This window comes from Ochotona princeps, unplaced genomic scaffold (assembly GCF_030435755.1).
Source record: "Ochotona princeps isolate mOchPri1 unplaced genomic scaffold, mOchPri1.hap1 HAP1_SCAFFOLD_262, whole genome shotgun sequence".
NCBI lineage: Eukaryota > Metazoa > Chordata > Mammalia > Lagomorpha > Ochotonidae > Ochotona > Ochotona princeps.
In genome coordinates this window covers 22,052-92,251 of record NW_026700420.1, presented here as the reverse complement: position 1 = coordinate 92,251, position 70,200 = coordinate 22,052, and the positions used below count along the sequence as shown (strand labels likewise).

The window sequence follows — 70,200 nt, the reverse complement described above, 5'->3', positions numbered from 1 at the left end:
GGATGTTACCAGGACCAGGACTCTCGGGGACTGTGCAACTACCCCCTGCCCCCTGCCCTGGCTGGGGGCTCTGTTGCTGCCCCCTGCCATCTGCCCTTGCTGGGGGCTCTGCTGCTGCCCCCTGCCCTCCCTGGGGGCTCTATAGCTGTCCCCTCTGTCACCTGCCCTCCCTGGGGGCTCTGCTGCTGCCTCTTGCCATCTGCCCTCCCTGGGGGGTGCTGCTGAGGTGATCCTGAGATGCTGGGCTCACACTGTTCCTTGTGGACCGCCTTCCTCACTGTGTTTAAGCCCCCTGGAGTCCTCCTGGCACACTCCTTTCCAGGCTCCCCATCCAGCCTGTGGTCCCTGGTGGGCCCTGTGAGTCTGAGCACGTCCAGTGGTCCAGGAGTCCTCCAGCACTGATGCAGGGCCTGGCCCCCATGGGTGCTCAGCACATGCTCAGACAGAGAACACAGATGCAGGGATGAGCAGCCGTGTCTTTGTAGGCTCCCAGAGGCTCACCTGCAGAGGACAGGAGCCCACCTTTCTCTATGCCGCAGGCATGGCAGAGTTAAGCTGTTACAACACTGGCATCCCACATCGGCACACAGGTCCAAGGCCTGGCTGCTCTCTCTAGCTCCCAGCGGATGCCTCCAAACAGTTGATGCTGGCTCAGCTCAGACCCCTGCCACCCACCTGGGAGACCCACATGGAGTGTCAGGCTCTTGCTTTGGCCTGGTCCAGCCCCAAGTTGCTGCAGCCAGTAGATGGAAGATCTCATTCTCTCTGTGTTTTTCCCTTTCTTTGACATTTTGCCTTTTTTTAAAAGTCAGATTTACAGAGAGGAGGAGAGACAGAGATCAAGATCTTCCATCCAGTGATTAACTCTCCAAGCATCCGCAATGGCCAGAGCTGTGCCAATCCAAAGCCAGGAGCTTGTTCCAAGTCTCTCATATGGGTGCAGGGTCCCAAGGCTTTGGGCCGTCCTTGACCGCCTTCCCAGTCCACAAGCAGGGAGCTGGAAGGAAAGTGGGGCTGCCAGGATTAAAACTGATGCCCACGTGGGATCCGGCACATGCAAAACAAGGCCTTTAGCCGCTAGGCTACCACACCAGGCCCAACATTTTGCCTTTAAAAAAAAAAAGAACAAATAAGGCTAAAGAAAAGTGGCTGCTGGACAGTTACTGAAGGGAGAAGCAGGTGGTCAGGGGGTCTGAGCCACCTAGGGGACTGTGTGCAGTCCAGGGGGGAGCAGGGAGGTGAAGGTGGGGTCCTCCTTCCCCAGGGTCTGGCAGCACCAGCCCTACCCAGACCCACTCACCCTCAGTGGCTGCTTAGAGCCATTGATGATTAATTGCTTCAGAAGGCTCAGCTCCAACAGGAGGGAAGAAGTCGATGACTAATCAATCTATTAAGCTCCCAGGGTAACTTAATTTACATGTTTTTAATGATTACTTTCTATCTGAGTGGTCGGGAACTAAGTGGTCCTGAGCCACCGACCGCCTTCCACATTGTGTTGCTGTCCAGAGGGCCAATGTCCAAGGGCTGGCACAGGGCTGCCCACCCCAGAACCGCAGCCCGCCCCTGCCTCTGGGCCACCACCCCTGCTCCTCAGCGGCAGGTCTGAGGTCCCGCCCTACTCCTGGACCACTGTCCCTGGCCCACCCCTCAGTCCTGGCCACTGTCCTTGGTCACCAATTGGTCCACCCACCCTCAGAGGCCAGCAGGCATCCGTTCACCTACTCCCGCTGTGGCTCGGACCAGTCTCAGTGTCCAGTTCTGCCAGGGCACATGGGGTTGGAGGTGCTGGGTTGGAGACTTTGGTCGAAAAAGACTAGACTGCCATGGCCCCTGTGCAGGTGAGCAGGGCTGAATGGGCGGGCTCCATGATGTCACTGGGGCCTGTGTTGGCCTCCGGTCATTGCCAGGGGTGGGCCATGTGCTCAGGGAGTATAGGTGTGATCTGTTTAATGTCAGGGGATGGACCCTGGCAGAGGGAAGAGGAGCAACAATGTGGGCAGAGGCTGGAGAGCTGTGTTCACCAGCCCAGGCCAGCTGGCACCTGCAGCCCTGGGCCGGCAAACAATTCCATTACCTTGGGACTCCTGGTTGGTCTGTGGTCCCGCAGGCAGCTGCAGGATGCTAGTGGCTTGTCTGTGTCTCTTCGCTCCTAGGGGATCCTATCTGCACCATTCTGGAGCCCCTGCTCACAGGGAACCCTGCGGGGGTGAGGAGCACATGGAGACCCTGTTGACACCACAGGAATGGCCCTTGGGCCACTGCTTTGAGCCCCTGGCAGTTCTGGGATGTGGCCCCTCTTCTTTCATGGGAGACCTCCCTGCACACTTGACTGTGGTGGACACCTGGGTGGGAGGAGCCAGGGACCCTGACCGTGGCTGTCAGTGCAGCCATCCTACCCCTCGGCTCTGGACCCTCCCAGCTCCACAGCACCGGTCAGGCCCATTTCTCTGCTGTCCACCCCACAGTGCCAGGTGTGCCCAGGTGGGGAAGGTGACCAGCCGAGGGCTCCCAGAACCTGGTGCCTCCAACAAAAGACCTCAGGTTCTTGCTTGTTTATTGACCTGCAGAAGACGAGCAGTGCCCACACTGTGGGGCTTCAGCAAATCTCTGAGTGGACCAGTGATGGGAATGTTCTAGAATGGTTGGGCTGGTGATTGCCCTGCTGTGTGAGTAGGATGGAGATATTTGTGGTGGCCAAGCCAGAAATCAGTGCTGCTGACCTGAGCAGGTACCAGGGACAGGTGCCTGCAGTGGCTACTGGGTGTGGCGTGGCCTTGCTGGACTCAGACCATCCAGCGCTAAGTCCTGGCTTCAGCCCTAAACGCTGTGGGCTGGACATAAAGTTGTTTCCCAGAGCCTCAGTTTCCCTGACTATACAACTCAGGATGACAGCAGTACCTGTCCCGGTACAGACTCCCCGACCCAGACCCAGCCATGAGCTGGGCCCCAGGATGCCTCCCCTGCCTCGCGCTGCCCTGTGAGCCATGTACAAACACCTGCTAAAGAGTGAAGCAATTGCTTCTTGGGTCGGCCTTAAACTTGAGACCTGCAGGAACTTGGATTGCGTAGCTGTGGGCGGTGGCTCAGGAAGACCACGGGCGTCTAGCATGGCTGGCACCTTTACCCCAACCCCAAAGAGCAACGACATAGGGCTCCCATAGGAGAGGGGAGCGGGCTCGTCTGACTGCAAGGGGCTAGCGGTGCATGCGACCTGAGTTTGCTATCGTGACCGGACCTCTGGGATCACTCTTACTGAGTTCTTTGAAAGGAACATCCTGCTGGGACCCTCAGGGACCCCAACACCCTGCTGGCAGTTGTGTCCCTGCCTGCCCAGCTGCCGACAGGGCTCAGCGGCGAGCCTTCCATCAGCACCAGCCCTAATGTTTTCAGGCAGGGTCTTAAATGAAGTTCCATGGGAACAGCTTCGCTTTCCGGCTGAGATGAGGACTGCTGGGAGCGGTCAGAGCTGGCAAGCTGACCGCGAGAGCCGACGGGCACTCTGCTCCAGCTGCCTGTCGCCTCCCATCTGGGGGGCTCTCTCAGCAGGAGAATCAGTAAGGCTGGCATAGCAGTTGTGAGCCAAGCCCCGGTCATGTTATCTTAGCGCCTGCTGGAGCTCCCTGGTGGCCCCAGGGCTGCGGTCTGTCACAGTTCCCCATCCAGTACTGTCAGCTCCCATCAGTGTCTCATGGGACTGCCAGAGTCAAAGTGGGGCTCTGCAGGTGAGCCGCTCTGTGACGCCCTGAGTACTTTGTCATGTTGGAACCCACTACACGCTGCTGGTGCCAGTCAATCCTTCTGGGCTGGGTTGGCTGCTGGTCCTTCTGGGCCGCACCAGCTCTGCTCACCTGAAGGTAACCCCTCACAGCCACATTTCCCCACTTCTGAGCAGGAAGGGCCATTCTCACCTGGGAGGGCTGGGGGCTGCCCTGTGGGCACCCTGGTCCCCCGTTAGTGGATACCCCTGCCCCTATTGGGATTCCTTGAGATTTGCAAATGTGGCGTGGGGTGTGGGGACTGAGTCTGTGCGTGGAACAAGTTGTCAGGTGTTCTCTGTACATAGTAGGGACTCACTGAAGGCCAAAGATGAAGTGTTTGGGCGCAGACACCTTACAAGCCTTCCATTTTCCGAGGGTGCAAAAACTGCCCTATCCCTGGCAGCTGTCCTGTGGAAGTGCAGGGTAGTATGTCCCCCAGGCTAGTCCTGGGAAGGCCGGACTTTCCCTCCTGGTGCTGGACAGCAGTGGCTGAAGCTCCTGCTGTCACTAGGGAAGTGACCAAGGCACACTTCACAGGTGGCTGTGCCACGTTCGGAGTTCCACAGGGGAGGCACTCGATGGCTTGTCAGCTTACACACATGTCCAGCCTTCGGTGCACTGGGGAGAATTTAAGGAGCAATGGCAAGTTAGCAGTCTCCTTGTGTGCCAAGGCTGTTGTAACACGCATTTGGTCATCAGATGCCACTGAGGCCCGCCCAGCAGGCAGGCAGCAGGGTCTGCTCTGTTCCCTAACAATACAGGGTGTCAGGCTCAGGCAGCAAAGTCCTGGGTGGGGATGGGATCAGGGACCAGAGGGAGACACATTTATGGGGCGTGGGTTCCTCCAAGGAGGCACAGAACATGGTGGGGTTCCTGTGGTCCAGGATGGCCAGGACAGCAGAACCACACTCCTATCTCTCTGCATGTGTACCTGCTGGCTAGCAAAAGGACAGGCTCAGGTCCAGTGCCCACTGAAGAGTAGGCATGTTAGCGCCCCTGTTCTGGATCTTCTGTCACCTGCTGAGGGCCAGATCCAGGCAAGGTCCACGAGAGAGTCTTGCCAAGCCTTGCATTCCAGTGCTGGGCACAACACCTGTTTGTCTTAGGGCTGCAGACGCAGTCTAAGTCAGCATGTGTCACGGCCCTGACTTTGGAATGGAATGTTCTGCGCTGTGCTTGCATCCTGGCAGGCCCAGAGAGCTTGCTCGCAATCCCCTGTGGGGATGGGGTGCTGTCTGCTCCTGCGGCCTTGGGACCCAATGCCAGAGGAGTGTCACTGGTGCCTATTAATCACTTATTCTGGAACAGACACATGTTTGACATCACTAGGACAGGTGGGCCCCGACAGTGACAGCCTGGGAACCTGTGGGACTTCCTTTCCTGGAACCTGGACACAGCCAAGGAGCACTCAGGTGGCTACCTGATGGGTCTGGCTCAGGATGAAGTGTACCTGCAGGGCAGTCAGCCAGAGGGCGCCAGGCTGAAGAAGAGTGCAAGAGGGCTGCTCTGTCTGTGGCGCCTGCTGGCTCTGCATGGGACCAGGGAGAGCAGAAGACGGGCAGTGGGTGGAAGGGCTGAGCTGGGTGCAGGGGTCCCAGCACAGCCCGTGAGAAGATGCTTTACACAAACAAGTCTGGGGTTAAAGCCAGGATTCTGATCAGTATGAACTCATGGTCACCTAAGCCAGAGGAAGGGGTACCCCAAGATTGTCTGGGACCCCTGCACTGTCGCTTTAAAAAACAAGATTTATGTATCGACTTGAAGGGCAGTGTGACAGAAGGAGGAGGAGAGACAGAGACCTTCCATCTGTTGACTCACTCCCCGCATGCCTGAAGTACCTGGGGCTGGGCCAGGCCAGAGCCAGCAGCTCCGAATCCCACCCAGGCCTTCCTCATGGGACCAGGGATCCAGAACCGGGGCCATCGATGGCTCTCTCTCCCAGGCGCATCAGCAGGGAACTGGGATTTTAAGTGGAGTAGCTCTCTGATATAGGATGGCGGCATTGCAAATGGAGGTTCAACTGCTCGGCCGCACCATTGATCCTAGAGCACCATACACTATAGTTTGTATAGAGGTTGTTGCCTCCCACACTCACGTGGCGTCTGCTCTGTGAGGTGTGCAGTGGAGGAAGTGTATTCTAACCATGGTGCTTTGAGGTGGGGCTGAGGGAGGCGGTTAAGATGGGGTCAGGTCACCAAGGTGGAGTCTCCAAGAATGGGTGCTGGCGACTTTGTAAGCATGAGGAGAGGGCCCAGATTATATGCTCACAGGTGCACTTCCTGTCTTCAGCCAGGTGGTACCCGGGTCATCTCTGGACTGCTAGCAAGAAAGCCTTTGGGGGCCCAGCGGCGTGGCCTAGCGGCTAAAGTCCTCGCCTTGAAAGCCCTGGGATCCCATATGGGCGCCGGTTCTGATCCCGGTAGCTCCACTTCCCATCCAGCTCCCTGCTTGTGGTCTGGGAAAGCAGTTGAGGACGGCCCAATGCATTGGGACCCTGCACCCGCGTGGGAGACCCGGAAGAGGTTCCTGGTTCCCAGCATCGGATCAGCGCGTATCGGCCCATTGCGGCTCACTTGGGGAGTGAAACATTGGATGGAAGATCTTCCTCTCTGTCTCTCCTCCTCTCTGTATATCCGGCTTTCCAATAATAATAAAATCTAAAAAAAGAAAAAAAAAAAAAAAGAAAGCCTTTGGTAGGTGTGGCCTCTTGACCCTGGGCTACAACCCTGAGCCCAGAACAACCTTCTTCCTTTAGAATTTGTGCAGCCCGTGGGGGTGCGTTAACAGGAACAGACACCCCAAAGAACTCCTGGGACCTCTTAAAGAGAGTCCTTCAGCCAGACAGCAGGCCACACTGCAGTGATGGGGGACCTGGATGACTGTTGGCAGTCTACCTTCAACTTGTGAAACACCAGCTGGTCCTCAGACATGGGCAATCTGGGCACCCAGCTCAGCGCTTGCATCCACTGTGCCGTCTGCATTGGAGAGGAGCAGAGCCTGCAGTGGGGGCTGGAACACTGACACTTCCTTTGCAAGGTGCAAGCACAGAGTCGCCTAGGCCCAGAGAATAAGGGGGTGAGAGAAACAGGTGCACAGTGTGGCTGGCTCCTCGACACCCCTTAGAGAGGCACAAAGCAGCAGCATCACTATGCGAGTGGCAAGCAGACTCTGGGAGGTGGTCTGGAGAAGAGGCACCTGACTGACTGGCAGATGTCCTTGAACATCAGAAAGGGGGACACCCTGCTCTCCCCTCCCCCCACTTTCCAACAGAAAACGGATTCCCCCACGTGCCTGGATGTCATCCACCCTCCAGTGGCTGCTGGGGGAGCCAGGTCCCAGCTGTCAACCCTTGCTGTTACATATCCTGCAAGTCCTGTTAAGGGAGAAGACCCCAGGTGTCTGGGGGGAGGTTCATGTTTTGCACTGAGCACCCAACACTGCTGTGCAATAAGTGTGTAGACCTCCTGCTGTGCCACCTTGCAGGGGAGAAGATGGCCCTGGCCAGTGGGTGGCAGGGCACCTGGGAAGCGACTGGTCCAGCAATGACACACAGGTTCCGAAGGCCCATTCTGGGATGAGTGGCAGAATGCCACTGCAAGGATCTTGGACTCCTGGGATTGTTGGTCCTGCTGCTTGCGCAAGGCTTCTCGGCGGCACAGGCAGCCTATGGAGGAGGAATTTGCACAACTCCCCGAAGCCACTTATCCAGCTAAGTGATACTTGGATAAAATGCCACATGTGTGCTATAATTTTCTCCCTTTCAGCATGAAATATGCACCATTTGTATAATTTTGTAAATTATTTGGTACAGGCAATACGTTAATCACAGGTCCCCTGACTCAAAATCCAGCCTGTCTCTCCTTCCCTCTCTTCCCCACCCCTTCTCTCTCGCATGGCACTCGGGCTTTGCTTTCTCGTTTAGCTTTCCTGAGGCAGAGTGAGAGGTTGAAGTCAGCTATAAAACAGTTTGAAGTTAGACTCCTTCTAGATTCACATGATTTATTTTCCAATCTTTCACGTCCGACTTGCCCAACTTAATTTCGATGGCAATATATTCAGATCTGCCCATGATCTATTCCTTCCCAGTCAACCCTCTGCATTTCCAACAGCAGCGGTGTTCATCCTCAGACACATGGGCCTCTCAAAGCCTCATCTGGGGGAGGGGGTCCCGCTGCAGGTCCCAGGGCACCTGGCCTCAACAGATGTGGGACCCCAAACAGGGGTTCTCTATCCTCATGTTCCCCAGCAGCTGAGGCAACAGCATGGAGACCTCCAACAGGAGATGTTTGTTCTATGGTTCTTGCAAAACACCGGAGAGGGGATTCTTTACCAAGTTCAGTTTTCATCTTAAAATGTTCATTTATTAATGTTTATTTATTTGATAGTGACATGCATTCACAGTTATCTTCCACCTGCTGGTTCACTCCCAGGATGGCTGCAGCAGCTGCGTCCAGCCTAGGTCAAGGACAGGAGCCTAGGACTTCACCCAAGCCTCTCCAGTGCATGGCAAGGGCCCACACACCTGTTGCTCCCGGGGGCCGCTTTAGCAGGAAGCTGGATCGGAAGTGGAGATGGGCTTGAGCTCCCGAACTCCAATGTGGAACAGAAGTGTCACCAGTAGTGTCTTCACCTCTCTGCCAAGAGCATACCCCAAATTGATGGTCTGCGAAAGAAAAGAGACTGACTTTGGCTGTAGTCTATAGTCAGGTGGCCTGCTGAGTTCAGCCCCTAGTGAGGGCAAGCTGGTGGCTTCACAGGTGTGCTAGATGACCTCATGGTGGGTCAATGGCATGACAAGGCAATGGCAAGCAGAGGGGACTGTAAGATGTGGGGCCGAGGCCGCGTGGGGCAGCTCTCACAGACCCAGCACACTTCCCTGGGCTCTGACCCCATTCCTGCACATAAATCCCACTCTCACAGAGGACCCCCACTCCAGAACTGACCCCCAACCCCCACTCCCACACCTGACTCCTACTGTTAGACCTGACCCCCACCCCTGGGCTTGACCCCTACTGTTAGAACCCCACACTGAGAGGTGGGCATCCATGTCTCCTGAGAGTCCTCCTCCTGGCACCTAACTGCCACCTTTCAAGGCCCCCTTCCTGACCACTTGGTCCAGGCAGGGAATTAGGCCACAGTGAGTCCAGATGGGGACAAGCTACTCTCAATGCAGGGCACTGGAGGCCAAGAAGCAAACTCCAGGGATGGGTGACTGGCTTCTCTGGAGCCTCTGAGCAACAACTGCTATGGCCTCTCACCTGCCCCGGCCCCGGCCCACGGGGTCTTCAATGGAGACCTGGGGAGAGAACCGACGATTAGGGGGGACAGGAGACACAAAGAATGGGAGCAAGATAGGATGTCTGATCAAGCTCCGAAAACTATTTTCTCAAGCAGAATTTAAGCAGCAGGTAAGGGCTGGCGGGGGACGTGATTTCTACAGCAGGATGTGGGCCAGGCAGGGCGGAGATCACCATGACAACCCTTATCTTGGGGGAACAATTACAGGTGAAAGATTACCAGGAATCTAGGTGAAGGCTAATTGGAACTTGCATTCCAAGACCATTACAAAATGAGGAAATAACAAAATGGAGTCACTCCTGTTGTTTGGCAGTTCTCTGGTCCCCGGCACTCACCCTCGCCTTAGAGGGGTGTGGCTGCCCTGTGCATCATTGCATCCCTTTCTGTGTCTGCCCTTCCTTCCACTGAAGGACGCCAGTCGTTGTCGGCCAAGACCCGTCTTCATCCAATACGATCTTGTCTATAAAGATTTCAATCCCCAAGTGTTCTAGGAGAACTAAGACCTCCAGGTGCTTTGTGGGTAAGACCTGGGTCTCAAGCCCTTGACCGGCCTTGTTTTCTGATGGGAGCAGAAGGTGGGGCTTCTCAGTGAGAAGCCCACAGGTCCAGAGGCAAGGTTAAATGGAGGACTGTTCCAAGAGCTTGGGTGCTCCTGGCAGGTGGAACTCAGTGTCCGGTAGCAGCCTGGGGATGTGACAGCATTTCTCTGGATGAGTGGGACCGTCATCTCTCACCTCTGTTCATACTTGCTCTGGGGAGTTACATCGATGACAGCGACTGCTGCTGCCTCCTGGGACCTCAGACTCATGGAAATAATAATGGTAATCATAATAATAAAAGTTATAATTAGTTGCATGCCAGCAAGAAATTTATAGTAAGAGTCTACAGTGGAGACTCTCATGCCACATGAGGCACATAACCAGATCTCGTCCCCAAACATACACACACACATGGCCAGATCTCATCCCCAAACACACACACACACATGGCCAGATCTCATCCCCAAACACACACACACACGCACACACACATACACATACAGAACTCGTCCCCCCCACACACACACACGCACGGCCAGATCTCATCCCCAAACACACACACGCACATGCACACGCACACATATGCGTGCAGGCTCACATGTATGTGCACACATGTATGCACACAGAAGCATGCACACACAGGTGCCAGCGAGTGTGCAGCTGAGAGGGCAGTGGAAGCTGCTGGCAGCAGGGTCCCTTGGCTGGCAGCAAGGCTGGTCCGTGGGCAGAGCTGAATCACAGCTCTGGGAGAAGCAGCAGCCGTACTGGTTGGGCTAAATGACACACTGAGAAATACAGGAAATAGTGCAACCTCTAAGGAGTGTTAAAATAAATGTGTATGAAATATTTCCAGAGTCAGAGGGGAGAAAGACACCAGAAAGCCAGAACACGATGTCCAGCAGGTGGGAGGGAGTGCAGCCACAGAAATCACACACTAAATCAAACTCAAACGGGCGACTTGGCAGCCGCCTGGAATTAGCTGCCCAGCCAGGAGCGGGCAGCCTCACCAAGTGCACGCAGAGGGAGCAGACCCACCACCTTCCACGTGGGAGGTCCCTGGGGAGAGACCCGATCTTAAGGTGTAATGGCTGAGAATTTTCCAGAGCCAACAGAAGACGTGAGACAGATGGCAGAAACCCGTCTCTGAGCAGCCTAAGTGGAAACAAATCCCCTGTCGACACATTTTGCTCTGTGTTTGGTGACTGCAATTCAAAGAGAGGGATCGGAGGTGCCATCAGAGAGGGGAAAATGTACATTTTTATGTTTATTTTTTTTTAAATATTTTTTTCAACAGTAGACATTTGATCTTTTTTTTTAAGATTTATTTTCTTCTGGAAGGGCAGATATACAGAGAGGAGGAGAGATAGAGAGGAAGATCTTCCATCCGATGATTCACTCCCCAAGTGAACCGCAACGGGCCAGTGCACGCCAATCTGAAGCTGGGAACCAGGAACCTCTTCCAGGTTTCCCACGCGGGTGCAGGGTCCCAATGCATTGGGTCGTCCTCGACTGCTTTCCCAGGCCACAAGCAGGGATCTGGATGGGAAGTGGAGCCGCCGGGATTAGAACCGGTGCCCATCTAGGATCCCGGGGCGTTCAAGGCGAGGATTTTAGCCGCTAGGCCACGCTGCCAGGCCCAAATGTACATTTTTAGACACTGCTGGGGGCACTGTGGATTGATAAGCCCTTTTGGGAAGGTAATTTGGCATAACAGTTACAAATCCTTTATAAACATCCGCAGACCCATTTAGTCATCATTTTCTCTTCTGGAAGTTTGTTCAAAGAAAACAGTCATTGCTGGGTACCGAAATTTAAATCCATCCGCGGAAAGACCATAAAACATGGGTGAAGTCGAAGGCATTTCTACACAGAGGTGCTCACCGAGTGAAGAACTCAGCAACACCCACGCATGACTGAGCTGGAGGAACTGTGGACAGCAGAGGAAAGAATGATGGGGAGAGATGGGTGATGCCCGTATGAAGGCAGAGAAGAAGCGCGTGCCAGGCTGGGCTTCTACAGTCCAGCTCTGCGTCTGCCTGCCTCTCGGTTTGTTGACGTGATCAGAAGGCGCTGAAGGATGGGACACAGATGCATCCAGGATGCCACTCCTGCTCCACGTGGACACCCCAGAGTGATGGCAGACACGCTGTGGTGGAAGAGAGACGCTGCTTCCAGCCCCTGGAGTTTCACCAATGAGCAGGCCTCTAGTGGAATGAGGTAGAACTTCCTGGAGCCCGAGTATTCTGTGAGCGTGTCTGCAGCCTGTTGAGCGCGGAGCCAGATGCCAGGTAGTGGCCAGTGAGCTGGTATCGCACACAGGTACTGTTAAGTGGGCAGTGTGGTGCGCCAGCTGTGCCCCACCACGTCCTGTGGCATTGACTTGCAAAACACTGCTCAGGAAACAACAGAGAGGCCTGATGGGAATACCCAGAGAACTCCAATAAGAGAAGCAACCTGTCCCCTTCTTCTGGTCTGGAAGATTGACTTATTTATTTGAAACTCAGAGTTACAAAGAGAGAGGGAGAGAAAGAGATAGCAGGAGTGAGCAAGCAAGTAAGCGAGAATCTTCCATCCCCTGCTTCACTCCCCAAGCATGGTCAGGGCTGGAGGAGGTCGAAGCAAGGAGTCAGAAACTCCATCCAGGGTTCCCTACATGGATGGCAGGGAACCAAACATTTGGCAGCAGGTGGTTGAAGCAGCAGTGGATGGTGGGAATGTTAGCCATCCCTGCTGCTTTTAGATACATCAGCAGGAGGAGCGGCTTCACCCATGGCACCGCACACCCACCTGCCATTTCTCCACCGCTGATGTTACTGTACGACTGGTTCTCTGCCTCTTCTCTCTTCTGTTTGCTGCTAGAAGGTGTGGCACATTGTGGCAAATTCCTGCCCTCCACTGTGCCCTGTCACAGGAATGATTTCCTGTGACCTCACGCTTGCTGGGTGGTCCTATTTCCAGCATGCACGGTGTTGGAATGTCCCTTTGTGGACTCTACATACATACAATTACTATTAAAAATGATTTCTTTTAAACAAAGAGCCACTGGAGCCCACAGAGCAGAAGTCTGAGAGGCCGGAGAAATTGATGTCCAATGTATCTTTGGGAGCTCCCCAGACAGGTTCTGTGCCCACTGGGCACCTTCTAGGGGCACCCAAAGAGCCGTAGGGTCACCCCATGGCCACCCAGTGACCTTGGTGCTGTCAGTGGCATTGGCTGGGCATGAACGCCAGCCTGTGATCCCCCCATGATCCTGGGGCTTACACTGGCCAGCTTCATGGTGAGGAGTCAGGCCCAAGTGTGGTCGCACCGGGAGGAGGGCCATGGGCCAGCCAGTTTCATTCATTAGTTCCTTCACCGTCATTGCTTCGCTCATTAATTCCTCCACCCATGCATACACTGTGCAGCTTCTCACCAGGCATCCATTTGAGGCCTGGCACTGGGCAGGAAGTTCAGAAGACAGCACTGGGTAAAGCCAGAGTGCCCAGTGGGTTCTGCTCCTTTGGAAGGTTCCGGGGGAGTGCGATTCCATGGCTTCCCATCAGCTCCAGGCTGCTTGCAGCCCGTGCTCAGGGTCCTCCCTTCTGTGGCCTATCTCTGTCATGGGGAGTGGACCCCCAGTCCCGCTCTTCCTGTGGGGTCCCTCAGGATGGTCTCAGATCAACTTGAGTAGCAGAAGTTGCTCCTGCATCTCAGAACCAAACCAAATGCAAACCTGGTGTTTATCAGCTCCTCCTGTCTGTAGGAAGGCATGTGTCAGCCGCAGCCAGTCAGCCTCTCCTGGGGACCCAAGTGCCCCCCACCCATGGGCTAGCTCCAGAGGCCATGGCCTGCAGGGTGTGGCCATGCCTGGCACCTGCAGCCACCACCTGCCACACCACAGGGAGGTTGGGGGCTACGGCACTGGGTGGGGCAGCATTTGTGTCCCCTTGGGATGGCTGGGGGTGTGTCAGGCAGCGTCCTTCAGCCCATGGCGTGTACCCACGAGGTGGCCATGTTCCTGGAGTGGCCAGCACACACAGGGTGGCCGTGCCCCTTGAGTGGCGAGCACACACAGGGTGGCCGTGCCCCTTGAGTGGCGAGCACACACAGGGTGGCCGTGTCCCTGGAGTGGCGAGCACACACAGGGTGGCCGTGTCCCTGGAGTGGCGAGCACACACAGGGTGGCCGTGTCCCTGGAGTGGCGAGCACACACAGGGTGGCCGTGCCCCTTGAGTGACGAGCACACACAGGGTGGCTGTGTCCCTGGAGTGGCGAGCACACACAGGGTGGCCGTGTCTCTGGTGTAGGTACTGCTGTGGCTGTATTTACTGGTTCTCAGCATGCTTGTGTTTGTTTTCTCTTTGTTTGATAAACCAGGCACTTGTTTTCCTACTGTTCTCTGGATTCTTTCCTGTGCTGACAATACGAAATCAATAATTCCAAGTGTGCCAAAAACCAAGGCTTAAGCAAATCTTTCCTCATCGCTTTCCTGACTTATAAAATTGCATGCTGACGTCAGATCCTGCTGGCCCGCTGTCCTTGCAGGCCTGGTCTTGCACCTATGCCATGAAGTGTCAGGTGCACTGCTGATTCTTTAGGCTGATGCTGTCACTAACCCCATTCACAGGTGCAGAGACGAGGCACAGATTTGCTCACGACCCTGCTGCCCTGGACATGGGTGCAGCCAGTGGTTGGGCATCGTGTCCTGCCTGCGGCTCTGCAGCTGCCATCGTGGGGCACTGCTCATCCTCCCAGACCTGCCCTCCTGTCCCACACACCTTGTGGCCACTGGCCATCAGCACGACACCATCTACCGGTGACTGGCCTCGGCGTCCATGTCTGGAGAGAAGTTCCAAGGATTCTTGTTGAGTCCTGGCTTCCTCCTGGTCCCTCCGCTTAGGCCCGACTCCCATGAGCAGAGGGCAGTCCTGTTCACCTGTCTCCCTAGCCCTGAGTTGCAGGGGGTCTGTATGTCCTCTGCCCCCAACCCACTCCTCTCTGGTCTCAGTTGACCTCTGACAAGTTCTACCTCTTCTGGCCCAGGAAGCCTGATGCGGCTGTCAGGCTGGCCGTGGCTGACAAACCAGGGTCCACGAGAGCCTCCTGGTCAGGGCCCTGTGGAGTCAAGGTTGATACCTCCCTGGATGCCTCTCTTAGACTTGAAGGCAATGCAGAGTGAATGGTTGCAGAGAGGAAAAGAGGAAGTGTGAGCGAGCAAGAGCGCACACAAGAGAGAGCAAGAGAGAGGCAGGAAGAGAAAGAGGAAGGAGGGAAGGAGGGAGGGAGAGCTAGAGAAGAAGTGTGGCCACAGAGCTGACCCAGCAACTGTGTGGCTCTGATGACTGGACCCTGGGTCCTAGGACCAGCACTGAGGCCCCCAGGAGTGCGAACTACATTTAAATGTAGCCACAGGGGCCCAGCGCAGTAGCCTATCTGCTAAAGTCCTCGTCTTGCATGTGCCAGGATTCCATATGGGCACCAGTAGCCCTACTCCCCATCCAGCTCCCTGCTTTGGCCTGGGAAAGCAGTTGAGGATGGCTCAAAGCCTTGGGATCCTGCACCCGCGTGAGAGACCCAGAAGCAGCTCCCGGCTCCTGGCTTTGGACCGGCATAGCACTAGCCATTGTGGTCACTTGGGGTGTGAATCATCAGACGGAAGATCTTCCTCTCTCCTCCTCCTCTCTGTATATCTGACTTTGCGATAAAAATGATTAAATATGTAAAAGTAGCCACAGAGGCTGATGCTGTGTCTTGGAAGACTAAGCCTCAGCCTGCAGTACCAGCATCCCACATGGGCCCTGATTCGATCTCCTGGCCTGGGGCTGAAGCCTCCATAATCTCCTGTGACATGCCAAGGCCAAGTTCCAGCAGAGCGTGCACATTCATGCCCAAGGCCTTGCATAGTCCACCAGAGCTACACCAGGGGATCCTGGTCTTGGGGCACCCAGTGCTGAATTTCCACCACGTTGGAAGCCCATGAAGGTCAGGCCCAAGCCAGGCCAGTCCAGGCTGCTCCGGGAACTGTCCTGTTCTCTCCCCCTGGAGTCCCTTTAGGCCTACCATCCTCTTGGGGATGTGGCAGGTGTCAGACTCCAAATGGATCACTGTAGGACAGGCCTGCCCACCCCTGGCCACAAGGACCAAGTCGATGAAGTGGCAGAGTGCCTTGCCCCGGCTTCTGGCTATGTCTCTTTGTGGATCTTGTCTCCAGCCCAGGCCCTGGCCCAGTCAGCAGTGCCAGAGCCAGCAGTGTGGTCATGGTGCTGGGCTGGGGACTGGGACCTGGCCACTCTGCAGACTGGGCAAGGGCTGGGCCTGCCTGCTCCAGTTCATTCTTGGAGCCCGTGGCCATGAGAAATGGTATCATGAGAGGTGGATCAGGTTTGATGCAGGATGTGGATGGCGGGATGGCCCCAGGTCATCTGGGAGCAGTGGCCAGTCACCCCCAAGGGCCTCCCAGCAGGAGGAGATGGGAGGAACAGAGCTGTGCTGTGACGGGGAGGTCATGCACCAGGGGTTCCAGGAGCTTCTAGAAGCTGCAAAGGTTTTCCCCTACCCCGAGTCTCTGATCCTGCCACCCCATTTCCAGGGTCTGACCTCCAGGACTCGGGGCTGTTTCCAGCTGCAGCATTTGCAAGGCACTAAACTTGCTCACCAGCCAATCACTCCTAGAGAGGAAGGAGCATGCGAGTGGGAAGAGAGGCTAGCTTGGTCACTGACAAGACATGTGATGGCTGTGGTGCATGATGGGTGAGGATGGTTCTGATTATGGCAAGGCTCCAGGCAAGCCCAACAGTCACCCAGAGGAAGCTCCCAGTTTCCCTCCATGGATCAGGTTTAAGTGAGGAGGGAGTGTTGTCCAGAGACCCCAGCAAGACCCGTCTGCACCAATACACAGGGAGGCCAGGCGTGAGAACACTCCCGGGCCTTTATAAAAAACCCAAGGTGACAATGTTAAAAAGAGAGGCCAGTCCAGGACATGGGTGATGCCACAGAGGCTGTGTGCTATCTGCCGGGGTTCTGTCGGCTGGCAGCTCCCTTCTGCATCTTGCTCTCCCCCAGGCACCTGTCCCGGAAACCCCTACATTCAGATCTGGGCAACTGCCACTCCTCAGCCCGTGAAGGACAAGGCCAGGCTCAGTCCCTGCCCTCTTCACGGCCACATTCCCCTCCCCCAGTGGCCAGGGAGATGATTCCACCCTGTGCCTCTCTCTCATCCCCCTCAGGCCTGCCCTAGGAGGAGGAATCTCTGAGGTTGAGATCTCCCAGCACATGGACAAGGAGACCAAGAGCATGGCACCGGTGCACTTGGTGAACTTTGCCGATCGGGACTTGCCCCTGGCTGCCATCAACCTCTCCACGGCCGGCTCGCAGCTCCTGTCAAACCTGGATGGAGATTACCAAAGAGAAGGGTAGGTGCTGCCTGCTGGGGGTGGAGAGGGGCGGCCAGCGGTGCAGGCTCCCGAGTCCTGGGTCACCCCCTAGGTTCCCCCCGGCAGCCCCCGCTTCAAGGGGTGGTGGAGGCAGCAGTGTTGGCAGCAAAGAGGAGAGATGTTAGGAAGCAGAGACTGATAGTTCCCATTGGGGGGTGCCTTTCTTTCCTGCGGGATCCTGTCAGGACTGGCCAGCCTTGCCCCTTCCCCTTATAGGGAGGACCACACTGAAGGAGCCTTAACACCTCCCTGCCCAGCTTACAGGGTCGGATGCTCACTCCTCACGGCCCCACCATTGCCACAAACCACCCATTATCCACCAGAAGCCCAGGTCTGAGAAGGGCAGGGCCAGGCCCCCGGGGTGACATGCAAGACTCCTACCCCATGGCCCTTACACACACGATCATAACAGCTGGTAAGACCTTAAGAGCCCATGCTAAGAAACATTTCCCTCCCAGATATCTGTGAACGGTTCATACTGTGTGGCTGCTCTAAGCTAAGGGTGAGGGTGGCAGGTTTCCAGGGGTCGCCTTAGCTACAGCTGCATTGCTAAGCGTGGCATGGCTCTCTGCACTTTCCTGGCTAAGTCACCCAACAGGTACCAAACCGGACACCTTCATTGCACCCCAGGGGCTGTCTCTGAAAATGGCACTTCCTCCCGAATTATCAAGTCAGCAGAACATAGACAGGAAAGGCCAGGTGGACACACAGGAGGTACCAAAGGGTAGCCCTAGCCAGGGCTACTGTCAGCATCCAGCCGGCTCGAAGGCTGGGCTCAGGTCAGCTCCATGTACTCACAACCTGTGCAGCATCCAGGGCCTTGTGCTCCCAAGGCCTCAGCATTTGGCCCACTCCCAACCCCTGCCCTACACATTTCCACCTGGCCTTGCAAAATTACATCGCACCAGGTGACTCACTGTGCCACTGCCCTCTGGTGGTCATTTGCAGTAGTGTGCCTCCTATCATGTTCAAGCTGCCCCCCCCCAGGGTTCATTCCTTGCACTGGCCCCAGTCCCTGTCAAGTTCAAGGCAAGTGGTGGGAAAACGTGCAGAGAAGCAGGGACACTTCTCCGAGGATTCTGGTTTGGAGCAGTGTGCCTCATATGTGCCATGGGTGTAACACCATGGGTGTACCAGCCTTCTGGGTGCACCTTGATGTGGGTGTACACCAGCACCCAGATGCACTGATGTTTCCCTGCTAACCTGAGAGAGACAGCTGAGGGAAACCTTGCTGTTATTCTTTCTGCCTCTGAGGTGGGCCTCCACAGTGTCAGGATGCTCCCCGTAGGTGAGGACACAAGGGAAGGGCCCTGGCAGATCTTGGCTTAGGGTTAAATCCCCAGGAATGCCCAGGGAGTGGGTGACACTGAAGCAACCCCAGGAAGGGACTGGCCTAGGCTGCTGGAACTCCCAGTTGGGGACCCCTTGGCAGCCTGAGGCCTTCCCAGAGCCAGCGAGGGGAGACTGCAGCCTGGAGCCAGGGGGAAGGACATCGAGCAAGCAGGTGCTGGGGGGATGGCGGGGGAGGAGCTTGGCTGCCTGCCGACTTGGAGTCAGGGGAAGTTCCCTGGACTCCCAGCCTGGCCTTTCCAGCGGGAGCATGTGGCAACCCGGAGGGGCTCCTCCCAGCAGCTCTGAGCCTAAAGTCCCCAGGACATTGCGTCTTTCCACCACCATGGGTGGTGCTGCTGGAGGGCAGGGGGGCTAGGTACCCCCACACCATGCAAAGCTCACTCAGCACAACCTCTCCCCCGCCACCACCACCTCCCCTTGACCCAGGGTTTTAAAGGATCCTAGAGTCTGGGACGGGGCAGAGTGGGGACAGCATTGATGCTGTATGCCCAGAGAGGCAAGGATGGAGCCAGAATCCATGCCAGCACCCTTGGGCTTGCCTCCCATGTCACAGACACACCAGTCTCTCCCACGTGTGACACATCCGTGTACATCATGGCTGCGATAGTAGGTAACATGGTAACACATGTGCGCCCCTGCTAGACCACCCTGCCAAATGCCCATTTCAGTGGGATTTAAGAAAAAATTAAAAATTGTGGGAGAGGGGTGGGCATATAGTACCTAAAGCCCTACCCTGATGCAGGGATCCCATACAGGCATCAGTTGCCCTGCTGGCAGCTCCCCTTCCAATCCACCTCCCTGCTCATGGCCTGGGAAAAGCAGTAGAAGAGTTTGGGTCCTGGCACCCATATGGGAGACCCGCATGAAGCTCCCAAATCCTGGCTTCAGCCTGGCCCCACCGTGGCCCATTGCAGCTCTCTGGGGGAATGAACCAGCAGATGGAAGAGCTCTTTGCTTCTCATTCTGTGCAGCTCTTTCAAATAAGTTGTTTTTTTAAGTGGCAAAATACATGAGAAAATAAGCCATGAAAAATGTACCTTAGGAAAAGCAATGTCTGGTTTAGAAGAAACTTGTCTGCCCCCATGTAAACTTGATTCTGCCTACCATGAACTGTTAAAGGACCCTCGTACACACACAGCAGGAAAGCTGGCATCTCAGCTCCATCCTTTAAGTGCACAGGAGTGGCATCAAGGACATTTGTGGTGTCACATGGCTGCCTGCGACACCCACCTGCAGAACCCTGTTTACCCAGTAAAACTCACTCTATCCCCTTCTCCATGCACTCCTGTGCTCCCCCGACACACACACACCACGGCAGGTGTAAGCATTTCTCACACCCTGGGCCTGAGATGGTGGATGTCTCCATGCCACACAGTCCCTAACGGATCCTTACACTGTCCTGTGGCCAGCACCTGCCCCTGACCACCACTCGGGGGTCCCCTGTGCCTCCCACATTCTCTAGGTCCTCCTGTTTCTGCCTTGGACAACAGCAAAGTGAGTGAGAGATAGCAAGCAAGTTCTTCCCTCTGCTGCTTCACCTCCCCTGTGTTCATGATATCCAGGCAAAGCCAGGGGCCCTGGAACTCCTTCTGGGTCTCCCAAATGAGAGGCAGGGACCCGAGAACTGAGCCATCGCCTGCCCCCCTAAGGGTGTTCCATAGCGGAAAAGCAAGATTAAGCTGAGGGTCAAACTGAAATGCCCACTCCTTTTGTGAGAGAGCCTTCCAACACCTTTCAGGGATGGGACTTCCTCTATTTATGATTTAAACGTCGGGTTCTCAGCGTCTGTCCTCAGCCATTTTCATGCTTCTCAATTCTGCCTTCCATGGGGTTTCATTGATTCCCACCCATGCTGTGGTCTCACTTCAAGGTTAGCGTCTTTGAGCCCCATCCAGCCCCATCACCCTCCACGTGCCCGCGGGTGTAGCCCTCCAGCTGCTCGCTGGCCACCCCAGTCATTATGAAAAGTAGCGAGGGTGCCCAGCCTGGCCGCCGTCACCCAGCATGGCCACCCAACATGAAGCCGGCCCCGGCACCCAGGCCTCGCCAACCACTTTGAGCCCTGGCCTCCGAGCACGGATCAAGGAGACGGGGAGAAGGGGACCAAGGCCAGCCGCCATGGTGTCCCTGTCCTGGCCACTACTGCTGCCTCCGCCCCACACACACCTCTCCTCAGGGTTCCCAGAGACCCCGAAGCCCAGACCCCTCCCATCTCTCCGTCCCCCTGGCAACAAGTCTCCCCACGCCTGTCCGGCACCTCCTTCCTCCCTCACGTCTGCCAGGCCGCCATGGCCGCCCACCCATTCCTTCCAAGAACAGCAAAGAGCTTTCCGCCAACCCAGCCTCTCTTTCCTCATGCCCTAGTGGCTAGGATTGGGTCACCTGATGGGAATACGGGACACGCCATTGGACAAACGGGCTGCCCGTCAACCACCTCATTTCCCAAAATGCACTGTGGGGCGCTGGCCGGGGCAGGCCGGGCGGCCATGGAGGCCTTCATTGGCGCTCCCGCCTTGAGGGGCGTCCAGTCCGCATCCGCAGCCAGCACTCCATCCGCACCTCCGCTAGCCTTCCCAGTTGCTGGCCTGGGAGCCACCCGCTTTCCAGATGATCTCTACCAAGGGCCGCATCACCTGGAGGCCCTCATCCCCGTGCCATTTGAGCTGGGCCGGCCGTCCCCGAGGCCGTGTTGGTCACAGGAGGACGTGAGAGTCTCTCAGCTGAGTCTTCCTGAAGGGCCAGTGTCCCAAGTCCGGGCAGGTGGCCATTGCGCCCAGACCTGGGGGCCAGGGTGGCGCCGAGAGAAGGCCGAGGCAGGGGGATACCTAACAGGCCACAACAGCCCCAGTGACCCTAATGGCTTCCCACACTGTCCGGGCCGAGGGAACCCCGCCTCCAGGCCCAGCTCGGGGAACCCCGCACCCTCGCCTACCTGCACCCGTGCACCCAGAGGTGACAGCCGGCTCTGCTCCGCGCCGAGTGTGCCTCCAGGGCGGGGGCGGGGGCTCCTGCAACTGGAGGGGGTGTTGACCGAGCCAGGGAATGAATGGATAAGGGAGGGAGGGGAGGGGAGGGGCTGCAGAAGGGAAGGAAGCTGCTGCTTGGGGTGTGGGGAGCCGGAAGCTGGACCCGGACCTGCTGAGGGGGAGCCCCCGCCTGGGTGGGGGGTTGGGAGGGGTGCAGACTGCACGCTCCCCACCCAAGCAAAGCCAGCAGCAGCCTTGCCTCGGGCATCCCCGCATCCCCTTAGTGGAAAGCAAGGGGTGTCCTGGGGTAACTGGTGAGGGCCCCCTCCCTGGCCGTGGGGTGGGGGGATTCGAGTGCCAGATTTCACTGATGCGTCCACAGTCAACCCCCAGCTGAACCCCGCTCTTATTTCAGTGAGTTTAGAATTCACAGTGCTCCAACCAGGGAGTCACAGTGTGCCTCCTGCCCCACCACCAAAAATATATATATATTTTTTTACTAGAAAGCACAGATTAGACCTTTGGACTATAGCCCAAAGACTTTGCACCTATTAGGAAGACAATAAAATGCACACATAAGATGATTTCTCTTGTAACCTTAGGTGGCCAAGACCACTTCACTTGAGGCACCAAGGGTGCTGCAGGGAGTGACCGCTAGACGGCGGCAGAGCGCCGCTGGCCACAGTGGGCGGGGCAGGGGACTGGAGTCCTGGTCACCCGGGAAGGCAATGGGGACGCTCCCCGATCTATGGGGGCACCTAGGTACTAGGCCTTGGCCCGCCAGACTCATGGCCACTGGCCCTGGTCAGCCTGCAGAGCACCACCCTCCCCAGTCAGGCTGGGCGCTGACAGAGCTGGGAGCCACTCCCTGGCCACGGTGCCCTGGGTACCCCTGTGCGTGGTGTGTGGTGGCCAGGCGGGCTCTCCTGTCCTCAGAGGGTGAGGGTGGGATGAGCAGAGATAGGCGTGGCTTACTAGGCACAATCCCAGCTCCTGCCTCATGGGCCATGTTCCTTCCGGGAATGACATTTGCCAGGAGGCACGGAGATCTAAGATCCTGGGGCATGCAAATGGTAGGCTCTGATGACCTCAGCTGGACACAGCCCTTCCCCTGTGGGTACAGCAAGCTGGGCTCGCCTTTTGGTCTGAGGCTGGTGACCCTGAGGTCCTGGGAAGGGCTGGCAGAACCTCCCCACTGCCCCAATCAGCCTAACCCTTCTGGCCAGGACTGTTTTTATCTCTGGGAGGGAGCCCGGGGGACCTGCCTTCCAGGAACATTATCAAGGTCAACAACACGGTTTCTGGCTGGAGAAGCCGGGTCTTTATATTTGCTTTTTAGCAAGATCTAGGAGTTTACTTGCTGCAGGCTCACCAGGAGGCAGCCCCAGACAATCAGCATCTCCTGTGAATTTTGTTTGTACAAGTGCAAAAAGAGGAGAGAGAAAGCTTCCACCCACTGGCTCACTCCCCAAATGTCTGCAATGGCCGGGATTGGACACGGCCAAAGACAGAAGCTGGGAATTCTATCCGGGTCTCCCTCTTGCGCAGCAAGGGCTTGCGCCACCACCTGCTGCCTCCCAGGGCCGGCATCAGCAGGAAGTTGGCATCAGACACTGGTGCTAGAGACTGCCCAGGTGCTCTGTGAACCAGCAACTTAACGACCAAAGTCCCAAGCTGATCACTGAATTACCCCTTTCTGTCCGTTGTTTCATGAAGTGCCCCTAAACGATGGCGGGGCACATGATAACTAGATGCAGAATGGAATACACATTGGAACTCCACCCCGCCCCCGAGACGACCAAGCCAAGCACCCAGACCAACAGGCATAGTTGATATGGATGGCAAGCCACGTGTCCTGAAGTTCCTGGGAATTGATTGTTTTAATGCTTTGCACCTTCACAGCAAGCCTGCACAGGCCGACACCTCCATTTCAGGGACTAAGAACCTTGGATGTCAAGGACTTAACCGCGGAGTTATAATGGGGATGGACGGGGGAGACACACACACACACACAAATACACCATGCTAACAGAGGCTAGAGGGTTTGCCTTTTTAAGTGTGTTTCCATAATCTAGATTGGACTCTGATTTGTTTAACCCAACACCTTTGAAGACAAAACAGAAGCAGGCAGCCCCGCCTGACCTCCCGCCCCCGCGGCCTCTCTCCCAGGCAGCTTAGCACACAACCATGTCCATCTGCCCACCAAGGCCACCTGCTCCTCAGGGAGGACATTGGGGGGCGCCTCTGCTGGCGGCTCCGGGGTCAGCACTGCCCGCGGCGTCCTCCCCCTGCCAACACACCTGTGTCCTCCTGCCCAGCCAGCCGCTCGGGGGGTAGAGCCGGTGTGCAGGGCGCTGACACTGCCCCAGGTCCTCGCGAGCTCCCAGGGGCATGGTTCTCAGGCTTACCTGGGTCACTGGCGCTTGCTGCAACTTGCCGCCAGCCTGACAGGCAGGTAGCTGAAGTGGCCTGGTGTGTCTGTCGGTGGCCTGGGCGCTGGGGCTTGGGGGCTCCCCCGGTTATGTTGAGTGGAGCTGCAGCTGAGGAACGCTGCCCCGGAAGATGCGGGTCTTCCGGCCCCCTGGATCCCATCATTCCCCGCGTGGACTTCAATTGCATCCACCTGGGCTCTCACAGGACATGATGTAAAGCAGCAGATTGTGGAGACAGAAGTCAGCTGGGGCCAAGGCCGCGAGGTGCAGGCTGGGACCTGGGAGGTGGGTCAGGGGCTGGGGCCAAGGCCGCGAGGTGCAGGCTGGGACCTGGGAGGTGGGGAGTGGGGGGGTAGGCAAAACCTATGGCAGCATTGGCCGCACCTGCCCAGGGACTGGCAGTCTGAAAGCTCCCCGCCCCACTTCCTGAAGGGGGAGCCCTCCTTGCTCTGGCAAGGTTCTGCCCTGGAGGACCCTTGCCTGCAGAGTACCCCAAACTGTCCCTGCCTGCTGGACACTCAGCCAGGCCAGGAGGGCACTCCCCCAGATAGCCCTGCGGGCTTTATCCCCCCCCTTATTGCCACGCCCTTACTGCCTTAGTTGAAATGTCAGCTCAGGCCAGTGTTTGGGGTGACAATTAAGACAAAGACTCCACTTGGGGTGTCTGCATAACCCCCCATAACCAAAGGGCCTGGCCCAAGTTCCAGCTGTACTACTGATTGCAGCGTACTGTTAATGTGCACCCTTGGTGGGGAGGGCAGCTAAGTCCTCAGTGGGAGACCCCAGAGGGAGCCCTGGCTTTGGGTCTGGATCCAGGCCCGGCTGGTGCTGGCATTTGGGAAGTGAACCAGTACATGGAAGATCTCAATGTGTCTGGGTCCACCCATCTTTCAAGAGTTATTTTTTTTAATTGTAAATACAGATTTATAGAGAAGAGACACAGAAAGATCTTCCATCCCACTGGTTCACTCCCTAAATAGCTGTAGTAGCTGGAGCAGAGCTGATTTAAAGCCAGGAGCTTCTTCTGGGTCTCCCACACAGGTGCAGTGTCCCAAGGCCTTGGATCATCCTCCACTCCAAGCAGGGAGCTGGATGGGAAGTAGAGCAGTCGGGACATGAACTGACACCCATATGGGATCCTGGCTCATCCAAGATGCGGATTTAGCCATTAAGCCATCATACTGGGCCCTGTCCACCCATCTTTCAAATCCATGTTTTAAATTCAAAGAATGAATCCATGGTGACTGTCAGCCCCCTCCTTCACCATCCCCCAGGCCCTCGTGGACTCCTCCAGCACCTGCCAAAACTGGCCTTCCTCTCTCTAGGGGGCCAGCTCCCACAGCTTGTGTCTGTCCTGCAGTCTGTCACTGCCACAGGTATCTAGATAAAACCTTACAGAAAAGACGAGAACAAGCCCAGTTTCCTGCCGGGTACCCTGAACAGTCATAAGCTTTACCCTGCCCACTCTCCCTGCCCCCCTATGGCTGGGTCATGAAGAACTCCCCACCCCAACTCCAGCAATGCAGCTGCCACTCTCAGTCCGGTGGCACCGTGGACTCACCAGGAGGTGGCTGAGAATTAGTGTCATTGGGTTTTTGTTGTTTTGTTTAAGATTGATTTATTTATCTGAAAGGCAAATTTAGAGAGAGGTTGAGAAACCAAAAGAGAGATGGTGTGCTAAGCAGACAAGTTCCTCCTACTCACAGATTCACTCCCCCAAATGCCTGCAATGGCCGTGCTTAAGCTGAGCTTGAGGACAAAGCCAGGAGCCAGAACATTCCACCCAGGCCTCCACGGTGGAGGGCAGGAGCCCACTCCCCTGGAGTCAGCACCTGTCGCCTCCCAGGGCCTAAGGTTCGCAGAAGCTGGAATCAGGAGCCAGGGCTAGGAAAAGCAGTCCAGGCACTTCCCACTGGGAGATGCTGGGGCTGCCCAGCTCAGCCCGCCTCTCCCGGCTTGTGTCCCCGCAGGTCTAACTGGCTGAAGCCGTGCTGTGGGAAGCGAGCAGCCACGTGGCAGGTATTTTTGCTCAGTGCGAGTCTCAACAGTTTCCTGGTAGCCTGTGTAATATTGGTGGTGATTCTCCTGACCTTGGAACTGCTAATAGATGTAAAGCTTCTCCACTGTGAGTAGCCAGAGAGAATATGTCATGTGCACCTGCGTCCACCAGGGGGCCCCCTCCCACAACCCACCACCTGGCCCCAGGGCTTCAAAGGGGACCACCTTCTGCCCGGCACCCCTCTGTACCCAAGGGAGGGTCTCTTGAGCTGGGCCCCGCCTAACATTCCACCACCAGGGACTTGATGAGACAGTAAAAAAAAAAAAAAAAAGGCTGGGGGCTCCTGTATGCATCACACACACACACACACACACACACACACACACAAACACTTTTGTTAGTATTTGGAATTTTCTGTAGCTTAATGAAGCTGTGTCCTATGGGACCACCACCAGTAACACTTAGATTCCTGGTGTGGTCATTCCTCCTGGACTAGCAAATTGAGATGCGGCAGTGGGGCGGGGAGGGGGTGGGGCAGGTTAAGAGGCTGGCACTGGGAACTGGAATGTGGGACCACAGGAGCCATTGAACCCCCTCCAGAAGAGGGGGCCCAGCAAGCCCCACCCCAGTGGCTTCCGTCTGGTGGTCCTCACTGGGTTTTATGCAGCTCATGCTTCCTTAAGTGTCTTCACACTCCACCTGTATTCTATTAAACCATGCTAGAATCACCCCTCCCGCCAGCCGTGCTGGCCCCACTGCTTTTTTGCTCTGCTGGGGAAAGGCAGGGCTGAGGGGGCAGGTTGCAGCTGGGGTGGGTGGGGATCTTCGGTGGGGGGGGGGGTCAGTGAAATAGAGAACTAGCCAATGCTGGAATTTTTTTCTTAATATGAAATCTCCAGGAGATTGGCCTTGGTAGGAGATCCAATAGCAACTCATAAAAGGCATGTTAAATCCCATAAAAATGCACAACCAGAGATTTATGGCTCTGTGTTCATGCAAACCATTTTTTTTTAAAGCCCAAGAATTCACTGGAGAAATAATGGAGAGACTTTTGTGTTTTTTTGTTTGTATTTGAGTCACTCAGGGCTTCAGCTTCTTGGTTCCCACTGGTGTCCCTGTGACCCGGGACTGTAAAGAATCTGCCGCACCTCGGGGCTTGGTCGAAGGGGTGCACTGGCCCAAGGCCAGGGGGCCCCGCATCCCCCACCTGCACCTGGGATTGCACACCCTGGGCTGCCCTTCCAGTCTGGACAGTGTTCCCAGGGGGCTCACAGGGTGCCAGGCAGGCAGGCAGGCAGGCTGCTGAGAGTGTCACAGCAATTCTGTCCTCGCCACCCCTGCCTGGGTCCTTGCAATCTCTCTTCCCCACCTGTCCTGCGTCCTAGGTTCCAGCCACCCTGCTCCAGGCCTTGCCAGTGGAGATGTCCCTGGCTGGGACTTTCGGGAAAGGGGCACTAGCTGAAGGTGAGGCAGGCGGGACCCACAGCCAGCACCTTCTCCCGCCCACCGCTGCCGTTCATCCCTGAACCTGGTGGGGCAGCCGGAGAGGCCGTCTGGGCTGCTGGCACCCCATCTCCTTTCCCACCCCCTGCCCCCACCCCAGCCCTCTCAGCTCTGCCACGCAGGGTGCAACATTCCTCCCCACCCCTGTACCAGTTCCTGGGCCCCTGGGCAGCTGCCCTAAGTGGTTGGCTGTGGCTCTCTGACCCAAATGCTGCCACCTCTGAATGTCCCCGGGAACCGGCTCTGCCAGCTGGTGGCCCCTCCAATGGGCCCTTCCTGTGTTGCAGTTTCCAGCGCCTTCCAGTTCGCAGGCATCATTCACTGGATCAGCCTCATCATCTTGTCCGTGTTCTTGTCCGAGGTGGGTGACAACTCTGGCCCCTCCAACCCCCAATACCAGGGAAAACCAGGCTTTCCTACCTGGTGGCAGGCCCTGAGGCCACACAGCAGGGAAGCAGGTGTGACACTGGGCACTGAGCTCCACAAGGGAACAGGGCCTCCTGTTGAGATCAAGCTGGACTTGATCCTGTGGGAACAGGAATGTCTCCTGGGCAACACCAGCTCCTCCTAATGGAGCCAGGGACTGGTCCAATGCACGGGCCACCAGCCCACCCCGCTGTGTGTAGGTCAGCAGGCTTGAGGGGAAGGCAGAGGTGATGTGAAGATGCCCACGGAGTTCAGGCTCACAGGGACATGCACAGGTGTTGTGGGAAATGGAATATGCCATTACTCCAATTCCAGTCTTCCCTTTATGAGGTAGGGGGTGGAGCCCTAATTGCATATGCAAAAAGGAGGCAGCATTGGGGCGGGGCTTCAGCACAAGTGATGTCAAGGTGTCTTGCACAGTGAGTGGGACTGAGCCGGGGCAGCAGGAGTGAGCCTGCAGCCACAGGCAGTATGCGCAGAACAGAGCTTGGAGGTGAATTTTTGTGGCGTGAGCCGAACCCCAAGCAGTCCCAGAAACCCCTTGTAACACATCAGGAGAGAGCTGGGCTTTGTGGCCATGCTGCTGAGTATGGCCAGGGGTGAGGTGGACAGGGCAGCGGGCCTCCCACGCACAGCACATCTCTGTGCACACCTTGGCTCCTGCAGTCCAGGGCTTGGAGGCCTGAGGCTCTGGAGCTGAGTAGCAGCTGCTCCCTGCCCCCCACCCTGTCCACCAGGTCCCACGGACACCCGGGCTGTGGCCAGATGCCTCTCTATGCAGACCTTAGGGAATGTTCTGTGTGTGTGACTGCCAACAAAAATGTCTAGTCAGTTGCTGCGGCTCTTACCCCTTCATGCCCTAGGCTTGGTTTTTATGATCCTTGGGCCAGATTTATGACCCCATGTTATTTCAGGGTCCCTTCCTGTCGCCACCAGAGACAAACCACTTGAGACACTCTGGAGTTGGAGGGCTTCCCACAGGCTAGGGAGCTAGACAGCAGAGAGGAGTGGGCTCCCTGACCCTGGGGCCTAGCGGTGGAGTGACAAGGAGACCTGGCTCCCCAGAGTGTCACCTGGCATGAGGGCTTCCGTGGCTTCACTAGAAAGTTGGCCCCACTGACCCCAGAGGGCCTGAGAAGCATAGGAGGCAGTCCTGCTATCCATGGTGACAGGGACGCCACCCACAGGAAGGCTCAGGTCCCAGTGTCCTGTGTTTGCTTCTGAAAATGTCAACAGGTTCTTCTAGAACCATCCACACCCCTAAGGGTCAGCAGTCCAGGATGACCCACACAGTCATGGCCAATGCTGGGTTCAACACCCTGTGCTGCCAGGTTAGGAGAGGACCAGGGACTGACCCCAGGCCCAGGGACTGGCAACAGTAAATGTCACTCCCTTGTTCTGAACTGCTGTTTTTGGTTCATAGCTTGGGGGTGTGGCTGTGGGTCAAGGGGCATCACCTCCAGCCTTCTCAGGCTTAGTGAGTGGGATTCATCCTCACAGCCAACCCCAAAAAGCTGGGACCCCAGGGGCTCCCGCCTTACCCTGAACCACGTCCCACTCACAGCTCGCCTGAGCTTTCACACAGCCTGGGCAGGTACACAGAGCATCCTACAGGAAACAGAAACCCAGAGGGGTGTGGCAAGCAGCCCAGGGCCTGCAGGGATGGCAGGGGCTCCAGACACAGGCTCCCAGAAGCAAGCTCTCTTTTGTGCAGACCTACCCCAGCCAGAGCTCAGGGGCTGTCCCAGCAGAGAGACTACTGAGCTTTGTCTGGGGCCCAGAGGACTGTGACGCCTCAAAGGGAGAGGAACACTGTTTATTTTGAAAGGCAGAGTTACGAAGAAGAAGGAGAGAGAGACCTTTAACCTGCTGGTTCACTCCCCAGATGGTTGCAACAACCTGGGTTGAGCCAGACGAAAGCCAAGAGCTTCTTCCGGGTCTCCCACGTGGGTGCAGGGGCCCACGGTTTTGGGACGTCCTCTACTGCTTTCCCAGGCATTAGCAGAGAGCTGGATGGGAAGTGGAGCATCCAGGTCTCAAACCAGTGCTCAAATGGGAGGCTACTGTCGTTTAAGCTATTACACCACAGCACTGGCCCTGGCACTTTTTATTTACTATTTTTTTCCCAGTCATCCAATGCTTGGAGCATTTTTAGACTACAAACGTATGTGTTGTTTCTCTAAAATTGAACTGTGTAGATGTCCTGTATGTAAATTCTTCCAAAAGTCCATGGCAAATGGGGCTGAAAGGTGGGCTAATTTGGGTGGATAAAAGGTGTTGGAGTTTGTGCATTGGAGTTTGCTCATAATATGCATGTTCATACATTTTCAAGAACCCCTCACGTGCATGAATTTCATCATCTTATATACCAGTCACCTTCCCTCTTGGTGCCACTACTCCTGAGCATTTTGCAGTGCCAGGGTGGCTTAGGTGGCAGCACTATTGATGTCCTCGTGGCTCTAGTCTGAGGTTCACCCTCAGCCCCCGACGGTGCATTGGCCCACGGGAGCCTGCAAAGAGAGCTCCAAACTGCTCATGGAAAACAGAATCAAGAGGTAATTTATTGAATCTGAAAGGGAGAGAAACAGAAATCCCCTGATTCTCCCACCTCCCCTAAATAGCTGTAATAGCTAGGCCTGAGCCAAGCTGGAGCCAGGGATTCAATGCAGGTCTCCCATGTGGGTCATAGGAACCCACATGTGTGAGCCACCACCTGCTCCAGGCCAGGTCTGCATTAGCAGGAAGAACCAAAGTTTCCCAGGAGGGAAAGGACGGCACAGGTGTGCCTTGAGCTGCAGGTGGCCACATCAGGTTCTATTCTTAGTCTGAAAATGCCCAGACTGGTACCTACTGCTTGGCAGGACCCCAAGACTGGGGCCATGCCCTGTTGCACCCTGCTCTGAGCCCCACCCTTCCTCCATGGTCAGCTGGGATGACTCTTGTTCTCTCGCTCCCTGGGACACAGGCTCTGTGCCCAGTTGGTCAGCCCTCATCCCACCGGGAGAGCGTGTGGTGTGCCCATCACTTACAGGGGGGATAGATAATATGAATCTGGGAGAAAAAGGCTTATCCTACACCCGGTTTTTCCTCTCCTATTTACTGTCACTTGTGCTTTGTGGTTGAATATATAAAGAAGAGTCTAGAAACACAGAATGCACTTGTTTAGAAAAGGTCAAGCTGGCTCTTGCTGGGAGTTGGTCCAAACTTACTGGACATCTCGACCAGGGATTGAACCTTGACAGGGTCTGGAGCCATCAGGCACCCCAAGCAAGGTCTTAACCACAGTACCAAACGGCCACCCATCCGTGCTTTTCTGTGGTTGCGTGTGCCATGTGGATGTTCCCAGTTTAACCCTCACATAGGGATTGGAGGAAGTTCTTCACTTTTGGCTAATAAAAAATAGTGCCATCCCCTTCTCAGCACCCATCCCCATGTGCTGGATTTGGAAATGGTGCAGTGAGTTAAGCCACCGCTTGGCATGCCTACGGCCCACGTCAGCGTGCCTGTTTCCAGCCCCAGCCATTCTGTGCCGGCTAAACGTGCCTGGGAGATACCAGGTGCTGGCTCAAGTACCTGGCTTTCCTGGTACTCATGTGGGAGACCTGGATGGATGTTTTAAGCTCCTGGCTATTTCAGGCATGTGGGAGGCTAGCCACAGCATACAAGATCTTGCTCTCCAGTAAATAATACTGTTTTAAAATCCCAGCCAAGTACAAGCAGTAAGTGCTACCTGCCTGCCATCACACCTGCTCTGTCACCCCACACTGCTAGGTATCCCTAGGGGTTCAGACTTTCATCTTCCCACCAGGCAGCCACCTCATTGTGGTGGGCCTGGGGAAGGGAGGAAGAACAGGTGAGAGCCTCCTGTTCAGGCTCTCACCTGCAGTGTGCCCTGGGGAAGTCATTTCACCTCTGAGCAAATCAAGCATCCTGGTCTATGAGCGACATTCAAGTGGGATTGTGGGTATAAACTTCCTCTGTTAACCTGGGTTGTAACAGACCAATGAGAAGGTCCCCAGGGTGATGGAGTGGGTGAAGTGCGTAAAATCTCTGTGACACCAGCTCAAGTCTCAGCTGTTCCGTTTCTGATCCAGCTCCCTGCTGATGTGCTCAAAAGAGGTAGCAGAAGATGGCTCAAGTCCTTGGATTCCCTGTACCCACGTGGGAGACCCAGATGGAGTTCCTGGCTCCTGGTTCAGCCTGGTCAGCCCCAGCTATTGTGGCCATTTTGGGAGCAGAGGATGGAAGTTTTCTCTCTGTCTCTCTCTCTCTGTGACTGATTTTGAAATAAAACAAATACATCTTAGAAAGAGAATGAGGAGGTCCCTACAGTCACCTGTGGCTCAGTGACACTTCTATAGGAAGTGAAGTGACATGGGACAGCCTGTGATGACTGCACCCCAGCAGTGGCATCAGGGTACAAACCTACCCAAAGTAACATTTCCAGATTTTCCATTCAGCTCCCAGCCTATGCACCTGAGAAAGCAGCACAGGATACCCCAAGTGCTTGGGCCCCTCACCCATGTGTGAGACCTGGAGGAAGCTGCTGCCTCTAACTGGCCATTTGAAGAGTGAACCAGTGGATGGAAGATCTCTGTCTATCTCCCTGCCATTCTGCCTTTCCAATAATTTTTTTTTAAAAAAAATCTTTGAAATGAATAGAGCAGGGGTTGGCGTAAGTCAGAGTACTACAGTAAGCAGAGATCAGACACTGGACTGCCCCCATCTTGCTGTTTCCTTAGTGGTGGTCCACGAGGCTAAAACTGGCCAGTGAGGAAGCTAAGGGGGCCAACTTTAGAGACAGCAGTCTCCCGACCCACATCCGGGTACATGACACACACTGGAAGGCAACTTGCTTAGTTGGCATGCTGGGTTCTGGAGGGAGACTTGGCGAGCTGGTGGCAGAAAGACTGTGTGGGGCCTGGACTTGGGGCCAGCCTGCAACAGCAAGGGATCCCCAGGGTTCCAAGCCAGAAGGAGCTGGACACACAGCCTTTTCCAGCCAGTGGAAGGCACGGTTTAGTTTAGAAAGATCATGGGGCAGTGGGGATGGGAGGTTAGGGAGAAGGACTTGGGGTGACAGAGAGCAGGTAAGGGGTCCCCTGCAGTCCCCAGGGCCTCTGGCTGAGCCTCCAAGGCAGTGACACTGCTGGCTGGGCTGAGGACAGCTACTCAGGAGAGGAGTCGAAGCCATAGCCATGGGCTTGGGGACTCCAGAGTCACCAAGGCTGCCACCATGGGGGAGGGGGTGGTCCCAGGGACACAGGGGGTCCCAGAAGAAAAGAAACCAGGGTCCTGGGTGACAGACAAAGGACAAGAGCCTGGCTGAGCACACAGGAAGGGGAAGCTAAGGGGGTGTGGGGAAGTGGGATGACTGGGAAGCTACGGAGGCACTCTTCAGATTGAGGTGGCCTTTGGGATGCAGCCATGAGGGGGGCCATGGGAACTGTGGGCAGGGGCCAGGGAGAGGTGGAAACACACACACACACACACACACACACACACCTGGCTTTCAAAGGTAGAGCCTAAAGGAGACCCATTTCCAGGAGAGGTTTTTGGCAAGGGGGTTTATTGAGACTGTTCCCATGAGGAGTGGAAGCTGGGCGCGAACCTCCCGCACCTGTGCATTTCTCCCCTAGGCCCAGGACAGGCCCTTGAGCCCGCGGGTGCAGCAACCCTGGGGTGGAGCTGGGAGCGAATGCCTGTGAGAGGCTGGACCAGTCCGTGTGCTCCTGTTTTGCCAATGGCTGCCCCCAGGGGGCGCTCGTGCACCAGTCACCGGCCTTCCCTAGCCATCTGTTCCACGCTGTGTGGACTTGAGCGTGGCAAGGGCTGTTCCTCTCTCTCTAGGTTCACTTGTAGCTGGATCCTGGGACCCATGGCTTCCTCCTGCTGTCCGATAGCCCCGGGCAAAACCTGCCCAAGAGCATATCTGTGCTCTTTTTTTTATAGTTTCTGTATGTGTTTGAGACACAGAAAGACACAGGGATGAGCCATGGATTCCCATCCACCGGCTCAGCCACAACAGGCACATCTGGGTTACATCAAAGCCAAGACGAGGAGCCCCTCCTATCCTCCCTCTTGGGTGGCGGGGGCTTCGTTCTCCACCGTGGGACACAGAGAAGGCTGGCATGGGGTTGGGAGTTGTGAGGGGTGCACTGGGGAGTGGCACAAAGAGGAAAGGCAGAGGGGCCACCTGACCCATTGCAGGTGAGGTGGTAGGGGGTAGGGAAGACCCTCCCCTGAGACTGAGTGCTCTTGACCTTGAGTTCTGGAATTTTCTCAGTGGGGGAGAAGTAGGGGGCTGCTGCAGAACCCTAAACCCTCTCTCTCTCTTTCTGTTTCTCCTCCGCACCTCCCAGACTGTCCTGCAGATTGTGGTGCTTGGCATCTGGGATTACATCGAGAACAAAATCGAGGTAAACACTGGAGCCACCCGCGGCCCCAGCCCAGGGTGTCCTCCTCACCCTTGACCATGGGCAGGGTTTCTGACTCTAGGGCTGGCGGCAAGACCCAGGGTGCTGAGGTTCGCCTCCCCTCACAGGTGTTTGACGGGGCTGATCAACCTGTCCCTGGCCCCGATGGTGGCGTCCACGGTGGCCAACGGGCCCCGGAACCCCTGGGATGCCATCAGCCTCATCATCGTGCTCCGGGTGTGGCGCGTGAAAAGAGTCATCTATGGTGAGTGTCCTGGTGGTGGCCAGTGCAGCTACTCACAGCACATGCAATGACCCGCCCTTCTGGGGGCAGCCACGTGTGTCCCTGCCCACCTGCTCCTGGGACCATGACTAAGTTTCCCTCTGCCCTAGGACAGAGTCAATTCCCTCCCCAGTGTCACTGTCCCCTAGGTCAGGACCCCGCACACCTTAGGTCTCCCACGTGGGTGCTGGGACCCAAACACTTGGGCCATCTTCTGCTGCTTTCCCAGGGACATGAACAGGGAATGGGATTGAAAGTGGGGCAGCCGAGACTCAAACTGGTGCTTATATAGGATGCAGGTGATGGTCTAAACCCACTGCGCCACACTGCTGGCTGGCCCCTACCCCCAAAGCCCTAGATTTTCATTGCAGATGGTGGAGGTTATGACTTGGATTGGTCCCCAGGGATGAAGGCAGGCAACTAGGCCTCCAGGGTCTCCCATGCCCTGGGGAAGTACCCCTCCCTGGCCTCCCACCCCACATCCCAGCTCATCTCTCATCAGGGAGCCCCTAACCTGGAATTTTCATGAAAGTGGAATGTGGTTGGGTCCTGGACTTTGGAAATCCAGAAGACCCTGGGTGGGGGAGGAGGAGAGGGAGGGTCATCTTGCACATTCCTCTCATCTGACAGATAGGCAAGCTGAGGCAAGAGGGCTGAGGGATGCTCAGCCCCATGCGAGCAGCCCTGGACCGCTGAGAGCATCGTCCTCTGCAGGACAGGGCAGGGTAGGGTGGTGCGTACTGCATCATGCCAACTGCAGACAGCTGCATGGTCGCACAGCGTCCTCTCTGAAGGGAGCGCTCCCCTGGCTGTTCCCCTTCTCCCTCACCGTGAGAGGCATGCTGGTGACACCCATGGATGTCACTTTGCTGTTCTTGTCTTGGGCAGAGCCAAGGAGGCAGTCCCTGGGCCTGGAGCCGGGGAAGGCCACTGCCAACACAGTCCTGAATTTCCCCTCTGCATGGATGCTATTGTGTCAGCTAGGGAGCACCTGGGAGGCTTCGAGGTGTGTGGCAACATGGAAGGTTAGAGAACATGGTGGTCAGATGAGGGACCCAGGCCTCCAAACAGCCAGGAAGGGTTGCATTCTGGAAGGCGCAAGAAGGGTGTGACAGTCAGGTCAATGTTAGGAGTTGAGACTGAGACATCCGGGAGCTCAGGGCTGATGAGCTGCAGAGAACTACCTGGGAAAGCCCCCCGGCCCTCCCTCTCCTGGGCACAGGATGTCTCCTCTGGGTCTTCCTATGTGTGTATCAGTTACAGAGGTGGGGCAGTGCTTTAAGCCACCTTTTGCAATGCCCACTGCCCTGTACTGGGGACTGGCCAAGTCCTGGCTCCTCTGTTTCCAATCCAGCTCCTTGCTAATGTCCCTCCCTCCCTCCCCTCGGGAAGCAGCAGCAGGTGATGGCTCTAGTACTTGGAACCCTGCCTCCCATATGGGAGATCTGGGCTCCTGGCTTCTGCCGGACCCTTCTCCCCTCCTCCACTCCCTCTCTGTCACTCCGCCTTTCAGTCACATAAGCACGTCTTCACGAGTGTCGTGGACTCACAGAGGCGAATGATGATTTAGACAAAGCCTTTTGTATTCTGGTGACTGGGACAGGCGCTCCTGTCCACATTAGTGGAGAAGTCTGTGTGTGGGTGGGTGTCTTCCTGTCCCCTAGTTTTAGAGTGGGATTCCCAGGCCAGGTGGTCCCTCTTTAACATTTGCCAGGAAGCACCAAGCTGCTCTCCACAGTGGCTGCACCTGCTGTGGATGAGGGGCGTAACACTACCTCCTGAGACAGACAAGCCGACAGAAAGCTCCCAGCCACTGGTTCACACCGCCAAATGCGCACAACAGCGCTGGTGGGCTGGGCTGGGCTGAAGCCAGGCACTCAATCTGGGTCTCCCACGGGGGTGATAGGAACTCAGCTACCTGAGCCAAGTACCTGCTGCTAGCCAGGACTTGCATGGACAGGGAGCAGTGGTCAGGAGCCAGCTTTGGGACTGGACCTTCAGGCCTCGGATTTGAGCCAGGCGTGTCTTAACCACTGCATCAGTTGCCCCCTCCCAAGCTGCCTTCTCAGGAAGCCACTGGCTCCTGTTTTTGACCCCAGAATATGGCCTCATGCCCAGGCCATATTGCAGGTAGCTCTGCACTAAGCCCAGTGAAGGGTGCCACCACTGTGGACAAGGAGGGAGACTGAGTTACGGGTGCAGCTTCAGGATGCCTTGAGTTCTGTCCTCCCCCACCCCGCCCCACTCTCCATCCTGGGGGGACTGAGTCTGGGGCCCACACTTGCCCCTCGGCCCAGCGAGCCCTGCTGCTGCTGCTGCTGAGCTGCTCACAGGGCTGCCCCCCCCTCCAGCCTACGTGCTGCCGGTGAAGGTGGAGATGGAGATGGTCATCCAGCAATACGAGAAGGCCAAGGCCGTCCAGGACGAGCAGCTGGAAAGGCTGACACAGATCTGTCAGGAGCAGGGAGTAAGGCACCACCACCTCCCCTTCTGCCCACTGCTGTCCACTGCCTTGCTGGGGCAGCCCAAGTCCCAGGGCTGGGACATCTCCCCGGTCACCTGGGTGACACTGCAGCAGACTCCGCCAGTTCATCTTGAAGGTTGCTGAGCCTCCCACAGGGTGCCAGTTGCCACCCACGATGCCCACACACCATGATGAGGGGCTGGGTGTGCTCTTAGCTCTTAAGGATGGCTAGTGGGCCCTGTGAGGGCCCACCCTGGGATGTGGGGACCCTTGGCTTCTGGGGGGAAAGAGAGGGCTGCTGCCGATTGCTCCATGAGCCTGAGACGCTAAACCCAAGGCTTCCAGGCTCAGGGCCCGGGCCAGCCCAGTGCTGCCTGCCTCATGTGGGCCTCGGTCCTCTGGCCACCCCTGGGCACCTCCCTCTCTATTCCCAGGCACCAACCAGGGGCAGCCATGGCTTCTCCATCTGCCCCCATGGTGCCCCAGCCCCAGGCCAGCCCTGTCCACCTTTGGTTCTTAGAGGATGTATGTTCAGATGCATCACTCCTCTCCATTTTTTAAGGAATGTTCCTCACAAAGAGGCCTCCGAGTAATGTTCCCAGGGGGACATGCATGTCCTGGGAAGGACCCTCAGGGGATACTACGGCCCTTGGCTTGCTGCTGAAAGCCAGCAGGCTCCATTCTGGGCTGGTGATGGGCATCAGGGATGCTAGCCTGGTCAGGACAGGGCCCTATTCTACTGGGACTCGGGGAGCTGGGCTGTTGGTGCATACCAGGGCAACACCTGCTATGATGCAGACTTCATAAGACACATGCTTGGGGGCTCTGTGTGCTAACACGGGGAAGGCCTGCAGAGGAGCTGGCGTGGAGTTAGGGCCACCTGAGATCTGGGCAATGTGTGGGTGGGGCACAGGTGTGGGCATTGTATCTGGGGAGCTGTAGGCTATTCTGAGTGTGGGCGAAAGGGCAGGGATGGGAGGCAAGCTTGGGCAGGGCCTCCAGGGATAACCAGGGTGTTAGAAGTGGGATTGGGGGCTGCTTAGGCTGGCTTCTGGAGTTTTCTGGCTGCTGTTGGGGGTCAGGGCCCACTGAGGTGAGAGAGGTCCTGCGTGTGGGCAGAGAAGGAGATAGAGGAAGGAATTTCTTTCAAGCCCAGAAGCTGAGGGTGAGCAGTCCCCAGTCTACTCCTCGTGGGCCAGCAAATGTTCTGTTTTGCTGGGCTTGGCCTCATGGATCCTCCAGCACAGGTCCACTCCTGGAAGCCCATAGCTCCTTCCTACTTCCTGGTCTGGCAGAGAACACCTGCTCCCTGCTGTACACACCACATCAACAATGCATGAGCCATGCAGGCAGAGCAAACATCAACATTTGCCAGTGTCAAGCAGCCTTCCCCCTCCTCCCACCCACACAGAGATTCCACCACAGCCCCTGGTCCTGGCCTACCCCACTCCCTACCCAGTTGGAACCCCGGGTTCCTGCCATCTTGGTTTGGTCATGCCCTAGGAATGTGGCCTCCTCCCCAGGGAGCTGGGAGATGCCCACAGACTGCACAGAAAGGTGCCAAAAAATGAAGACAGATTCAATCCGCCACCCCCTTCCCAGGCACTGACATCTGGGACACAGATGAACAGAAACCAACCAAGGGAACCTGGTAAAAATACCTGAACCTGTCATCTTGGTTAAGGTGGCAAAAAGGGCCAGATGGGATCCCAGTGGGGCCATGGTGGGGTGGGGGTGGAGGAGTTGCCTGGCCAGAACTTGGGGCCTTTGTGGGTCACCAGCCAGGCTGTGCCCCAGGAACAAGAAGGCAGAGACCCTGCATCTTCAGCTGTACTTTGAGACCCACCAGGACAGCCAAACCCCTGAAGACGTGACTCTCAGCCGAGGAGTGTCACAGGAGCAGGTGTGTGTGCCCAGGAGGAAGAACAGTCCCCTTGCACAGTGACCTAATCCAGAACATGGGGACCACACTATTGCCCACTCCCTGTAGGAGGCTCGGCAACACATGGCCTGTCTCCTGAGCAAACAAAATGCCTGGGCATCTCTGACAGAGGGAACTGGGGCTGGGAGGGGGCCTTTTCAGGCCCTTGCCCCAGCTTCTGGCCACTCTGGCTATTGTTGGTATGTGGGGAGGGGCTACCCCCTAAACCCTGCTGCTTCCCTAAGAGAAGGCCTGGGAGCTTGCACACAGAGGGCTCACCTTTGTGCTCAGAGAAGGAGCTGAAAGACAGGAATAGCAGTAGGGAAACCTCCGGAAAGGGGTCTGCTGTTGTTCCAGGGGGCTCCTTCCCATCCTGCAATTCAGCACAACGGCCTGTTAGATGGAATATTCTAGCCCTCCATCCACCCTGGAAAGTGTGTGTGTGTGTGTGTGTGTGTGTGTGTGTGTGTGTGTGTGTGTCAAACTGGAAGTGATTTGTAAAGCGGCTGATAGCTTCAGTGACAAGCCCATTTAGCTGATAAAATTAGCCATCAGAGGAATAAGTTATGTTATTCTTTTGCCAAGATTTAGATTTATGGCCACCCACCACCCCACCCCCATCATCTTCACAGTGGATGGAGAGGGGCCAAGGTCCTTCCCAGTGTCACTGGGCACCTAAATCATGTGTTTGTAACTGCCTCCGATTTTTACTGCGACCAACAACGGTGATGCCAATGGAAATAAACATTGGGTGCTGTGCCAGAAGCAGATGGGTCGGAAAGCAGGGCAGTCGGTGCCGACCGCACTAATAGGATGCAATAGGGTTATTGCTGTTGCATTAGACCCCATCGAGCTTTTGGCCCAAGTGTGCATTGATCAGGCCCAGGGCCTGTGTTGACTGAACTCCTTAGCCAGCCCATTAAGGAGCGCTGGGTGTGGCTGCCCAGCTGCCTGGACAGGTCTGGTCCCACCTGGGCAAATGTTAAAAGCCTGGCCCCTCCAGTAATGCATGCAGAGGACTTCCCTGTGGACCCTGCCTGATCTGGGTAAATTCTCTAATTGGAAATGCTTTGTGATGTGCATTTAGGTAGGGCTCTGGGTGTGCCTTATTTCTTCTTAACTCTGGGCATGGTCTCAGGCCTGTCTGTTGGTGGAATACTCGCTCCACTTTGTCACCCAGGTCACCACTGTGCACCTTGTTTCCAAGGGCTATGCTGGCCCTTGCCACTCATTCTGAGCAGGTGTCTGGGTAGGGACTTTTTGGCATTTGTTGTCTGTTAAGGGTGTCTTAGTTTCTGAGACTTGTGGCTTGAGGTTTCTTATTAGGTTTAGAAGGTTCTTGTCTGTGACTTCTCTGTTCAATTGATCCTACCCATTCTCTCATTGCTCTCACCCTGGGGTTCTAAATGTGAGTATGTTACATCATTTGATCAACACTCACACCTCTGTTACAGCCTGTCCTATTCCCCTATTTTCTCTCACCTCCCACCTCTGTCTTCTTGCTGTAAGCTCTGATAATTCTCTAGAAACCTATCTTTAAGTTTAACAAATCTGTCTTCTACTATATCCAGTATACTATGAATCCCATCTACCCATATACTTAATATATAATAACATTATGCGTGTGATATATATTACGTATTGTTTTCAAAATTTGTATCTGACTTTGAGTCTAGTTCTCTGAAGAAACAGTGCATTCATTTTGTCCATCTTTTCCACTATTTCCTTTAACATATTACTGATATTAATTTTTTTTAAAGTTAGTTGAATAGCAGAGTGACAGAGACAGATCCCCCGTGCGCTGGCTCCCTTCCCACATGGCCACAGCAGCTGGGTCCAGGCTGAAGCCAGGAGCCCAAAATTCCATCCAGGTCTCCTGTGGGGCGGCGGGGTAGGGGTCTGAGCTACTGGGCCATCATCTGTTGCCTTCCCAGAGCAAGGAGGTGGGTCGGGAGTGAAGCAGTTGGGACTGGTCCTGGCTTTCTGATATGGGATGATGGCATTGCAGGTGGTAGCTTAGCTCAAGACACCAAAATACCAGCCCCTAATCAGTTATTTTGAATCCCCTATCTGTTAACTCAAATGTTTATACAGGCGAGCTTCTGTGTGCTGCTTTACATATTGGTCATCAACCACTTTTCCTGCTTGTTGGCATGACTAGTCATTCTTCCTATAGGCAACACACTGTTGATGACACACGAAGATTCTGGCTTGCGTTATCTGACACTGAAGAGTTGGGTCTTCTGTGAATGGGACATTCCCAGCAGGAAGCCAGAGACAGCACAGAGAGCACTTGTACTTTGTCCCCACCCAGGTGCTGCTCTGGGGCCGGTGCAGACAGAGCTCGCCACAGACTCAGCACTCCTCCACTCACCTTACTGGCCACCCAGTGAGGCTGAGGTGCCGAGGCACACGTGGACCTACTCAGGGTCTGGGTTCAGGCTCCTGACTGCCCTGGAGGGTGTAACCCCTGACCTGTCCTGGCCCCTGAACTCAATGAGTCCCTCCCATCCTGCTCAGAGGGCTATAGGCCCCCGTAGTCCTGAGGGCTGCCAGTAGGGTTATGGGACCCTGCTTTGCCATGGGTGCACTGTAGCTTCTGGCCTTTCCATCTTCTGTCCAGCATGGAGGCCACTCCCCATCTGAGGGGTCCTGATGTGCTGGGATCCCTTGATGACCTGGAAGTTGGCTTTGAGGAGCACTCATGTTAGAATGCATCCACATGCATCCAGAACCACTCTCTGAAAGTCACACCAGAGTCTTCTAGGGCCATCACAGCTGAGGTCAGAGCTCAGAGCAACCAGACCCCTCTGCGGTGCTCCTGGGAGGAGTCACTGGCTCCTCACAGTGAAGGACTGAGTGCACCCAGCCACTTCCACTCTCTCGACATAAAGCATTTCAATCTAAGCCATGTGCCTCTTTCCACCTCCGTGATCACCTCCAGACTGGACTGTTGCCATGGCCCCCCTGGCCTCGTGTGGTCCACCATCTACTCTGCTATCTTCACAGTCCCTTCACAGCCTGTCACTGCACGCTGCCTCCACCACTCCAATATTCAGGCCAAAGCATACCAGTGGCTTCTGTGGCTCTTCAAATACAGGCAGACTCTGTCCTTCACACGCCCTGATGTGCTGTGAGGCTCGGCTAATGGGGCCCCTGCCACCTCCCCAGTCCCTCTGAACTGTCAGCTAGCTCTCTGTTCTACATCATCTGCTGCCAGCCCCACCCCAGGGCTCCCCGGCTCCCCACGGGATTCTTGTCCTTCTGCCTTTACTTGCACTCACCTCTCAGCTAGGGGAGGAAATCTCATTCTAAACCACGGAACAGTTTCAATGTGGACCCTTGTTTTACCTGGCCTCTTGGCAGGTGACTAGGAGAACTACCACATGTTTGGAGTTTGCCTCTTCAGCTTAGGACATGTTTCTGTGTGTGGGCCTGCATGTGGGGGCTCAAGCAGGGCCAGTCCTGGCTGGCCTCTGACTGTCTGGCCAGAATTCCAGTGGGACACTCTTGGGCAGCTCCATATCAATTACAAGCCATCAATAATGCATCCTTTTAGAGTGGCCAGGAAGCCATTAGCCAGGCCTGTGGGGCCAGATGCATGGGCTTGGAGAAAGTGGACAGGGTGTGCCCATAGGAAGTTCAGATCACGCAGGGCCAGGCAGGACTCCCAGGCCAGTAGGGCTGGGAAGGTTGTCTTACAGGCCCTCTGAGATCTGCTGCCAGGGGGGTAGCTTGCATGCTGTCCCCTTACACAGAAGGCACCCAGTCATGAAGCAACCCAACCCTGTTTTCTGGCCCTTTGAAGCCCCCAGCCCATGTAACTACTTGGTTTTGAGGTCCCAGAGCCTGAGATCAGAAATTAGGGCTGAGTCTGGGACTAGGGTTAGAGGATCAGAGCCCCAAGTGTGTCTGGGATCAGGAATCAGGGCTCAGAGTATGTCTGGGATCAGGGCTCAGTGTGGCTGGGATCAAGGCCCTGAGTATGGCCAGCATCAGGGCTTAGGGCATGGCCAGGACTAGGACTTAACCAACGACCAGGGTCAGGGGCCAGTGTGTGGCCAGGGTCAGAACTTCATGTGCAGCTAGCACTGAAGTTCAGTCTTGGTCTCAGCTTTGGGCTAAGGTCAGAGCTCAGACTGTAGCTAGAGTTTGGGGCTTGATCTAAAGTACAGAATTTCATGCAATTAACAAGTTTCATGCCTTTGCTTATTCATTTTTAATTCAAGACTGTTTCTTGGGTGCCTCCTGGGCACCAGGCACCAAAGCAGACCCGGGGTGTGAAAACTCTGGCGGGGAGCGGAGAACAGAAGAGTTGCTTGTACAGCTGTGGTACACACTTCCTCTCAGCTCCCTGTGACATCCTGATGACAGTCTACAGTCGCTGACATCACACAGACTCCTCTTCAAGCCCATTCCCTCACCAGCACATGGCTCCCTGGGGGCAGAAGGAAGGGGATGCTGGGAGTCCCTAAGGGAAATGGTGATGGAACCACACCCTGCTCTCCTCCCCCAAACGCCACTCAAATGATAGGAAGAGAAAAAAGAATCATAAAGTACAGAGAATCATAGAGAGACAGGTGGCTAGGAGAGGGTAGAGAGCAGACAGGAGACAGCTGATCTAGCGGACTGCAGATGGGAGAGTTAATTACTAGGGCACCTGCTGCAGGGGTCAGGGGAGACATGACTAATTCTCCTTTGAAAACCCCTGGAGTCCAGGAAGAAGGAGAAGGGGTGAAGCTGGCCTTGAGGCAGGGCTTTGGCTAAGTCTGCACACAGGGGCGGGCTTTTTTTTTTTTTTTTTTTTTTGCAGTAGTTGGGATACCGACACTGCTTGGGGTACCCACATCTGATGCTGCGGTGCTCTGTTTCTGATCAGATTCCTACTGGTGTACACCCTGGAAGGCTCAAATACTTGGATCCCTATCAGCCATGTGGAAGACCTGGATGGAGTACTGGGCTCCTGGATGTGGCCTGGCCCAGCCATGGGTAGGTATTACAGGAGATCTATATCTATGTCTGTATCTTTATCTATCTATATAGATAATACAGATATAGATATTAAGGATTCATTTATTTTACTTGAAAGAGTTAGTAAAGAGAGAGATCTGCCACCCATTGGTTCACTCCCCAAATGGCCAGAGCTAAGCCAGGCCAAAGCCAGGAGGCAGGAGCTTCCTCCAGGTCTCCCACATGGGGACAGAGTCCCAAGGCTTTGGGTCATCCTCGACTGCTTTCTCAGGCCATAAGCAGGGAGCTGGATGGGAAGTGGAGCAGCTGGGACTCAAATGGGCACCCACATGGGATTAGCCACTATACCACTGCACCAGCGCCTGCTCAGGACATTTAAGGACTGGATCAGCAGATGGGGGAGCTCTGTCCCTTTGTTCCCCCTCTCTCTACCTGTATAAATCAAATGGAAATAAATCTTTTTCAAAAATGTGCACACAAAATATTCAAGTGTAGGTTAGGCAGAGGTGCATTAACCATCCCCAGTTCCCTCCACCCGCCCTCCCCATCTCATACTTTCCTGCACAGTACAGAGCCAACTCGAGGTTTTATCCATAGGCAAGAAACTAAAGGCCTCTCTGGGAAACCTGAACAATGCCAGAGAGAAAGCCCACAGACACTAACCCAGAGTGGCTGCTGGATGCCAGCTTTGCTGGTGTTCGTAACTGCTTTTATTAGTGTGCATGTTTGACTTTCCTAAAGAGAAAAACTAAGAGAACATTAAAATAAACACACACAAAATGCCAGAAGGTGGTAAGCATGATGCCGAGCACTCAGACAGGCTGCTGTGACCCACGGCCTGGGCCAGCTACCTTCCACGAAAGGTCAGGGGTTGTAGGATGAAGAAGCAGTTGGGGAAATGACCCTGAGAGCGCATGGTCTCTGAATCTTCAAGGGACAGTGAGCTTGTGTGGAGGGGCTGGCAATGGGAAAGAGGGTGAGACTGTTGGCCAGGTGGGCACTGGCAGACAGTGCACCTGCAAGGCTTCGGGAGTTTCCCAAGAGAGGTGGGACACCATGGCGTTTGAGTGACAGGGACGTCGCAGTCTGCAGTGATCTTATGGGACCCTCATGGCTCCAGCTGGGAGTGGGGAGGGCCGGTGCTGGTGGGGGATAAGGAGTGTGGCTGCCCAGGTGCAGGCGAGTGCTGGCCGTGGGGACAGTGGACACCGGGGAGGAGGCAGCCATGGCCAGCACTTGGAGGTAGAGCTGGACTGGGGCACAGGTGTTTGGGTGAGGGAGAGTGACAGGCCATGTACACTTGAAGAAGGTGCAGCTGAAATGGACTGAGGCTATCGGAGGAGCAGGTTTCGCTCCTGTTTCCAGCAGCTTGAGTTGGCATTGGAGGTGTGGGCCTGACATTCCGGGAGAGGTCAGGACAGGCTGCGTGTACTTGGCCATCACCAGCCAGGAGGGAACTTCCAGTTGGGGAGGGCAGGCAGGGCAGGGGAGGTGGGAGGGAGGGGGCAGGCAGACAGGGGGCTGTGCATGCTCCCGGCTGCTGCCCCTTGAGCAGAGGACACAGAGTTCTCCCTGCCCCAATGCCCTACCCCATCTTTTAATGTCACAGTCCAGTTACCCCAAATGCCAACAACCACAAGCCACAGACACAGAAGGCCAAAATTAAACCAAAATTAAAATGTGTGGTTTTCATAAAGCCCCCTGATGGGGCAACCCAGGTCCTTTAAAGAGGTGAAAACTTATGGAAAAAGGTTGGGGAGGGAGAGACAGATCCAAGGCCACATGGCCAGAGCGCGGCAGGGGACAGAGCAGGCGGGGGCCCCAGACCAGGGTGGGCTCGTCCGATGGACACGCGCACGAGGCAGTCACTTTACCAACTCACTCCTCCTCTTTGGGGACAAACCCTGCCAGGGTTCCTGTCCCCCACCTCCCCACCTAGCCGACGTGCCTGGCCCTTCTCCCTCTGCAGTTTGAGATCTGGCAGCTGCATGCACACTTGGCGCAGCAAGACCTGGATTTGGCCGCGGAGCGGGAGGCGGCGCTACAGGACCCGCACGTGCTGCGCCAGCCACACAGCCGCTACAAGGTGGTGGAGGCCGGCGTGTGGGACGAGGAAACGGTGGCCGAGAGCGGCGTGGAGGAGATGCTACCCTCGCCAAGTGAGCCTCCGGAAGTGGGTCTCAGTGCTCCTGCCGCGTCCACTGCGCAGCTGTGCACCTGCGCCCTCTGCTTCGTGCCTGATGCGGGACATTCGGAGGTTAGCACCATTAAACCAAGGGAAATTGTTAGGGAATGTGGGCCTCTGGCCCAGGGCCACAGGACTGTAGAACACAGCAGATAGAGGCTCTGATCTCTTGCTGACTGACCCCAAGAACGTAGCTGTGACCCCTGCAGGTGGCCTTGGTTTTCCCATGCAGAGGTGTTGCCCTTGGTGAAGAAAGGGCCTCGAGGCTCTGCTGCTGGCCTGGGGGATCAGTCACCCTCTTAACACCTGGGACGTGCAACAAAATCGTTTAGCCTGCAGAAGCTGGAGAGGCTGGGTGGCTGGCAGTGAGGCCCAGGGGCTGTTGGAGAGGCTGGGTGACTGACAGTGAGGCCCAGGTGCTGTTGGTGATGTTGGGTGGCGGGCAGTGAGGCCCAGGTGCTGTTGGTGATGTTGGGTGGTGTGCAGTGAGGTCCAGGGGCTGTTGGAGAGGCTGTTGGTGAACAGTGAGGCCCAGGGGCTGTTGGTGATGCTGGGTGGCAGGCAGTGAGGCCCAGGGGCTGTTGGAGAGGCTGTTGGTGAACAGTGAGGCCCAGGGGCTGTTGGTGATGCTGGGTGGTGGGCAGTGAGGCCCAGGGGCTGTTGGTGAGGCTGAATGGCGGACAGTGAGGCCCAGGGGCTGTTGGTGATGCTGGGTGGCAGGCAGTGAGGCCCAGGGGCTGTTGGTGACACTGCAGAACTGGGGACAGTGCGGTCCAGGGGCTATTGGTGACACTGGGCTAAGGCCCAGGGCTGTTGGCAATGCTGCACGACTTGAGGCAGACACCTGGGGAAGAACAGGGCAGGGGCCTCACTTCGCACTTGCTGTCTCTGGCTTGTGCCTAAGCCTTCTGCGTCAGCAGGATCTGGAGGTGGGGGGATCACCTGCTCCCTCAGAGTACCCTCCCCTCTAACTGATCCCACAGCCGCTCTGCCAGTCTAGGACTCTACTGTACCTTCACTGGGAATTATTCTGGACAGTTTTGAATGGAGGACTTGCACCTTCCTGTCTCACATTTGATGGAGCAAGCTTTGTTTCGAACCCCCAACTTGGGGTCTTCTGTCCTGGTTTGCTGGGGCTTATGCAGGTCCCGGTGCCCGAAGCTCATGGTCCCAGATACCTGACCACCTCAAGTCATCTGGAGCAGGCAATCAGCCATCCTAGTCTGGGCTGACATGGGTTCTTCTCCCGAGAGAGGGAGGGAGAGAAAAAAAATAGGGAGAAAGGGAAGGAGAATGGATTCCAGCAGCAACGGTTCCCTGCCAGCAGATGGGACAGACCAGGGGCTGCAGAAAGCAGCTGCCCCTCCATCTGATCTGCACCAAAGTGCTGAGTGTCACACGCCACCAGGCAGACCCCAGACTCCTGAGCATAAGGAGGGTGGGCTGTGCGAAACCTAGGATTCAAACTCCAGGGCATGCCTGGCAGTCCCTGCTCAGCTTCCACCCGCGCTGCAGCCACAGCAGCTGTGGGGACAGGAAGCTCTCCAACTCCTACTGAGCCCTCCAGCTCCTGGGACAGATGCGTCCACCCCTCCCCACCCCCACTCACTGTACTGCTGTTGTCTTAAAATCATGGGAGGAACCTGTCTGTGAGGCAAGAACTTCTGAAGGGCCCTCAAGTAATGTGAGCTGAAGGGCGACAGAAACCATGCCCAGCTGCCGGCTCCGGTGATGGAGTCCTTTGCATCTGGCTGATTTTGGGTGGCACTCAGGGAGCCCAGAGCAGGTGAACATGGCCCCAGCTTCTACCTCTGCCATGCCAACAGCAGGAGGACAGGGGCTTAAAGCTTTGGGAGAACGGGCTGTAGAGCAGGACAGTGAGGAGCCCCTGGAGAGGCTCAGTCCAACTGGCAGCCATGGGGTCCCTGGTGATTCCTGTGGAGGAGCAAACAGGCACTGAGGGAGGTCCGCAGGTGCTCACCCTTAAGCCTGGTCTGCCAGCCACATGTCCTGGCTCAGGGCGTGGTCTGGCCATGTGGGCATGGACAGGTGTACACTTCTGGGCAAGGCCACTCATCTGGCCACGTGTCCCATGCTCTGGCCCCATGGCTGGGTGTGCTCTTGGTTACAATGGACCTGGCATGTGTCCTGGGCTGGCCCTGTCAGTACTCAGGGGTGGGAGTGTGCTGTGTTCCGTCCCAGGTGCCTCGCTGGGTGACAGCCGGCAGTTGCTGTGAGCTCGCCCCACAACTCTCTCGGTGATAACGTGTGGCCTGGCTCCCACTTTTGAATCTCTAAGGTCACAGGCCAGGGAAGATAAGGTCCCTAGGGATTACCAGTGCCATGGTGCTTGGGGGTTGGGGGTTGGGGCAGTGGAGGAGGAAGCAGTGGCTGGGGAAGCATCTGGGCTGCTCTGAACTTTGGAGGCAGGGCCTGGCAGGGTGGGGGAGGGCAGTACCAGACACTGGGACATCAGGGGAGCTTCTTCACCAGGAGTTGTGGCCAGCTTGGGGATTTCTCACAGCAGGAGCTAGCACCACTGCGCCTTGGATTCTGTCCTCTGTCACCCAGAGTGGAAACTGGAGCTGTGTGCCTGTGTGGGCCAGCAGGTCCTTCCTTTGGCTACAGGCTGGCATTTCATGCCTCCACATGAGCACCCTTCGCTTGTCCACCCTCCTGTTGGTGACCTTTGGGCAGGTTCCCATTGTTGGTTACGATCAGCAAAGATGCTGTGGACACTGTTGTTTAAAACAAGCAGGCAGGGGAGTCAGGTTGTCTGTATTCCACCCAAACACTTCCTGGCCCAGTCAGGAGTCCCCAGAGTGCCCATGCGAAGGGCAGTTTGGCATGGCAGGACTGTGTCCATTTGAGGCAGCTGCCCATGTCTTGCGTTGGGTCACCCAGCTGCAGGGTACTGGACCTAAAGCTCTGCCCTTTGGGCACCCACGGCTGCCAGCACCCTGCTGGGCGAAAGCTGTGGCTGCAGGTCTCCAAGCACTGTGTTGGCTGTGGCCACCTGCGCCTGTCCCATCTGCTTCCCGCACCCCCATGCTTGTTTATATATTTATGAGCCCTGGAATTGCTGCTTCTGGCATGCTATTTACTTAACAATATAGCAGTAATTGTGGAATAATTGTGAACAGTCAGGGTCTGTGCTGTAAGTGGGCAATAAAACCCTGGCTTTACGGCTCTGCTACCGGGAGATGGATGGCCTTAATATTGCAATTAGGTAATGGAGATCTGCAGGGAGACCCTCAGCCAGGGAGAAGGAAGAAACAGCCAGCAAGGGGCTTCTCTGTGCCTGCCCCCAGGGCTGAGATCTGGGGCTCCCAGCCTTCTGCTGGGGCTCCGTGGTGAAGAGGAAGCTGAGAGAGCCTGATGAGTCAGCCTAGCTCCGACTCTTGCCGGCCTGCGTGGAAGGTGTCTGGGGCCATCTTGCTTTTTACAGTTAGTTAATGAATCAGACAGAGGCAGAAAGAGAGATACTATTTGCTGGTTTGCTGTCTCCATGACCACCAGGCTGGGGCAGGGAGCAGGACTCCATCCAGGTCTCCTATGTCCGTGGCAGGAACTCGGTACTCACACCATCTCTGGTGCCTCCCAGGGTGAGCAATGGCAGAAAGCTGGAGCCAGGACCTGGCACTGTGTACTGCACCTGTAGACTCTCCTGTTGGACACGTGGGTCTTCACAGCCAGGCCCTTTGCCCACCCCAGAGCCCGCTATGCTGGCCCAGCTGGCCTGGGATGCTGCCTTCCTCAAGCCACACAGAGCCTAGCACCTGCAAAGGCTGGGGGTCCTTCTGGGGTCTTCTCAAATGACAGTCATTTGCAACTTTTCTCAAATGTTGGTGTTAAGGGCCTCAGAGTACATTGAGACAATCTCCCTTATAACCACATGCAAGTCAGGACACTCTCAGCTCCTGCCAGGGCCCTGTGTCTGGCAGGGGCTTGCCAGGGGTCTGGATACAGCCAGCAGATGCCCAGTGAGTGCTGCCAACACTGCAGAACAGAAGCAGGGAAGCAGCAGGCCAGCGTGGGTGATTTCCACATCAGGGAGTGCACATAAGCTCAAGAGCTGCAGGCCAGCCGGGCCACAGGAAGCACCTGTGGGGGCTGTGCCTGGCCCGGTGTGGGCATCAAGATAAAGAACAGCAGTGAGAGATTGTGGACAAGTGACTAAGACAACCCCAGTGAGTCTGCAGAGCACAGGGGCATCCATGCTGTTGTGAGCACGCCTGTGGGAAGAGAGCATGCAGGAAATCGCTGGTGAGCACTGGGCCCAGTGGGAGAAACCTTCACCAGGAGCAGGCTCCTTGTAGGGACCCCTTCGCCCCTTCGCAAGCTGTTAATTCTGAGAGAGACTGGAGCAATGACAAAGTGCAGAGAACGGACAACCCCAGCTTTTCCCACCTCCGGGCAGCATCGCACCGCCACATCCCAGACAGGAAGTAGAGCCTGGATCTGCTGCCGAGGGAACCTCAGGCCCAGGGCTGTCCACATATAGCAGCTGACCGAAGAATCCTCCAGAAAAGGGAAATGTGATAAATCACATGGTGCCGGATGCTACCCCAGGTCGGGCAGGGTGGCAGGCAGGGCTGGTACCCAGAGGATCCACAAGATAAAAGCTAAGTGTGTCTGAACATCAAATGGCTAATGCAAGAGAAGGGTGGGGGCTGTCTGGGAGAGGGTCCACTCAGCCACCCACATGGGCCCTTGCCACATGCTGGCAGCATTGAACTTGGAGTCAAACCACAGGCTGGACGCAGGAAGCTGACTGAGTCTGCAGGCGATGCCAGCCAAGCTCTGTGAGCCCACGCAGCAGCTTCTGGACTGTGATGATTCAAACAAAGCATGCCTGCATCAAGTCTGGCCAGAGAGCAGGTGTGGGTCCAGCGCCTGGTGGACATTGGACAAGCCAAGCAGGTGGCTGTTCAGCCACCTGGGAGACTGGATGCCTGGGAACTGCCAGCTGAGCTGCAGGAAGGCTGGCAGCTTCCTGAGGGCACAATCTGCTCCTCAGAGTTCGGTGTTGGATGCTCCAGTCAGGTGGACGAGTGGCTATGCTCTGCATGGTGCCCCCAGCATGCTTGGGCATGCGTGTAGGATGGGCCCCAGCCCCCTGAGGCAGTGGGGAGCACCTGCGATGGCTCCAAGTGGAGAAACTCAGTCATGGAGCCAAAAAGTGAGCCCCCCAGCATCCCAGTGTCCCATGCAAGTGCCCAGGCTGGGATGCAGCCCAGCCACTGGGCCAGGAAGTCACTGTTGGGACCCCTGGTTGGAGTCAAGTCTGCCGTGAGCAGAATCCCTGGCTTCCAGTAGATGAGCTCTCCAGATGGTGTGTGACCCCATGGCCCATTCTGTGGCTGCTGGAACCCTGTGTGGCTTCCAGTGGCACACACAGGTCAGCTATCAGTTCAAAAGTCAGAGACTAGTATGCAGGCCCGGACACGTGTGGAGGGCTGCAAACTCCTGGAGGCTCCAGCACAACGTCCTCCTGCATGCCTTTGCCAGGACCCACTTCCCATGGCCGGTGGTCCCTGTCCTCCGTGGGTGAAGCCAGCAGGTGCAGGTGCCTGCTGATTCCTGCTGATACCCACCTCTTCTCCTTCCTGTGGGCTCCGTGGGGTTATCCAGGCACCTCCTGGAGCGGGCTCCCGGGCTCATCTGGAGGACAGAGGCTGGACACACTCACTCCAACAGCAGCCCAAGTGCCCCAGGTGTGTGGGATGCCTGTAGTCCCCAGGGCTGGGGCCCAGGAAGTGATGTTTGTGCTGTGGGAAGGCATTGTCCCCCCCTACAAGTGACTGCCAGTGACTGGAATGCTCCCACCCACAGCTCCAGCCTCTGAGCTCAAACAGGGCTCTGGTGCTTCGTCTTCTGATGGTTCTCTAGCCCTGCAGCCCCCCATGGGGCTTCCCTTCCTCCCTCAGGAGGTCCAGGGCCAAGGGCATCTGAGAACTGCCCCGAGGGCTTTGTCCAGTTGGAGGCAGCAGGAAGTACCTCTCCCTGGCAGTGTGGGATTCTGAGGCCTCACTTCTCATGCCCTCATGGTGTGCTGCAGCAGGACCCAGGAAAGTCCAGAGAAACCCTGAGGGGACAGAGAAGCGAAGGAGATGGACGGCTGCTGGCCTGGCCCCTCCCAGCGCATATCCTCTTCTCTGCCCCCAACCAGAGGGTGCTGCATTCATTCACGTGTCAGTCACTCACTCGTGCATGTGCCCCACACAGTGAGAGCCTGAGCTTGCTGTGTGTGTTGCCGGGTGAGAAGCATAGCCTGTGGGAGACGGGCAGGCAGGGGCTGGGAGGGCAACATTTGGGTCCATGCCCTCCCTGCCTCCCCTGCTGAGCCCAGGGGCACTCAGGTCAGGCCTCCCACATGGGTGGCAGGGCCCCAGCTGCTGCTGGTAGACAGCTGGACTCAGGAGCCAAACCTAGACTCACACCAGGCACTCCTCCACAGCATGTTGGTATCCCTGCTGGCAATCCCTGCCCCTTCTAGTAAATATTTGCTCAAAGTGAATGGCAAGGGAGACATGTGGCCACTACCGGGTGGGGTATCTTGTCCCAAAATGTGAGGCCTAGAGGAAGGCGAGCCCAGTCATGTGGGGTGAGTAGCAGGTGCCAGGTGCATGGGTACTGTCAGGCCTGAAGTGGGCAGGGTGGAAGGGTTGATGTGCCAGGCTTTGGCTGCTTCCTCCTCCAGCAGGTCCTGGGCAGGCAGCGTCTTCCACCCCAAACATTGAGGGGATATGTGAGGATCTGCCTGCTCCGCAAGTGCTTTGCTGAGCTTCTGGCAAGTTCTGGCTTTAGGGTTACCGGCTCATGGCCGGGTGGCAGCCTCCAAGAACTGGTTGCACAGAGAATGGAAAGGAAGGCAGTTCTGCCCTTTGCAGCAGCGTGGCTGAACCGGAGGGACATTGTGCAGCATTTAATAAGCAAAAGGACAAATGCTGAGAATTCGCTTTTACAAAGAACCCAAAATAGACACATTCAGAGAAGCAGGGAACAGCAAGGTGGCTGCCAGGCAGGGGAAGGAACAGAGCCCGTGTCCAATGGGGAGTGAGCTTCTGTGTGGGAGATGAGTCAGCTCCAGCTGATGGCCAGCACACACCTGTTGGCCGCAGGGCCACTGTGCGCATTCTAGAAGGAGTGGATCTGCTGTGACATGAAGTGCGCACACAGGCACACCACACCCAAGAATAGTCTGGAGGCTGGACGGGTTTGATGCCGAGGGTACAGAGTCATCATGTCAGCTCCCTGCTAACCAGTACCCTGGTGGGCAGGTGTTGTCTCAAGTACCTGGGTCTGTGTCACTCACCTGGGTGACCCAGAAGTTCCCAGCACAAGTGATCGGCTTCAGGCTGCATGGGCTGGCCCCACGGTCACCCTTCATACCACTGAGTTGGGGCTGGGGAGATCAGCAGGTCAGCCTCCCTGTCCTAAAGCCATAGCCTGCTGGCTCAGGCTCTGCACTGAGTGTGGCCAGCACCCTGGGTGTGTTCCAGCCTGGGCACCTGCCCAGGGTCCAGTTAGCAAGATGGCAGGGCCTGCCATCCCCACACCAGGGACCCACTCTGGTGCAGCCACAGCTGAAGACCCCGAGACACTAGAGTTTTTCCTCTCCCAGTGCTGGACCCAAGAATCCATGGTTGTTTCTGGGGCCATATGGGCCGAGGCTCCCTGGGAAGGCCCTAGGGAACACTTTGGTCATGGCTCAGAACCCTGCCACCACATACCTCTTCTCACCCAGGCCTCTCTGAGCACAGTCCTGCTGGATTTAAGACTCACCCAGAAAATCCAGGAGGAGCCTGTGAAAACCAGCACCTGCAAGAGCCTTCCGCAAAGAGGCCCAGGAGGCATCCACTCAGAGGTGCTGCAGAGGTCGGCGTTCAACACATCACACTGGGGAGCAAAGAGTGGCCCTCAGGTGGGGAAGGGGAGGAGCAGAGGGGGAGACAGGGAGGAGGAGCCCAGTGGGCTGCAGGCGCCTGGCAGGGGACAAAGCAGACACTTGCCTGCCTCTCAGACATGGAATGGCCTCTGCACGGGCTGGGCATCCTGGCTGTGTTCAGACCAGGGCAGAATCACCTTGCCTTGCACGTAATGCATTAAAAGCTTCTATGAGGAAGCAACTGGGCTACAGCCAGGGCTGTCCAGGGATCCACGGGCCCTTTCTTGGGGCCAGGCTGGAGATTGTGGGAGGGCAGAGCTGTTAGTGCAAACACGGTTCAGGGTACAGCCAGCATGGACAGATGTCTCTGCTGGTCTTCTCTGGCACAGGTGCTTAGGTAGGCCCCTGGGGTGCTCGGAGGGCTTGTGGATGCAGTTCAGGTAGCTCCAGGCCGAGGTGCTGGGCAGCGCTGGCAGTCCTCCAGTGGCTGCGTCTGCTGTGTCTGCTTTGGCTGTGTCCTAGCTCTCACAGGATTTAGTGTTGGTGACAAATGAGGGCTGGTGGAAGGAAGGGAGGGAGGTGTTTTCTTTGCAGCAGGAGCTGACACTTCCAGCTGCTCCCGTTTGAAAGCTGCTTGGCTGTGGTGGCCCCAAGGCAGCCTGAGCTGGACTCCTGGCGGCTGGCATGATTGCCCTTGGCTGGGCACACGTGTGTTGCCAGCTTCCTCTCGGACAGATGTCGCTGGGTTGCTCTTTTGCAGCAAGGAGCCTGCCGTGGACGCTGGGCGTCAAAGCTGTGCCCTGGAGCCCACGCACTGGGCTCCCACCAGCTCCCTGCTGCCTCCCCTCCCCATGCACTTCTGTCCGCTCTTCACCAGTCAGTTGGCTACACCTTTGGCTCTCAGGGCCCAGAGGTATCACAGCCCTGCCCCAGCATGTTGGCTTGATGGCCTGGGAGAGCAATGAGGGTCAGGAGTCCACACTGGACCTGCCACCGACTGGATGAGGGCCTCATCTCACTGGCTCCTCCAGGACCAAGGCCAAGGTGGTGATGGCTGAGTCATTTCAGGGAGGGGTAGGGTGGGGAGCTCCTGTAAAGCTCATGGTCCCTGCACATGCTGGCCAGCACAGACTGAGCCACCTCCCTCTGCACAGTGGGTAGACTCAGGAATCAGCTGTCCAGTCCCTACCCTCTGTGCACCTTAGCCAAATATCCCAAGGAGGCCTCCTAGACCCCAGCCCGCTGTGCCTGGTGGAGGGGGGTGGGGGGAGGTGGCAGCCTCTGCCCAACAGTGCAGGCTGAGTCTGCCTGTGAACAAACTCCATTAGGGGTTCTGCTGTGGATGGTCCAGGCACCTGGACATGGCTTACCGCGCTCCTACTGTGTGCAGGGTAGGCGAGACCTGGGGAAACCAGCAAAATTTGCCTTCAGTGTCTTCCTGAAGCTTTCAGAAGATGCTAACCAAGCCTGGACAGACAAGGAGGACAAAGACACAGCAAGTCCCAGGCGAGCTGGCGGGGACAGGGCTGTTCACCAGCAGTGAGCACAGGAGTTAGCGTTCCAGTCTAAAGGCGGGCCTTGGACGTGGTGTCCATCTGATTACACCTCTCCCTCCAACAAATGAAACCCCTAGCACAAAATTCCAGACTGCATGCAGCCCTGGGGATGCCATGTTGAAAAGCACCAGAAGGTTCTGGAAGTTTCCTTTCTGACAGATGTTCCCAACTCTTGGCAGAGGGAACCTTAACCTTGCTACGGGGTCCTCAAAGGGTGGTCAATTTTTTAAACCTTCTTTTTTAATTACCCAGGTTGTGAGCAATCAGGAGCTCTAGAACGTTCTGATGACTTAGAAGACTTTGATTAATTGGACATGTTTAACCGGTCTGCGTCCGAGCTGCTCCATAGATAGTGGGGCTCAGAAGAGAATCTAACTGGACTAATTTTGTTCTCCGAGAGCCGGGGAAGCAGAAGTCATTCTTTATCAGTGCAGCGATGAAAGCGAACGTGTTCTCGGCACAGGGACCCTGATGAACCTTGCTGAGGAGGGCAGCCAGCTCACAGGGGCAGAGCCGATGAGCACGCATTGGGGCTGGGGCTCTGGGCTGATTAGTGGTCGTTGGGATGGGCAGGAACAGGAACTGTGCTTGTAGCTAAAAAGACTAATTGGACTCATCTGCATCCAACATCCTGGCCGAATTAGGACATAGGGGGAAGAGTATACAAGGAGAGGTGAAGGAGCAATCACTGACTGCACTCCAGAACAAGGAAGAGGGAAGGAGAGAGAGAGAGAAGGGAAATAATGTCTCCTGCCATGGTGGCAGGAGAGGACTGCAGAGAAGGGTCAGGGGTGAGATGAAGGAGGATAGGGGAATGGCAGGGTGAGGAGCACGGGGAGCATGCACACTGGGAGAGAGGAGCAGAGGATGGGAGGGCGACGTGAGCCACTGGTGGACGGAGGGGACTGTCAGTGCTGTGGGGGATTGGGGGAGGGACGGCGAGGGATTGGTGGGTGGGCTTGTCAGGTATGGTGCCATGATGTTACAGCAGATTTGGGTGGAGAAGGCGAGTTTATGAGGTTAGAGTGGAATAGGAGACAGCAAAAGTAGAACCCCAAGGTGGCGCGAATCTTAGGGAAGCCGATCTAGGGGAAACAGATATTTAAAATCCAAAGAGGCAGGTGCCTTCAGGACACCTGTTAGATCTCTCCTCACACTACACTCTTTGCATTGGTGTATGGGTCTGTTTCCCGAGTGCAGCCTCGGGCCCGCCACACCCAGGGTGCTTGAGGCGTCATTCTCATGGCCAGTGGCCACCCTTGCCCACCTGTCCCCTCAAAGACCGCTAGGGCCCTGCCGGGTCACCCCTTTGCAGTATCCCTGTCCTGCTGCAGCGCCTCTTGGTCCCAGCATCATCAGCATCATCTCTCCGTGTGGGACGGTGTTTGTTCTGTCATCCAGCAAGGGAGCCTTGGGTCTCGTGCTGAAGGCCCCAGAGTCAGCCTCTTTGCTGGGGTCTGGGGCCTTGGGAGCCCCCCTCCCCCTATGCCCTGCCTTCTCCCCACTTTCTCACTCTGTTAAGAAGAGCTTCTCTCTCCCTTTCTTCCCTTCTTCTTCTCCCTTCCTCCCCCCCACACCTTGTTAATGGCTGTCAGGACCCAGCAGGTGGGTGCTGCCCCCACTACCCCCACCCAGCCCATTGAAGAACCTGGATGTTTTTTGCCTTTTGTGATTCTGCCTTAGTGGCTTGGCTGGGGGCTGTGTGAACTCCAGGCCTGATAGTCTACCTGACACCCGGCAGGACACCTGGCAGGTCACGTAGGCAGACCACTCCTCAGGAAGGAAGTACCTGGTGTTTGATAAGATTCACCGCCCTATAGCGCATCAATTTGTACTTTTTAAAACTGTATCACATAATACAATGTAATCAATGAATAAAAAAAAAAAAAAAAGAAAGTTGCTTGTTTCAAACCCACCAATGGAAGCCTGCTAAATCATGACTGTATAATTAATAGCCTGAAATGTATAAGAACTGGGAGGCTTGGGCTCTCGTGCTCTCTCTCTCTCTGGCTCCTGTGCTTTTTGCCTTCCCTGCAGCTGCCTCTCCCCCGCCCAGCTATGCTGGGCGGCGGGGAGGTGGCTGGTAGACCTAGGTTAACCTAAATAAACCATCTTTATGCCTTAGCTCTGACTTCAGACTTGATGATTATCTGGGGATTTCAAAATCCGGCACAACACCATGACATGGACTCCTGTGTGGCACAGACAATGACAGAGCAAGCTGGAGCCGCTTCCGGGCCAAGTTCCGCTCCCTGAGGACTCACTGGAAACCTGGCTCCTCATGAAGCAATTTGCTCATAGGCTTATTTGAGATTAAAACGGCAATTATTTTGCAAATGCCTGTAGCTGCCTTCCCTGGCTGTGGGCTGAGCCTGAGATGGCGCTGCTGAAGCCTCAAGAATCCTGGGCAGAGTGGAAGGCATACCCTGCTCCGGGGAAGGAGCCTGCCAGCATGGGCCTGGACCGGCTTGTCCTTGTGGGTGGATGCCCGCTCCAAGCTTTCTCCCTACCCCCAGGAACCTGTCATTTGTGTACTCATCGATGTTGTTCCTTAGGACAATTTGCAAATCAGTCATCCTCATGCTCTCCTGCCTGGAAGTTCAGCTTTCCTTGTGTTGTGGGAAATTCCACGTGAAACACACTAGCAACCTCGTTACCTGTCTCAATGAAAGCAGGTTCTTCGTGTGGATAGTTCCAGCACGGAAGCAAGAGTTACTCAGGAAAAAGGACGCCCGTGGTACTGACAGGACGGGGCTCCAAGGGAGGAGAAGATCCCAGTAAATGGTGGAAGTGGTTCATGCACCATCTCGGGGAGTCACTCAAACTGGGGTGGGAGAAAGGACAGAGAGAATGCCTCCTTTACAAAGGACAGCAATGCAGCACCTTGTCCAGAACTAAATGACCTTGGAAGGGTGGCTTCCTTGTCCTGTCTGGAGGGTGCTGAGAGAGGGATTGATGTGGTGATTTTATTCTTTGGTTCCCCTTCAAAGAGAGGGGGTGCTCTTAAAAGAGTAAGAAATGGGAGGAGCAGAACTTTAAATTTTAAAAGGTAACTTCCCCAGGGACCAGAGACCCTAACTGCCTACTGTTGTTGTGGAGTAGGCGGGTAGTTCAGGGTCACCAGTTTGGAAGCCACTCCCCCACCCCACCCTGCCCCACCCACTTTCTGGTCCCTACTGCCCACCTGTGCCGGAGTCCAGCTCCAGCCTGGGTTTCGGAACTCGGGAAGGGTGCGTGGATGAGTCGCAGAAAGAAAGAGACGGACCACTAGGATTCCATGATGATAGTGGACTATGCAATAAAGCCGTCCACTTTATTTATACAGAATCAGTCAAACTCTGGCTCAGACTTTTTACGTTATGATTAAATGGGTGTTGCTAAAGATAATTCTGCCATTTGTCTCACCTAAGGCAAGCTCATACCTCTTGAATCAACTAAGGGAGGAAATGTAACACAGGAGGCAAGATCCAAAGATCAAAGAAAGAAGGAAAGAATGGGCTTCCCCTATACCTGGGAAGTTAGCACCCTTGATTAGCATATCATCAACGGGAGAGGAAAGGCTGTAAACAAGTTCCCACCACCTGGGGACGGAACACCTTTGATTAACATAGCAATGGTGGTAGCTGTAGCAGCAGTAGATAAAAACCTTTATGCTAAAGGCGAATATCAGTAACATCAACTTCCAAGCTCGCACAGATACCATACATCAACTGTTAATTCCACAGGGGCAGACAATGCCTAGGCAGATTACTGAAAACTCATTGGGGAAGGCCGGTGTCCGGCAATGGAAAGCGGGCTGCATTCAGGTGATCAAAGCAACATCCTGCCAAAGCCTTGCTCGGCGGGGAGTTCCTCCGCGGCCTTGCCTGCAATGCAAGCAATGCTCCTCACACCCTCCTGTTTTCCACATCCTTCACACGGACCCCGGCACACCTGGGATGCTTACCTGTCATCACCTGGAACCTGGGAGGGGTTACACCACAACCTGCTGTGTTGTGGTGTAACCACTCCCCTCACATGCCCCTATAAAGGCCCATGACAGGGAGGGGCTCGCTCTCTTGGTCACGTACTTCTGGCACTCCTACTCTTGGCCTCCGCAGGACCTGCTTGCTCTCTGGCTTCCGGTGGACAGAACCCGAGGACAGGAGGACGGGCAGCCCTGAGCATGGCCCCGTGTCTGTATTCCTCACCCTCTGTGCAGGGCTTGGCCGGGACAGTGCAGATAGCAATGCTAAGATGTTAAACCGCGGGGGTTTAACAGGTATGGGCCCCAGGAGTCGCCGCCCGAAAGCTCCCAGTAACCAGGTCAGAGGCTGCAAAAGCAAGAGGGATTTTATTGACGTTCGCGAACGGGCTCCCACTCCGCAAGGAGAAGAAGCCCCGATGTCCAGGGGTACAGGCATTTTATACTGCGAGCTCAGCACACTTGCTGGGTTTGGTACAAATTTTATGACCTTAGTCTGGCACCAGCTCAGGGCCCTCCAGCCTCATTTCCTCGGACTAAGGAATTTACTTATCAGGAGATAGAAACTTAGGCCCTCTTCCCACTGTCAGGCCCAGCATGGCCATTCCCCTACCTTTAATCTGATCTCGCCAAGCAGGATACAGAAGCAGAAAAAGCATTAACCCTTACTTTTCTCTTTCAAAGATATTTGTATTTCTAATGTGTGTGCTGTCGGGAGTTCCAGGAGAGGGGAGACCTGGAAGTGATGGAATGTGGGCAGAGAAGCCAGGGAATGTGGGTGTCTGCAGCTTTGTGAGTGTGGCCAGGTTGTTTGTGTATGTCTCTCAGGATAACATATTGCTGGGGAAGCTGGGACATAAGATTTTAGATAAACAGATGGACTTCTGGGTAATGACCATTTGTTCCTCTTGCGGATTTTGATTTAGACTGGATTGCTATATGGATTTGTGGTTTGCTAATTTCAAGTGGACCCTGTTATCAACAAGATTGCTTAATAAAATCTCCTGAATGAACTTTAGACTTGTTTGGCATGATCTCGCTTGTAAACCACAAAACTGGATCCCTCCGGCAGCATGTCACTCCCTCACCAGCCAGGTCATTCCTCCTGGGTACTTGCTGCCAGCATGCCCCCAGCCAAGTTACCCCTCCTGGACCCCTCCGCCAGCATGCCACCCTTCCTGGCTAGATGAATCCTCGTGGGTCACTGCCTTCACATTCAGACCTCCTCTGGTTTCCCCATCAGACCAGGACCAGCAGGATAATGACAACAACCGAGCCAACAATAACAGTACAGAAGCCATTCCTCAATGACAACTGAGATGAACACAGGGCTCTCTTCTTGGCCTGAGGCTGTGCCAGTGGTTCAGACAGACAGACTTGCTGTCCTCTACTGATGGAAGTACAGGTGGTGCGGCTGCCAGAGTACAGCCCTTACTGTGTACTGCGTGCAAGGCTCGCAAGTCCCTTGTGAGGTGGAACTGCTAGTATCAAAGTCAACAAAGGGCCAGGCCGGACATGAACTAATGGTTAAGTGAATACCCCTACTGTGCAGTGACCTTTCATCTCCCCATGGTTCCCGTGGCTCCGTGGGGCATGGGAGCTATGTGTCTGTCCTGGAACAAGCAGCAGCCTTCCTTGGGTCAGTACCCAGGGCCCCGTTGGAGGCATAAAGATGGATGCCAGTGGGGATGCCCTGGAAGAAGCAGAAACAGCTGACTCTGGGCTGAACCTGGGATTCCCGCTGTGCAAGCGCTTTCCAGGTCTCCCCTGGAGGAGCTTCTGCAGACATTTGGGCTGCTAACCCCGACAAAAACCTGCGGAAAGCATCTCGTTAATGTGCTTGCTCCTCTCCGGCAGAATGCTCCAGTCATCACTGGTCACGCAGCAGAAAAGTTGGGCTGGCTTTTCTAGCAAGTGCTGAGACCCACAGGTCTGCTTCTCCCGGGCTTTCTCTCTCTCTCTCTGCTGTCTCCCACAATCTATGGACATACATCAGCATTCTTCCAGCTACAAAAAAGAAAAGCATCTTATTCTAACTGTCTCCAAAGGCAGGAAGCTGGGCATTGAATTACCTAGCCTAAGTAATTGCCTGTGGTCATTGTGATGGAAAATGGCAGGAGTTTTGATGTGTCACAGGGTGTTGGAATGGCAAGTGTTTAGCCATGATAATGTTGTGGGGATAATTTCATTAATGGAAGTGAGAACGGAGGCCAGAGCCAATGAACAGCGATGGTGTATAAATACCTTGTCCGCGTGTGACCGGGAGGCATGAGTCTGCATCTGTTGTGAATGCCCACGCGTTGAATGGCACAGTGCCACTCAGAAGCGATTGTGATGATCACGGCGGAGAAATCTGTAAGAGAAAGAAAGGAAGCAGCAACAAGGGTGTTTCAAGCGTGGATGCAAAAAGCTGCCGTTTGATTTGGGGTCACACAGGATGCAAAAGGCACCCAGGACTTGGCGGAGGAACGCATCCAGCCCACGGAGCAGAGGGGCATGGACCCTCCCTTGGAGGAAGCTCCCGAGGGGCGTAGGCCCCCCAGGACCTGCTCTGCCCCTGGACAGGCTCCTGTGGCTGCCAACCCAGCAGAGCCCAGTGCTTGCACGAGCTCTGTCCTGGCCATGCCCCCTCCCCTAGTGCTGACCTGCCAAGCCTGATCCCTCAGCTGGACCAGCCAGAGCCCCTTTGGGGTCCTGTCACTCCAGACAAGGACCATCTGTGTCCAGCCAGCCTTGTTCCCTTCCCTCTTGACCTGAAGTTGGCCCTTCTGCTCCTGTCACTGGCCCAGGCTCTGCCCTGTGACTACAAGTGTGAGGAGGCAGAGGGATAGTGTTGTGGGGTGCGGGCGAGATCACGCCAGACAAGCCTAGGGTGTATTATCGAGTCTTTATTAACCAGGCTTGGTGATAACAGGGCCCACTAGGAATGAGCAAATGATAAGAATATATGGCAATCCAGTCTGAATCAAAGAGGCACCCCACTGGTGAGGCCTGGAGAGGGGTCGGGGGCCAGCAGGTGGAGGGCAGTGAGTGGGCACAGGTTAGACAGCCGGGCGGGGCTGTCCTGAGTTAGGGCACAGCCTGCGGGGGCACGGGAGTCCCTAGACTGTCCTTCCCCTCGAGGTCTCTTCTGTCCCTTGGGCGGCTCACCCTCTGAGGTGACCGCCTTGTGAGAAGGGCTTCATGTGGCCAGCGCTGCAGACTCCACCAACTCCCGTTCCTCCCCTTTCACCCCTGTGCTTGAACCCAGGGCCACAGTGCAGCTTTGCTCCATGTCGAACACCCTCAGGCTACCAGACCACTGGTTCCTGGCAACAGCATTCAACCTGTGCGCTGGTGCCTCCCACACCATCATACAGGGCTGACCTTCCTGGAGTCTCACTCTTTTTGTGGGTTTGGGAAATGATAGAGATTGCATGAGGGAGTCTCATACCAACTCACCCTGCGCTCCTGGCAGCAGCCTTCTGAGGACCCCAAGGAAGACCCCCCGCCCCCCGCCTGACCAGAAGCAGGGGAACCTGAGGAGAGGCTGCGCTGAAGGTGGGGTGTGTGGTCGGAGCCACCCCAAATGACAAGACCTTTGCCCCTTGCCCCTGAGACCCACCTGAAGGTGCAGGGACTGGGTGGGGGAGAATGAGCCGTGTGCAGGCAGGGAGCAGGCAGGTCTGCGGCCACCTGGGAAGGAGGCGGGTGGAGATGCTCTGGCCTGGAAGACGGGGGAGTACAGAGGGCTGCTCTGCGAGGTGGATGCTGCAGGGTGTTGTGTGAAATGCAGAGATGGGAAAAAAATGCAGAAAACACCACGGAGGAGGAGGATGGAGATGAGGCCCTGCAGAGGAGAGCATCAGGCATGTCCGGGTTCTGGGGGCCCTGCTCGGCATCTGAGGGGCCTGGAAAGCCTGGCTCCCGCCCCCTGAACCAGCAGCACGCTTGCAGAAGCCGCAGCTTCCATGACTTGGGTTGTAACCAAGCCTGCCTGGGATGGCTGTGGGCCCGGTGGGGTGGGGGGCTCACAGCAGAGCATGCTCAGGGCCTGGGCGGTGGGCCCAGTGTGGGGGGCTAACGGCAGGGCACTCTCAGGGCCTGGGAGGTGGCCCGGTGGGAGGAGTCTCACAGCAGAGCATGCTCAGGGCCTGGGAGGTGGGCCCGGTGGGGTAAGGGGCTCATGGCAGCGCACTCTCAGTGTCCACACAATGGAGGTGGGGCTCACATTTGGATGTCAGCCTGACAACAGCATCTCTGGCTAAAATAGAAGAGCTTTGGACAGCAGGGACCTCGGACAGCTGAGCTCCCCTCTCAGACCCTGTTTGCAGAGGAGAAGGACATCTTCAGGGCCATTGAGGCTGTGCGGGCGGGTGCTGTTCACAGTGACCTTGGCAGGTGGATGGTCTGTCTGCAGTGTTCAGAGCCTCCTGAATGAGGAATGATTGAGTCAGATGGGGACTAGAGGAGAGGAGGCCTCAAGCTGACCGAACAACAGCAGTGACAACGCTGATGCTGGAAGCCCAGGACAAGGGCAGGGGCAGTGCTGTTGAGGGTGGCGGAGGCCCTCCCTGCAGGGGGCAGTGCTCTGGGTTTTCATGGTGCTTCTGCTCAGAGCGGTGCTCCCTCAGGTTGTTTTAAGCAGCCCAGGGTATTTGGACGGGACAGCTGTGTCAGCGCCCCTCCCAGGGCAGACCATGCTGCTAGCCCCTGAGGACAATGCACTCTGCAGTGTGAGTGTCCTTCCCCCAGCAGACGTAGGAATTGGGCTGCCCTAATGAGTTGCCTTGGCTGAGAAGGTGTAGATCTGATGGTGTACATTCTTGAGCCCTGGAGGGGCCTTCGTGTGCATTGGAGTCCTTGTCTCTACCAGGGGAACACACAGTGTTAGCTGGGGGGGACATGTGAGGTACCCCATCAGGCAGCCCAGTCCGGAGAAAGAGCTGCCAGTCAACCTTCAGGTGATCACACATGTGGATGGAGTCCAGGCAAAACCGGAAGAGGCACTCAGCTGAGCCTAGCTGGCTTGCTGGCCTGCAGAATGGAGAGTTAGAAAATGGCAAATGGTGTGTCTGGATTTCAGTTCTGGGTTCACAGTGGGTTTTTTTGAACAACCCGTTATTGAAGTATAGTATCCATATCAGGAAATGCACATGAGAATACAAAGGAATGAGTTGTTGGTCACCTGACCATACCCTGAGTCTCACTGTCCCCAACCCCAAACAGAAATGCATAAAAAAAAAAAACTGTGAAAAGGGGCTGGCATTGTGGTCTAGCATACAAAACTACCACCTGCAATTTCTATATTCCATTTAGTACTGGTTTGTACACCTGCTGGACCACTTTTTTTTTTCTGTATGAAGATTTATTTATTTTTACTGGAAAGTTGGATATACAGAGAGTAGGAGAGACAGAGAGGAAGATCTCCTGTCCACTGACTCACTCCCAAAGTGGCTGCAATAGCCAGAGGTGAACTGATCCAAAGCCAGGAGCCAGGAGCTTCTTCCGGATCTCCCACATGGGTGCAGGGTCCCAAAGCTTTGGGCCATCCTCGACTGCATTCCCAGGCCACAGGCAGGGAGCTGAATGGGAAACGGGCTGCTGGCATGAGAACCAGCATCCATATGAGATCCTATTGCATGCAAGGCATGGACTTCAGCCACTAGGCTACCATGCTGGGCCCCTCTTGCTGCTGTCCCAGGAAGCATTAGTAGTAGCATTAGTAGGGAGCAGCATTGGAAGTGGAGCAGCCAGGACTTGAACCGATGCCTCTATGGGATGTTAGCTGTACCATGCAGCCCGTCTTTGTAGACGCATGGACCATCTTTATAACTAATGTAAACTCTACCTACAGGGCTACGTCACTGTCTCTGAGAGACAGACAGCGGAAGAGACACAGATTCGCAAGGCAAGGCACTCTCTCTGAGAGACAGACAGATAGAGTTAAAGACAGAGAGAGAGCCAGCCTTGCCTTGTTAGCGAGAGAGAGTTAGAGAGCCAGCCAGGTTGGCTCTCTGGCTCTATCTCTAGCAAAGCAAGGCTGGCTATCTGACTCTATCTCTGGCAAGACAAGGCTGGTTCTCTGCCTCTCTCTTTGTCTGTCTCTCAGAGAGCCAGCCTTGCCTTGCCAAACTGTGTCTCTCTTGCTGTCTGTCTTTCTGGCTGGCAAGGCAAAGCTGGCTCTCTGTCTTTCTTTCTCTCTCTCTCTGGCAAGGCAATTCTGGCACTTTGTCTCTATCTCTGGCAAGGTAAGGCTGGCTCTCTGTCTCTCTGTCTCTCTCTGTTTGTCTCTCTCTCAGAGAGCCAGGCTTGCTTGCCAAGCTGTGTCACTCTCTTTTTCTCTGTCTGTCAAGCAAGGCAAACTGTCTCTGTGGCTCTCTCTCTGTTTGTCTCTCTCTCAGAGAGCCAGCCTTGCGTTTCCAATCTGTGTCTGAATCGCTGTCTTTCGTTTATTCTGGCAAGGCAATGCTGGCTCTCTGGCTCTTCTCTGCTTTCTGCCTCTCAGAGAGCCAGCCTTGCCTTGCCAATCTGTGTCTCTCTTGCTGTCTGTCTTTCTGGCTGGCAAAGCAAAGCTGGCTCTCTGTCTTTCTTTCTCTCTCTCTCTCTGGCAAGGCAATTCTGGCACTTTGTCTCTATCTCTGGCAAGGCAAGGCTGGCTCTCTTTCTCTCTCTGTCTCTCTCTGATCATCTGTCTCTCAGAGAGACAGCCTTGCTGCCAGTCTGCGTCTCTCTCTTTTTCTCTGTCTGTCTGGCAAGGCAAGGCTGGCTCTGTGGCTCTCTCTCTGTTTGTCTCTCTCTCAGAGAGCCAGCCTTGCGTTTCCAATCTGTGTCTACCTCGGTGTCTGTCTTTCTCTCTGGCAAGGAAATGCTGGATCTCTGGCTCTTCTCTGCTTTCTCCCTCTCAGAGAGCCAGCCTTGCCTTGCCAATCTGTGTCTCTCTCGCTGTCTGTCTGTCTCTCTGGCAAGGCAAGGCTGGCTCTCTGGCTCTATCTCTCTCTGGCAAGGCTGACTCTCTGACTCTCACTCTGTCTGTCTCTCTCTAAGGCATGGCAAGGCTGGCTCTCTGTCTCTCTCTCTGGCAAGGCAAGGCTGGCTCTCTGTTTCTCCCTCTGACATCGCAAGCCTGGCTCTCTGTCTCTGTCTCTCTGTCTTTCTGTCTCTCAGAGAGACAGCTTTGCCTTTCGAATCTGTGACTCTCTCGCTATCTTTCTCTCTGGATGTCAAGGAACGACTGTTTCTTTGTCTGTCTCCCTGGAAAGGCAAGGCTGGCTCTCTGTCTCTCTCTCTGGCCAGGTATGGCTGGCTCCCTGTCTCTCACTCTGTGTCTGTCTCTCATTCTAAGGCAAGACAAGGCTACCTCTCTGACTCTCATTCTGTCTGTCTACCTCTCAGAGAACCAGCCTTGCCTTGACAATTTGTGTCTCTCTCACTGTCTCTCTGTCTCTCAGGCAAGGCAAGGCTTGCTCTCTGTCTCTCTCTCTGGTAAGGCAAGGCTGGCTCTCTGTCTCTCACTCTGTCTGTCTATAATTCTCTAAGGCAAATCAAGGCTGGCTCTCTGTCTCTCTCTCTTTTTCTGTCTGTCTCTCAGAGAGCCCACATTGCCTTGAAAATCTGTGTCTCTCTTACTGTCTGTCTCTCTCTCTGGCAAGGCAAGGCTGACTCTCTGACTCTCACTCTGTCTTTCTTCTGTCTCTAAGGCAAGAATGCTGGCTCTCTGTCTCTTTTTTCTCTCTGTCTGTTTGTCTATCAGAGGGCCAGCATTGCCTTGCCAATCTGTGTCTCTCTCGCTGGCTGTATCTCTCTCTGGCAAGGCAAGGCTGGCTCTCTGTCTGTCTGTCTGGCAAGGCAAGGCTTTCTCTCTGTCTCTCTCACATGGCATGCTGGCTCTAAGACTCTCAATCTGTCTGCTGTCTCTCTCTCTCTCTAAGGCAGGGCAAGGTTGCCTCTGCGACTCTCTCTGTCTTTCTGTCTCTCAGAGAGACAGCTTTGCCTTGACAATCTGTGTGTCTTTTGCTGTCTGTCGCTCTTTCTCTAGCAAGGCAAGGCTGGCTCTCTGTCTCTATATCTGGCAAGGAAAGGCAGGCTTTCTGACTCTGACTCTGTCTGTCTCTCTATCTCAAAGGCAAGGCAAGGCTGGCTCTCTGTCTCTCTGTCTGTCTCTTTCTCTCTCTCTCTCTCTCTCTCTCTCTCTCTCTCTCTCTCTGTCTTAGAGAGCCAGCCTTGCCTTGCCAATCTGTGTCTTTCTCACTGTCTGCCTGTCTCTACATCTGGCAAGGCAAGGCTGCCTCTCTGTGTCTCTCTATCTCGCTGTCTTTCAGTAAAACAGAAAGGCAGCCTTGCTTTGCCATTTTGCTTCTCTCGCTGGCTGTCCTTCTATCTTGCGAGGCAAGGTTGGCTCTCTGCTTGTATCTCTGGCAAGGCAAGGCTGGCTCTCTAACTCTCTCTCGCTAACAAGGCAAGGCTGGCTCTCTCTCTGTCTCTAACTCTATCTGTCTTTCTCTCAGAGAAAGAGCCTTGCCTTGCCAATCTGTGTCTCTCCCACTGTCTGCCTCTCTGGCAAGGCAAGGCTAGCTCACTGTCTCTCTGTCTGTCTGTCTCTCAAGAGCCTGCCTTGCCTTGCCAATCTCTGTCTTTCTTCCTGTCCTTTTGTCTCTGGCAAAGCAAGGCTGGCTCTCTGGCTCTATCTCTGTCAAAGCAAGGCTGGCACTCTGTCTCTCTCTCACTCGCTGTGTCTGTCTGTCTCTCAGAGAGCAGGCATTGCCTTGCAAATCTGTGTCTCTGTCGCTATCTTTTTCTCACTCTGGTAAGGCAAGGCTGGCTCTCTGACTCTCTCTCTGGCAAGGCAAGGCTGGCTCTCTGCCTCTCTCTTTGTCTGTCTCTCAGAGAGCCAGCCTTGCTTTGCCATTCTGTGTCTTTCTTGCTGACTGTCTTTCTGGCTGGCAAGGCAAAGCTGGCTCTCTGTCTTTCTTTCTCTCTCTCTCTGGCAAGGCAATTCTGGCACTTTGTCTCTCTCTCTGGCAAGGCAAGGCTGGCTCTCTGTCTCTCCCTCTGACATGGCAAGCCTGCCTCTTTGTCTCTTCTCTCTCTGTCTGTCTGTCTCTCAGAGAGCCAGCTTTGCCTTGTGAATCTGTGACTCTCTCACTATCTGTCTGTCTGGCTGGCGAGGCAAGATTGTCTCACTTTCTCCCTGGCAAGGCAAGGCTGGCTCTCTGTCTGTCTCTCTGGCAAGGCAAGGCTTTCTCTCTGTCTCTCTCACATGGCATGCTGGCTCTAAGACTCTCAATCTGTCTGCTGTCTCTCTCTCTCTCTAAGGCAGAGCAAGGCTGCCTCTCTGACACTCTCTCTCTGTCTTTGTCTGTCTCTCAGAGAGACAGCCTTGCCTTGACAATCTGTATGTCTGTTGCTGTCTGTCTCTCTCTCTCTCTGGCAAGGCAAGGCTGGCACTTTGTCTCTATCTCTGGCAAGGCAAGGCTGGCTCTCTGACTCTCTCTGGCAAGGCAAGGCTGGCTCTCTAACTCTCTCTCGCTAACAAGGCAAGGCTGGCTCTCTCTCTCTCTAACTCTATCTTTCTGACTCTCAGAGAGCCAGCCTTGCCTTGCCAATCTGTGTCTCTCCCGCTGTCTGTCTCTCTGGCAAGGCAAGACTAGCTCACTGTCTCTCTGTCTCTCTGTCTGTCTGTTTCTCAAGAGCCTGCCTTGCCTTGCCAATCTGTGTCTTTCTTGCTCTCCTTTTGTCTCTGGCAAGGCAAGGCTGGCTCTCTGGCTCTATCTCTGTCAAAGCAAGGCTGGCACTCTGTCTCTCTCTCTCGCTGTGTCCGTCTATCTCTCAGAGAGCCAGCCTTGCATGGCAAATCTGTGTCTCTGTCGCTATTTTTTTCTCACTCTGGTAAGGCAAGGCTGGCTCTCTGACTCTCTCTCTGGCATGGCAAGGCTGGCTCTCTGCCTCTCTCTTTGTCTGTCTCTCAGAGAGCCAGTCTTGCCTTGCCAATCTGTGTCTCTTTTGCTGTCTGTCTTTCTGGCTGGCAAGGCAAAGCTGGCTCTCTGTCTTTCTTTCTCTCTCTCTCTCTCTGGCAAGGCAATTCTGGCACTTTGTCTCTCTCTCTGGCAAGGCAAGGCTGTCTCTGTGTCTCCCTCTGACATCGCAAGCCTGGCTCTCTGTCTCTTCTCTCTCTGTCTGTCTCTCAGAGAGCCAGGTTTGCCTTGCGAATCTGTAACTCTCTCGCTATCTGTCTGGCTGGCAAGGCAAGACTGTCTCTCTGTCTGTCTCCCTGGCAAGGCAAGGCTGGCTCTCTGTCTCTCTCTCTGTCCAGGTATGGCTGGCTCCCTGTCTCTGACTCTGTGTCTGTCTCTCACTCTAAGGCAAGGCAAGGCTACCTCTCTGACTCTCACTCTGTCTGTCTCTCTGTCTCTAAGGCAATACAACGCTGGCTCTCTGTCTCTTTTTTCTCTCTGTCTGTTTGTCTATCAGAGGGCCAGCATTGCCTTGCCAATCTGTGTCTCTCTCGCTGGCTGTATCTCTCTCTGGCAAGGCAAGGCTGGCTCTCTGTCTGTCTCTCTGGCAAGGCAAGGCTTTCTCTCTGTCTCTCTCACATGGCATGCTGGCTCTAAGACTCTCAATCTGTCTGCTGTCTCTCTCTCTCTCTAAGGCAGAGCAAGGCTGCCTCTCTGACACTCTCTCTCTGTCTTTCTGTCTCTCAGAGAGACAGCCTTGCCTTGACAATCTGTGTGTCTGTTGCTGTCTGTCTCTCTCTCTAAGGCAAGGCAAGGCTGGCTCTCTCTCTTTCTCTCTCTCTCTCTCTGTCTGTCTCTCTCTCTCTGTCTGTAAGAGAGCCAGCCTTGCCTTGCCAATCTGTGTCTTTCTCACTGTCTGCCTGTCTCTCGG

General features: G+C 55.7%; 1 protein-coding gene across 1 annotated transcript; it reads left to right on the top strand.

Annotated features, from left to right (window-relative positions):
* Positions 1-16,800: 16,800 nt before the first annotated feature.
* On the top strand, positions 16,801-45,900 carry LOC131479298 (transmembrane protein 266-like; the record flags this gene model as incomplete). The annotated part of the gene is given in 8 exon segments (XM_058659818.1): positions 16,801-16,986; positions 25,729-25,883; positions 27,548-27,621; positions 34,049-34,105; positions 34,231-34,244; positions 34,246-34,367; positions 36,737-36,852; positions 45,711-45,900. Coding segments are annotated over 8 exon segments (914 nt in total), but the record flags the coding sequence as incomplete, so codon positions are not given.
* Between the last annotated feature and the right edge of the window lie 24,300 nt (positions 45,901-70,200).